The sequence below is a fragment of the Megalobrama amblycephala genome, linkage group LG10, assembly GCF_018812025.1.
Source record: "Megalobrama amblycephala isolate DHTTF-2021 linkage group LG10, ASM1881202v1, whole genome shotgun sequence".
In the NCBI taxonomy this organism is placed as follows: Eukaryota; Metazoa; Chordata; class Actinopteri; order Cypriniformes; family Xenocyprididae; genus Megalobrama; species Megalobrama amblycephala.
In genome coordinates this window covers 23,082,044-23,133,122 of record NC_063053.1, presented here as the reverse complement: position 1 = coordinate 23,133,122, position 51,079 = coordinate 23,082,044, and the positions used below count along the sequence as shown (strand labels likewise).

Here is a 51,079-nt window from a genome sequence, read left to right as displayed (position 1 = left end):
CCCTGAGCACTCTCCCTGGTTCCTTGTTTTCTGTTTTTGCTGGATTTTGCAAGTGATTTGACCAGTGTTGCCAATTTAGGGATTTTGTTGCTAGATTTAGTGACTTCCCTGCCCCGTTTGAGACTTTTTTTTTTTTTTTTTTATGTTTAGGGACAAATCTAGCAACTTCTTGGACAAACCTTATCTAGATTATTATTTTGCCTACTGATTTCTATTCATATTTATATAGATCAATGAATTTGCCATTATGATGTTATCTAGTGACATTTAGCTACCAGTTTTAGCTACTTTCAGTTAAAAGCAGATGGCAACACTGATTTTGACCCTTGCCTGGCATACAACAATAAACTGCAGTTGGATCTTACTAAAGTCTCAGAGCATTCCATGACTTTTATTCTTTGTATTAGGGGCTGAACAGTCCTGAAGGTGTAAGGATAATAGAGGGAGCAAAGTACAACAAAATAAATTAAAAAAACATAGCAAAAGCTGGAATTGTTTAACAAAAAATGCTAATATCCTGAACTGGCCCAGTCAAAGCCCTGATCTCAATCCTACTGATCATCTGTGGAATGACATGGAATCCGTGGAAAGTTTACAAAAAACTGTATGAAGCTTGAGTAAAAATCTTACATTGCATAAAGCATGAGGGTATAAAATTAGTCAAATCTGTGTTTCCATTGAAAAGGGAGTTTCAAAAAGATTTCCAAAAAGACTCACATCTACATTCTTTGACTGAAACATACTTAGACTCTTAAATCACATGCAGTCAGTCAGGGTGTGGGTGATACAGCCCATATGCAGCTGTTCTGCACATATACTTCTGTGCATCACAAATCTTTCAAAAGCTTCTCAAACTGTTATATGTGATGTATAGCTCTGTGCATTCAGCTTCTTTCATACTGTCCAATATTTAGGACTTTAGATTAGTGTGTTTATCACTATTAAACTATTGCAGAAAAGCCTTTTCCTGTAGAGCATGGCACTAGCAATTCCAAGGCCATGGGTTTGATTCCAAGGGAAAGCAAGGATTGATTAAAACAAAATGTGTACCCTGAATGCAATGTAAGTAATTTTGGACAAAAGTGTCTGCCAAATGCATAAATGTGTAGAGGCCATAATGTACAGTGGTCTGTAACTTTACCCACACACACATTCTGAAATGAGAATATGAACCTGATACTGTGGACATCTGTCGCCTCTAACTTGCATGCGTTCTTATAAGCACATGCATGTTCATTTATGCACATACAGTGTATGTTATTGATAAGGCAGGAAAATGCTTTGAAAATTACACCATTTCTACTGTGTTCCCCATAACAGCTGATTTCATTTCTGAAACTTTGTTTTTTTTTTGTCTGCAGAGTTGTGGTGATTTGCTACAGATATATTCAGTATTCTTGTTTCTATATTTATCATATTGTTTTAGAGAAGTGACATGATCAGCATTTAAACTATTAAACTTATCAAATATCAACAAACACTGTGGGGGAAATTGTAATTTAGACAGTTTGGGCTCTGTTACAAAGATGTATGAATTTAAGGATATGGCGTCATCTGCTGGACAGCAATGCAATTACAAACAATATTAAAGCTGCAAGCAGCATTTACCGGGGTTCAAGCATTTAAAGGGTTAGTTCACCCAAAAATGAAAATTCTGTCATTTATTACTTACCCTCATGCCGTTCCACACCCGTAAGACCTTCGTTAATCTTCGGAACACAAATTAAGATATTTTAGTTGAAATCCAATGGCTCAGTGAGGCCTGCATAGCCAGCAATGACACTTCCTCTAGACTAAAGACATGACATCTATGAAAATAAGTCGACCACATCCAAAATTATATACATTTTCATCTAAAACCATTAAAAACATAAGTTTTTTCACAATTATAGTGCCACCTATGGTCCGATCTACACAAAAATTGGTGTGCCTCTTTAGAGCCATATGCTGCATGTTTTTGAGTTTTTGTTTAGGTTTTATAGGCTTTTGGGTATATTTAGCCACGCCCATTTTCTAAATGACCCAGTTATAGTGAACCAAAGGGCAAAGTTCAACTTTTTTTGATAATTATTGATCTAGACAGTCCATAGACAGTCCATTTTTCACATATTTGCAAATAATTAATGAATGATTTGATTGACAGCATTGGTTCTTGAGGCAAAGTTGTTCTGCATGAGGAGATCTATCCAATGATATGCATATTGTGTGGATTTGTGAAACACCACATTATTACTGAGGTGTAAAACTTGTTAGCGCCAACTTTTGGCCTATTTCTTTCAAAATTCTTACAGACCTCTAGGACCATGAGGCGAACATGCCCACCGAGTTTCATTCCGATCGGCCTCCATTAACCTTGTCTAATAGGTGCTCAAACTTCATTGGCCGATGGCAGCCATGTTTTTTGAGATACGCCAATGTCCTCATAGACTATCATGCCCCCTTGGACCTTGCTTAGTTACAGCTGTTTTCATGTTTTTTTCAAGTTATAGCGCCACCTAATGTCCAATAGACACAATTTTTTTTATCCTGACCAAAGATTTAGCCTGTACACGTTTATGGAGTTTGGTGAAAATATCTCATTTTGTTCTTGAGTTATAGCCATTTTAATAAAAGTGTCTCCGCCCTTAATGGACGTTTTAGCGCCCCTTAGCGACCGTGAATCAAAATTTCAACTGTTTTTTTGATAACTTTTGATATTCAGACTCCAGAGAACATTTCTGCACTGGTTTGGTTCCGATCCGGTGAAAAACCTACGCAAAAGTAGGTTTTGTACAAAATTCAAAATGGCAGAAAAATTAGCATACCGGAAATGAAATCGGATTACAAGGATTACAATGATGTAAGACACTTGATTCTAGGACAAACGGTCTAGGAGTTATTAGTGATTTACTACTTTTGATTGCTGTAGTGCTACCTATTGACCGATTGGGGTCATACTCTGTCAACCTCTCCTCGATTTCTGTCCTATCATCTGACAAAGTTTCAATTCTCTATAGGCCTTACGGTTTGGGCTGCACGATCAGTTTTACGGCACAAGAAAAATAATAAAAATCCTAACAAATACAATAGGGTTTCAGCACTTCATGCTTGAAACCCTAAAAAAATAGAGCTGAAATTTTGTTCATATGGAAATATTATTTCACCTTACCTTACCTTCTAAGTTGATTTTGAATTCAGTATGAGTACTTTTTTTCCCCCTCAAAAGCTATTGAATGTGTCATGGCACATGAAATTTGCATGACAGTTACAATGACAGTTACATTTTAAACTGCTTCTCTGATCTCTGTAGTTCACTTGTCATGTGAATGGGCTTGTGTATGGCCCATCCAGGAAACAATAGCATTTGTGCTTAAAGATTTCATTTCAGGGTTGTTGTTGTTGCTGTTGTTGTTTTTTATCTTTTCATTTGAAAGGTTTGGCCTACTGCTAATATATATATATATATATATATATATATATATATATATATATATATATATATATATATATATATATATAATATAGTGAAATATTACAGTTTAAAAAAATAAAATTACCATTCAAAAGTTTTAGATCTCTACGATATTTTAGTGTTTTAAGAAGTCTCTTTGCTCACCAAGGCTGCATTTATTTGATCCAAAATACAGCAAAAACAGTAATATTGTGAAATATTATTACAATTTAAAATAACTGTTTGAATTTATTTTAAAATGCCATTTATTTTTGTTGGTAAAGCTGAATTTTCAGCATCATTACTCCAGTCTTCAGTGTCACATGATCAGAAATCATTTGCTGCACAAGAACATTTATTAATTTATTTTATATAATATATATATAAACTGATATATACAGTTACAAAACAGTTATTTTGAATTGTAATATTATTTCACAGTATTGTTCTTTTTATTGTATTTTTAATCAATGCAGACTTGGCCGTTTTTTATATATATATATATATATATATATAATTTATTTATGTAATGGTAAATTTTCAGCATCATTATTCCAATCTTTAGTGTCAAATGATCCTTCAGAAATCATTCTAATAATGCTGCTTTGATGCACAAGTATCATTTCTTATTATTCTTAATGTTGAAAACAAATCAAAGTTGTGCTGCTAAATATTTTGTGGTAACCATTTTTCAGGATTATTTGATGAACAGCATTTATTTGAATAGAAACCTTTATAGAAACCTTTATAAATGTCTTTACTGTTACTTTTAATCAGTTTAATAAATCCTTTCTGAATAAAATTATTCATTTCTTTTAATAATAATAAAAAATCTTATTGGCCCCAAACTTTTGAACAGTATAATGAAATAAACTTCATGAATGTGCAACATACACACACAGCTCAAACTCATTCAGAGTTCTCACATAAAATCTTTCTGGTCTCTGAGCGCTGGTCACTATATACGAGACTGTCTGAGGTCATTAGGGTCGAGGGGGTTAAAGGTGAGATGAGGGGAATGGGGATTGAGAGCAGAAACATGAGTTGTTCTGAAGATCAGACTATTCTCAAACACACCTCTTTGATTGGCTGAGGGATTATTTGGCAGATCTTTTGTCGTCATCCATAGCTTGTGTTTACTTTAACTCTGAGTCTGATCATACTTGTTCTTTCATTATCAGTTAATTTCCATGTGTAAAACAATTATTGTTCATGTACAGCATCTCATTTTCACCTAATGAAGTTGAATGCTCTTTTTTCAATTCCTCTTTAGAGAGTGTATGTGGATAGTATAACTGCCTATAGGTGTCAAGTCTCCAACCTTTCTCCACATGCGCATATGAGACTGAGGCTCTGCAGAACAATACCAGCTCCCAGCACATGGAGCGGCTGCTAGCCTGCAGCGCTAACCCTCCCTTAACCCTTTGTTAGGGGCTAATCTGTTGCCTTAACAAAGACAGTGGCCTCCAAGTTTTTGCCCCCATTTAAGAGGGGGATGGTGGGGTAGAGAAGCAAGGGAATGAGAGAAGAGGAGAGAAAGACAGAACTGAGAAGAAGCAGAGTGGGGGATTTGGATACTACTGTCATGCCTTTGGGTGGCTTCTTTTGTGTTAGTAGGTTGTGGTGATGCTCAGAGAGGGTTTAGAGTTTAAATAGCCACAGATTTAAAATAAATAAAGACAATATTACAATATATTTCAAATAAATAAGATTTAAAACAAAAATAAATCTAATACATATTTTCGATTTTGTTGTTGTAATTTTTATATTTGGAATATGTGCTATTTTATCTCATTGTACCGGTTTAATATTATGAAATTGTCTGTATACAAACCCTCCAGGCAGGAAATAAGATGGTAGGAGATTTCTCTCTAAACGAGCGACGGAAGAAACAGAAAAAAAAATCTTTTGTTTCTTTCATGGGAGCCAATGATGTGTTAGGAAGTGTCATGTATCCTTTATGCAGTAGGGGGCGCCCAAATTCAGTCTGAGTTGAGTACAGACATGTGCTTCTTGAAAGGTGTGTGGGGGTTCTTTGTTTAAGTAGTAAGTACTGTCTATTATAAGCTTTTCGACCACTTGACTGGGTGTTTTGACTGACCAGACTTATACAACAGATGTCCAGAGCAGTTAATAGAACATACAATGCTCAAATGTGTGTGTCCCAGACTTTATATTTAGTTAAAATAATCTGAACATACTTTTAAGAAAATGCTGAACTGACAACAATCACTGTTCCAGAACTCTTATTTCTCCACCTTTCCTGTGTTTGTGTAGGGGTTTGATGATAATGTAATACGCCCAGTTCCCAAATTGGCTGCACACAGATGTTGCAAAACTATTGCAATATTGTCTCCTATATTAGTACTGGACACTTTATTTGTCTTTCCTACACTATTATGATAACAGTAACACTTCACTAAGTCATGATAGTGACTACGTATACCAGACACATTTCATTTTTACCACTGACACTTTTTCCTGTAACACAAACCTTTTTTACTTCCAAGTCTACAAATGATCTGTACACGTTGGTTGCTAGTGAAAGCAGTTTCATAGAAATTTCAGTGACCTGCTAGACCTAAACTTTCTCCACTGTATCTGCTCTGGTCATTTGCGTAGATGTGTGATGCCCCGTACGGTCAAGCATTAGTTCACACTTCTACTCGACTAACGTTCACATGCCCTCAGTGGGGAGTGTGTTGGGTGGAGGGGTTCATGGACGCACTCTGACGTCAACACAACCATTAACTGCTCTATACTAAACCACAAACCTCTCATGTGAGTGCAGAATCCAAATGAAGTGGAAAAAAACATGGATAACTTGGATCCACATGAACAATATGTGCTTACCGTAGACTGTGGTGCTTACATTAGCATACGAAAGTAGCAGAGTTAGATATCTTGACTGAAATCATATAGGTTAAAGGTGCTACAGAGGATCTTTTCGTCGACTGAGAAACCAAAAACCGTTAGTGAGTTTTTGAAATGAGCGCATGCATAAGAACAACCCCCCCCCTCTCCTTCACAGCTCATTTTGAGGGAACGCCTCCCAAAACTCGTACACGAGTATTGGAACACGAGTGTTTGTTTACCACCGGCATTCGCTGTGTCGTGTTAGTGGATTCATTATGTCGGACTCACCGCAGGTAACTCATAATCTGCAGTTGTTACTCCTGACAAAAACATTGCATGCGGCGCCTGTGGAAAGTTACTGGAGCGCGCACGTCTCTCACAAGGAACGTCATGGCAGTGATTGACAAGCCAGAGGGCCAATCGTTTACGAGATGATCGCGTAAACGATTGGCTGATGTTTTTAAGGCCCTACCTCGTGCACAGATGATGTATATTAATATTATTCCTTTCAGTGCACCTAATAAATAGTCTTTTATCAGTTAGTAAAGACAGTTTCAAGTAATATTGCAAAAATGTATAAAACAAAACATCCTCTGTAGCACGTTTAATACAAAGAAATGCATTACCAGTTCATCAACAAACTTAAAATGATTCTTGAGGCATGGGACAAAACATGTTGCACAACTATGCAGTTGGTTTGTGGAGCCGATTTTTTATTAAACTAAAATGTCCACTTTGAAATGAACCATTTCAGTTGATTTTCTCTCTCTTGTAAAGAAACTTTTTTTTGTAATACCCCTCATTTTAAGTTTGGTTTATAGCAACACCCAGAATAAAATCTATTTATTTCAGGTGTGATCTACAAAATAATTTTTATCTGACTAATGAAAATTCAATTTGTAATAAAATAAAACATTTTTGGAGTATATGAGAGCAGAATGAGATGGAAGGATTGTATACGGATTGATACAAAATATTCCTTAATATTAATAATTAATAATTTTGTCCCACTTGGTTTTGTAGCCTATTTTGCCTCAAGACAAGAAGAATCAGTGACACCTCAATTCTGATAATGAAAAAAAGATACATCGTTTTTTGCTTTCAAATTACTGTTCTTATTAGTAGTTTTTCCGGTCTGAAACGGAAAACACTGATGATGTTAAATACATTTATAATGTTATTAAAATATTAATTTTAAAAAATCTGTTGCATTTTATCAACAGATGCTTTAACAAAACAGTCCAGAGGGCAGAAACGCCAGTGTTTGCATCTTGGCTTTCAGACGCGACATATTGATTAGCGCGTCATGCATCAGAAGACAATTAAAAGGACGCATCAGCTCAATCATGATTAGATCGGAGTAGTGACGTCGACGCTTCTATTTTTATTCAAATAGGCTACTTATTTTAGTGCTGCGAATTGCCCTCACATTCACAATAAGCGCGGTTCACACGCTCTCTCCGCCCCGCGATAACTGTGGGTGGGTCCAGGCTGCGCTCTCGCACACAAAGACGCAGATCTGGCGCGAAAGCACTTTTACCGGCAGTGGGCTGGGGGAGGGTGCGGCTGCACTGCACCACGCGGATCGATCGTTGCTGCCGTTGTAACAGGACACCCGCGTTATTTCTGCAAGGAAAAAAAAAACTTTTCTCGTTGTTCAGGTTAAACGGTCGTAAAACAAAGGCGTTTGGTGTTGTGCGCGCGCTATTGTTTAGTGAGCGCGTGTGTACCGGAGTTCTACCGGACGCTGCGCTTCTTTGTTCTGTTCTGTGCGTCCCATAGACTCTCCCTGGACTTTGCAGGTCTGCGACCCCATGGTAAGTGCATTTTACATCAGAATCGTGTAATTTGTTTTAACAGTACATTAAGTTCGTCTCGTGGTTAACTTTTGTGTTAACCCGTGAGCCGTTGAACATTTCCTGGATCCTTTAATCGGAACGGGTGCTCCCTTTACCCCGTGTTAGTGGGTCTAATCTTTATAGAAGTAATGTATAACCACATTTACACCACAACTGATTGTTTCTATGTGACTTTAATCAGTGGTATTATCCTGCTAGTGTTATTAAACTACTTTGATATGTTGCTTTGGTTGTTTTGTGGCTGCACGAGCGCTCACTATACGAACCCCTGCGGTTATACATGTGCTACAGAAATCAAATGTTTAGCATTTATAGTTGGTGCATCTTATCAATGCAATTGTGTTAGAGCGTGCATTTATTAAATAAACGCGTTTACATATATAGCAATGCATTTAGCGATAATGTGTTTGCATGCAAATATTGTGCTTTTCTTTTTTTAAAAGCATTACAAACTTGCATTAAAGTAGCTACATTATGTGAGTTTAAGCAATGTAATTGAGTAAGAGCATGCATTTGGTGAGAGCGTTTTGCTTGTAATGTGCATTGCGTCGCAATTGAACTCCACGTGGGCAGTCATCATTTGACCTAATGACCCGTTGTGTTCACAGATAATATTATAGAAGTTCTGCAGCAATGCCTGGGGTCAACACACACACACTGTACGGCTGGGACATGGAGCACTACTTTTATGATGTGATGGACACAGGGGAGGACTTCTTTAAGTCTACAGCACCAAGCGAGGACATATGGAAGAAATTCGAGCTGCTTCCCACCCCGCCCATGTCGCCCTCAAGGACGCTAGATGGGGACTGGTTACTGCCGCTACCGGGGGACCGGCTTGGGTGGTTGCCGCCGAAGGTATTAACATGTGATGAGGAGTATGAGGGGCTGCACAAGTTCGATCCTCTGGACATTTTTGGTAATTTGGGCTCTATCGTTATCAAAGACTGCATGTGGAGTGGGTTTTCCACGAGTCACCGGCTGGAAAAAGTGTCTCATAATGAGCGAGCACCGGTGACGGCTCAGATTCAGACCTCGACTGCACAGAAAGCTGCTCGTGCTGCATCGGGCACGCCCGTGACTGGGACCCAGGCGGCACAGTGCGTGAACCCCGCCGCAGTCCTGGAACTCCCTGTCCCGCATAACAAGAAAGTGGCTGCGGGCTCCTCTGGTTCTGAGTGTCGCTCGGATTCATCCGGTAAGATGTTGCATGTGATTACTTCACATGTGATTACTGGCATGAGCTGATATGTACTTCAGAATAATGCTGAGCCAATGAGGTGATGCATCTGCTGTTACTGTGCTATAAAGATAGATGTTATCCAAGTCATTTGTAACAACTTGCAATTCAGACCAGATTTGGCAGTTAATTAGTTTAATTCTTCCCCTCCCAAGAAAATTGTTCCAAAAGAAGCCAAAGCGTCAAGCTTTGCCTGTGACCAAGCCACTTACCAACTAAAAGCCATGACTAAAAAATGTTTCCGTGAGAGGAAATGCTTAACTTTTTTTAAACCCAATTGTCACTGCAGTCAAGGTCATGCAATGTCTTGTCTTAATATACTGTTACAGCATTTTATTATTTTTAAATTGTTTTTATTAGTAATTTTGTGAAATTTTGACGTTTTAATTTTCTATTTAGCTTTTTCCAATTTTAGTGCTTCAGCTACAACTTATTTTTAGTTAATTGCCAATTTAGTTTCAATTATCAAACCATTTGTTAAAGGAACACTCCACTTTTTTTGAAAATAGGCTCATTTTCCAACTCTCCTAGAGTTAAACGGTTGAGTTTTACCGTTTTCGAATCGATTCAGATGATCTCTGGGTCTGGCGGTACCACTTTTAGCATAGCTTAGCATAGTTCATTGAATCTGATTGGACCGTTAGCATCATGCTCAAAAATGACCAAAGAGTTTCAATATTTTTCCTATTTAAAACTTGACTCTTCTGTAGTTACATCATGTACTAAGACTGACGGAAAACAAAGTTTCTAGGCCGATATGGCTAGGAACTATACTCTTATTCCTGCGTAATAATCAAGGAACTTTGCTGCCGTACCATGAGTGCAGCAGGTGCAATGATATTACGCACCGCCTATTTTCAAAAAAAGTGGAGTGTTCCTTTAACCAATAGTTTAGGTTGGCAGTAACGGCACTACCCAATAATCAAAATCAGTTTTGGGTATTTTCCTTCATAAAAAGGTGGTTTAAACAATCTTGGTAGTTTTGTTTTTAAACTCTGTTTTGCCAATAAAATGGCTATAGAAGGTGTTAAAAACCGACACATGTGGCTGTAGAGTTCTTGTCGAGAACTGTGAAATATTCAACAGATTGAGTTTTATGAGTGAGTTGAAGTGTGTAAACAGCCATCACACATTGGTTAACTTAACTGTTATGCAGTGGATGCATTAATTGTATTGTATGATTCTTTTCAGTTTACCTTCTGAATATCAAGTCTGACAACAGACCAGTCCTTTTTTTTTGTTTTTGTTTTTTTTAAATTAAAATATGTTGTGCTGGAAAAGATTTGAAATGCCAAGTGCTTAAGCTAAACGTGCCGAATGTTTTGTCTCAGATGACGATGAGGAGGATGATGTGATTGACGTGGTGACGGTGGACAACCGACCGAAGCGTGGTCGTCCTCCAAGCCGCCGAACGCCGGTAACTATTACAGTGAGTGCCGATCCGTTTGGACCATGTCCCAAGCACTTCCACGTGTCTCTACATCGGCAGCAGCACAATTACGCTGCTCCCTCCCCTGACACGGATCCTGAGGATGACTTAGATGAGATTGAGCCTGTGAGCAAACGGCCATGTCTGGAGCCTTCATCCTCTCCCTCGTCTCCGCTTTCTTCTCCTGCCACATCGGACTCTGAGGACTTCAGCGAGCAGCGTCGTAACTTCCTCGAGCGAAAGAGGAGAGATGACCTTCGCTCAAGGTTCCAGGCGCTCCGGGAGGAGATTCCAGGTCTGTCCGGATCCTCAAAAACCTCGAAGGTGGCAATTCTGACCCAGGCGACGGACTACTTGCTGAAGCTGCATGCGTGCCAACGACGTCAAGCTCAGGAGAAGAGAAAACTGAAAGCCAAACAACAACAGCTTCTCCGCAGGATCAGTGTTTTGCAGAACTCCTGAAAAAAAAAAAAAAAAAAAAAAATACTGCTTTAATACTGCACAATATTTCCAAAGCTCATTATGGACATGGGAACTCATTGTTTGTCAATCACTGAAATGACACTTAAAACACTGCAGGGAGATCTTTAAAATTGCATGGAATTCTGCCCTTCTTGAAGGGATCTGTACATATGTGACTTTAGCTGAGACATGGAGAACTTTGTGTGAGGAGACAATGACAGAAATGTGCACATGCAATGCCTTTATAAACCTCAGCAGATGGCGATGAAGAGGAAGTTGATGAATTTACCTCCATGGCTAGAAGGGTGGGTGGTGTTTGTATGCATGTGGGGGGTGTGTAGGATATTGTGTGTGGGGAGCATGGTGTTTGAACATGTTGAGTAGAAAATGTCTTGTTCATAACGTGATCTGTACAAAACTTGTTGTAAATACTGTATTCAGAGGGTGTTGTCCTTCTGTATCTACTCATCAACTGCACAGAGATTCTATTTTGTTAAAGAATAAAGCATCTAAAATGACAAGTGGTTTTTCCTTTTAAATGCACACTATTATAATAAAGTGCACTGTTGTGTAAACTCCAGTCATCTTGTAGGAATAAACCTAGAGTAATGCAGTTTAAACTAAACTGTAAAATTCTTGATTCCCCATTGGCAGGTGTGGTAAAAAAATATATATATTTTGCATCCTGGCCAGAATAAGATGTTTGTCTTGCATTTTGCTTATTCTGAATCTTAAGAGACAGCAAATTAAGGCCGCATCGACACGAAGCCAGAGCTTTCCTTAGCCAATCTTTTTTTTTTTCTTTCTTTTTTTTTTTTTTAAAACCTCCCTCGTTCAACCATAAACATGGTGTCATCTCAAGAAAAATGCATGAAACCAGCTCAAAATGATTTAATATATATGCCAGACCAGTATGTGGTGCTGTAATTCTGTCACAGAGATGCACTAAAAACTAAGAAGAAGACTTGGATGTGATGACATTTCACAAAATATACGAAACACCGATACGATACAAAATTTTTACTAAACGTGTCTCCGTGTGGACGGGCTCTAAAAGGACAGCTAACCCAAGAATGAAAATTCTGTCATTTACTCACCCTCAAGTTGTTCCAAACCTGTGTAAATTTCTTTGTTCTGCTGAACCCAAAGTAAGATATTTGGAGGAATGTTTGTAACCAAGCAGATCTCGCCCCCCCATTGACTACCATAGTAAGAAAAAAAAAATACTATGCAGTCAATGGGAGGTGAGATCTGCTTGGTTACAAACATTCTTTCAAATATCTTTTGTGTACACCAGAACAAAGAACATTTGGAACAGCTTGAGGGGGAGTAACTTATGAAATTTTCATTTTTGGGTGAACTGTCCCTTTAAGGCACAAGTTAAGATTAGTTTTTCAGATCCTTCCCTCTGTGCTTGCTGTTAAAGCTGAAAGAGGAAGTGTTCTGGATATTTACTGAAAAACAGGTAGTTCAAAAATCACCTTTACCCCCGTTATCCTGAACAACAGGTTAAACAGTGACATGGTAGTGGTGTGAAAACTGATTTGAGTTTATGGGAGGCTTATTCACACTCATATGTTAAATGTAGTAGCATATGTCTCCTTTTTTCAAAGGAATTGTTAAACTGCAGAAGTGGGATGCAGGAAGCTGAAAGAGGAAGTGATGCAAGAAACCCCATGCCTTTTCATGTTATATGAATTTCTTCACCAAACTGGGATTGGTTTAGTCTGTCAGATTTTTTTTTTTTTTTTTTTTTTGATGGAAAGAAATAGAGAAAAAGAGACTGGAGTAATGGCTGCTGAAAATTAATTGTTAATTATTGTGCATTTTTTAATTGTACTTAATGTTTTACTGTACATTTAATAATAGATTAAATGCAGCCTTGGTGAGCATAAGAGAAATAAATGTTTTGGTGAACTCGCCTGCTACTGGCTTGTGTACATTCCCACTGTTAAACAGTTGTAACTTTATCTGCTTTATCTTCATTTTTGTTATAGTGCAGCTATTATTGGTGTGTTTATTTTCCATCAGTTCTAAAGAGGTCATTTCACTCTCTTTTTTCCTTATTTCCTTATATTACATAAGAATCCACACATAAACAGCTGCTCTCTCTCAGACATAAAGCCTATACCAGCACCATCACTGCCAAGCGCTGACCCAGATTCCATTCCATAAAATCACAGGAAGTCAGACTGCTCCAAACAACCGGTGACCCACTGATCATAATGAAGCTAATCTTGGCCACACACATACTCACTTATTTAGTTCCCACTTCCCAATCCCTGTGTTTGTGTGTGTGTGTGTTTCTTTCTCTCTCCATTCTCTTTCATTTCTCCTTTTCTCTCTGTCACAGAGTTATGTAACTGCAGTTACACAGAAAAAAGGCAGTGTTTATGTCTCTCCCTCTCTCGGTCTGTCTGTCACCTCACAGTCTGTGGATGTTATGGTCTGGGTGTGGCACAGACTCAAGTTTATTGCATTTTACTTGGTCTGAAACTGAATCTGTCTCTCCAAACTTTTAACTAAATCAGCAACAGCTTTTATTGGGTGTGCCTTTGGCTCAAATCTCAGATCTTAAGTAATCTTAATCTCACAGGTTAAACACAACAGCCATCTGTGCGCAAACAGATAGACCCACACACTTTGCCACCCAAACATATAAACAGTATTGGGGGTAATGCATTACAAGTAAGGGGATTATGTAATCAGATTACTTTTTCAAGTAACTAGTAACACAAGTAACAGTACAAGTAACACATTACTTTTAAATTAAAAGAAATTACTTTTTCAAATGCAGTGCAGGTACTACAAAGTTTCTGACATTGTTTAGAATAGTACAAGCTAGAACAGGGCGAGATTAAGGAAAAGTGAAAGCATAGGGGAAGTTTTTTTTTTTTCAGTTAAGTGCTGACAGAAGAGATGTTTTTTGAACATTGTCATGGTTTCAGCATGTAGGATATAGCCTGGTAATACCAGACTCTGCTACTTCACTTTGCTTCGTAGACAGAGTCTGGAATGGCATAATAGAGAAGTGTTTCGCTTGTCTGAAGTTTAAAATCATTGGTTACCCGTAAGCCAATCAGATACGTTTAGTTATGACGTATGTTATCCGCCTGTACAGCCACATCGAAGCATAGACATCATGCATCGAACTCAAATCTATGATTGAACTTCCACTGTAAACCTGTTGTAAACACATGATGATGTGAGCGAAATACCGGAGTGAACATGGCTGTAAACGACTTTTGCAGATTATGCGAAGTAAATGCATCCCGACGTTTGCATCCCGTGTCTCGTTTCCCATTTCCGCGGTCGTTTCGGTTTTCGATTTCTCTAACCTACAATGTAAAACTCGGCGCTTAGCATCTACGTCACGGCTCTCAGCCCGCCCTCTGTTCATTGATTGGCCCGGCTGTTTCCAGACCGGTGGCAAACACAAAGCTCTGACGCTGTATCAGACTGAGTACAGAAGCGAAATGAAATTGAGCGGAAGTAGGAAGTCTGACGTAGTCAGGCTATGTAGGATAGGGTTGGGAAGATAATTCCACCAGCAAGGAACAGTGAACGGAAATGTTCTGGAAAGTGATTTTGTGTCTCTCAGTGACGGTATCAAGAGGGGTCGCTCATTTACCAACTTCAGGCTTCAGGAGGGGATGTAGACTCGTACGAGTGGGTGGAGGTAGGAGGATGCAGAACCCATGGCTGTTCTATACGCAAGCATCAATGTCTTGAACTTGATGCGAGCTGTAATTGACAGCCAGTGCAGAGAGATAAACAGAGGAGTGACGTTGTCTCTCTTGGGCTCACTGAAGTCAAGATGTGCTGCTACATTCTGGATCATTTGTAGAGGTTTGATTGCACATGATGGAAGTCCAGCCTAGATATGACATGCCTGGATGAGAAGTTGTGCAGCATGCTCATTTAGGAAGGGTTTGATCTTCCTGATGTTGTGCAGTGCAAACCTGCATGATTGTGCAATGTGGTCTTTGAAGGTCAGCTGGTTATCAAAGACTATTCCAAGATTTTCTGACCCAACTTGATGGGATATATGATGAATTAATTTAATAATCCTTCCTATAGCAGCAAATAATAATCTAAACAACAGAAACAGAAAACTGGGTATTAAGCAAAAACTTGTACACTCCTGCCTTGTCGAGTGACTAATCGCTTTACCTGTGATTAGTCACTTGACTACTTTAAAAAAATGCTGGGTTGTTTAAACCCATATTTGGATCAAATATGGACAAACCCAACCATTTGTTTACATTTTTTACGGTTGGGTTTGTCCATATCTGACCCAAACATGGGTTGAAACAACCCAGCATTTTTTAAAGTGTAAGTGACTATAAGTGACATTTATTGACTGACTCGTCTCTTGTTCCCACGTTGAGAGAAATCAGAAGTGCAGAGGTGTTGTGTGCGCTGTCTAAACATGATGGTTATTCTAGACTAAGTGTGAGCATGCATTTACTCATCTCACTTGCACAAAAACAGATTCAGTATTCCTCCAAATTAATAAAAATAGTGAAATGCGAATATTATGCAAACCTGCAATAATTAACTGTTACATTACACAAATATACTTTCCCCCAGTTTCACAGACAAGGTTTAAGCCTAGTCCCAGACTAAAATGCATGTTTGAGCCATTTTAAATGAAAGAAAATGGAAGATGTTTTGTCTCAAGATGCGTACTAGTAATGTTTTTTTTTCTAAGGCACATTTATAAAAGCTATTTAAATGTCCTAATTGAACTAAGGCCTAGTCCTGGCTTAATCTAAGCCCTGTTTGTGAAACCAGGCCTTTATGTATTTAATCTCACTTTATTAAACAACATCTTTGCTGCTGACATTCGATGACCCAATTCAACCATACTAATAAGCAAAAAATGACTTTTGATAAACATCACACTTGTGTTTCATTTTTTGTTTTTATTGCTTAAGTGTTGAACTTTCTTCTTCTGCGTTCTTCTGCAATCCAGAATGGAGGCACAGCTGAAAGGTTTGTTTGAGCTGCGCCCTCTACTGTACTGTTAATTTACATTTCCTTCAACCTGAGGCTCATTCATTTCACTTTTGGTGTGAAAGGGCCTTTACATTTGCATCTGCATATAAACACACTATTAGACACTAAAGTCAGCACAAAATCTAAATTGACCCTATATTTTTTCTTTATTCATGTTACTGAATGATTCATCAATGCATACATTTTTAAACATTTTTTTTTTTGACAAATTAAACCAATTACATTCAGATCTGCCTTCATTCCAGTATGCAACACTTTTGTTAAGTGATGGAAAATTTTCAACAAGTGCTAAATAACACCCAAGATTATTTTGTATTATATATTTAACAATGACTAAATTAAATTGTTGTCTTAAATACAGGAAATACATGTCTGTACTTTATTTTTTTTATTTTTTTTTTACTGTACATAAAATTACAAGTATTAGATTCCTAAGTGATTTTTAGATTGGATTTCAGGAGTTTGTGTCTCTATGTGTGCTCGTTGGTAAGGAACAGCTGTTGCATTGTGTGGATGCACTCTCAGATGAATGGAGAGAGCCTTCAACTGAACCAGTTGTATCATTTGAAACCGCCCCTCTGTGATGTGATTGGCTGAAGGGGGGAGGGGGGGATATTAGATTGGTGGGGGGTCTTTGTCTATTTGGGCTTTTGTCTTTAATGAGATTTTAGACTCCCAAAACAAAGTCATCAAAACAAAGCTTCAATTATCGGCAGCACGACGATTACACTATAACTTCAGTGCATGTTCACTGATGCCGTTTACAATTTTCCTGGATGCACTATTAAATTACAGTAATTCTATGTGCAAGTTGGATGAATTTTCTGTATATGATCTATGCAGCATGCACAAAACTAAGAACTGTGCTTTTGCAGTGTACATTTACATTTTATTCTATTTTTGTTCTATGCAAGCACTAAAAACAGTACTTAAATGACTCAATGCATATTTATATTGTAACTTTAAAAATAATGTAAAAAAAAAAAAAAAAAAAAAAAACACTTGTGAAAGAAAAGATCTGTAGCCTGAGAATTTGTCTTCTGTAATTAAAGGATTAGTTCACTTTCTAATTAAAATTTCCTGATAATTTACTCAACCCCATGTCATCCAAGATGTTCATGTCTTTCTTTCTTCAGTCGAAAAGAAATTAAGGTTTTTGATGAAATCATTCCAGGATTTTTCTCCTTATAGTGGACTTCACTGGTGCCCAAACGGTTGAAGGTCAAAATTACAGTTTCAGTGCAGATTCAAAGCGTTCTACACAATCCCAGATGAGAAATAAGGGTCTTATCTAGAGAAACCATTTTTTTTCCAAAAAAAAAATTAAGATTTTGTAAGTTTTAACCATAAATGCTCATCTTGAACTAGCTCTCTTCTTCTTCTCTATTAGAATTCCAGCAGTGTAGATGCTGCTAAGTGTATTACTGCCCTCCACAGGTCAAGGTTTGAACTAAATTGTCATATACAATATGCTAGTGCAAGTATATAACAGTTATTTCAAACTTTGACCTGTGGAGGGCAGTAATACACTTAGCAGCGTTTACACTGCTGGAATTCTAATAGAGAAGAAGAGAGCTAGTTCAAGATGAGCATTTATTGTTAAAACTTTCTAGATAAGACCCTTATTTCTTGTCAGGGATCGTGTAGAACGCTTTGAATCTGCACTGAAACTGTAATTTTGACCTTCAACCGTTTGGAGGCCATTGAAGTCCACTATAAGGAGAAAAATCCTGGAATGTTTTCATCAAAAACCTTAATTTCTTTTCGACTGAAGAAAGAAAGACATGAACATCTTGGTTGACACGGGGGTGAGTAAATTATCAGAAAATTTTAATTAGAAAGTGAACTAATCCTTTAAGTATGTATGGTTAGTGTGTGTATATGTGTGATGTAAGCTGAATATAGGTCAGTAGTGTAGGGAGAGGGAGCACAGGCTGACTTCAGCACAAACATGCCATTGTTATGTAACTCTCTCTTCTCTTTCTTGCCCCTCCCTTTTTCTCTTGCTATTGCATTTTTCTCAGATTCAGTCTCTGATTTTTTCATGCTTTTGGCCTGATAAAATGAGCTTATATACGCAACGCATTAATAAACATTTTTTATATACAGTCCATAGTCCAAATATGCACATAAACATGAACGCAATCTCTCCCAGCCATAACTCCCAACGAGACCTGCTTCATAAAGTGTGGTATTATTTGTGATCCGATGCTGCCCTCTGATGGTAGAAAGGACGCATAACTATAGTCTTGAATGTAAACAAAACGCGTGGGACTATTATATGCACAAGCAATTAACCTGTAAAAATAAATAAATAGATAAAAAACTTTTCAAAGCACTGAATTTTGCATAGCTCTTTATCAAAGAACGTTTTAGCAAAGTTTCTTGCCTGTGTAGATTCAAAGATCTCCTCATAATTGTTGTTGTTTGTGCTATTATGAGATATTTTATAGTTTTAATTGCTACAGATAACGTGTATTTATTTTTTATTTTTTATTTAAATACACAACAATAAACTATAAAAATCTGTTTTCAGTTCTTTTTATAGGTAAACCCCACCTCATCCCCGTTGCAAACTTGTTTCACTGTAGTAGTAAAAAAAAAAAAAAAAAAAAAAAAAATTAAATAGAAAGTAAATTGTGACATTGTAACTTCTAGAATAAAAGTAATTAAAATAAAGTTTAACTCTCTCGTAAATGTGTCCTTTTAATTACATCGAAACACTAGGACGAAAACAACACAAAGTGTTATATTTAATATTTTAAATGCAGCAACAATAGTAGTTTACGCTGACAATTTGACATTTCTTTGAGGGTAAACGAGGTCATATTTATTTGACTTCATAATCTGTCTGCGCCAATGTTTTTCCCCATTGGGTGATTTGGATGTCTATCAAAAGAACATCCAGTAGGATGTCAGTTTGACGCGCAATGTTATTGGTCAATTCATATGATCGCCCCGCCTGACAAACGCAGAATCATGCATTTAATTGGCTGAGACTGCGTCGTTTAAATTTGAACCGTTTCAAACAGCGGAAAGTTGTAGACGCACAACAGCTCTGTGTGTTTCGCTGTCTTTCGCTGAGAAGAAAGGGGTTTTGTGTTAAGTTTGAGCAGTTTGAATAAGGTACGTATTTTAGGAAACCGTGTACAAACTTATAGGAGACCAATAATGAAATATCGCGCGATACTGAATATTAAAAGTCGTTGCTATTGACTGTTTTGCTAGTGCTAGTCCTAGTCCTAGACGTTAATAATTATCCGCATGTGATATTGTCCTTTTTTTAAGTTACTGTAATCGACCTAATTGTTTTTTATGCAGAGATCTTCACTCTTATTGTATTCACGAAGTTAATGTAATTATTTGGATGATAATAGCAAGAAAATGTAGGATTTTTTTTTGGAAATAAATATAAATTTATTTGATCATTGTTTAAGATTTAGAGACACTGCATTTCCAATAAAAAAGTATGTATTTTGCCTTTCCTGAAATGTATGTTTGTTTCATGTTCATTTTAATCAGCCCTCTCATCCATGTGGGTTCATGGCTGTGAACTGTTAGTCTTAGGTCAGTTCTTCCTGGCTGTTCTTGTTCTTCTTCTTTTTCTTTATTTCATTTCGACGACTTGATCTTGGATCTAACTGTGTCCAGGTTAAAACCTGATAATGTTATTTATGATGGTGAGCTGTTTATAACCTGTGCAGGTAGGCTGTAGGAGAGAGAAGCTGTCAGAAGTGCCTGTGATTACAAAAGATGACAATTTTATTGTCAGTCCTACATAGTTGAGCAGAATCCAGGGAAGGACAGATGAGGCCAAAATTGGTAACTTTTCCTTGAAGAATTTATTAATTTCTTCCTTGTTCCTCCTTATTGTCATAAAAAGCATGCCATCAAGGGATTGCCACAGTGTTTGGTAGATGGGCCATATGTCACTATAAGCCAAATCACAAGACCATGTTGCTACCATTTTATAAAAAAAAAAAATTAATAAAAAAAAAAAAAGAGAGTTTTTAGTTAACTGCTGGTTTTCTTCCGTTATAGCCTTTGACCATCTCTCTAAGGCATGATTCCCTCACAGATAAAGAACCACTTTGTTCCCTCAGCACATGGCTGAATTGCACCGGTTGATATTACATGCTTGGGTTGTTAGTCACAGTGGGTTAGTCTGATCTCTGTCTGATGTTTGAAAGAAATGCAACAGATTTGAGGTGTCTCATGAGGTTTAGTGTGTCTGGGTGTTGGGTGAGAAGGTCAGATGCCCGCCTCCGTGTCTTATCAGTAAAACCAGCTGTGTATGGTGCCCACTGGGCGTGGCTTTCCAAAACCCATGTTGTCATATTCTGTGTCTCTTTTCTTGCAGTATGAGTTCTGAGGTGCTGAAGGAGAATCAGGGAGCTGTACGGATGAACAGTTCTGAAGCTGCTTGTGACATTTTCGCATTGGAACAGACCACTGGCAGGCCCTCGATCCTGCGGCAGTCGCAGGCTGAAAACATCAGCAGGACTGTGCCTAAAGGAGCGAAGGTGGGCTTTCTAGAGTTTTCCAAACAATTTTCTGCTTTTTTGGGTGCAATAAACTCTAAATTGTTAATGTTTTCTATTTGAATTGTGCAAATATAAAATGTAACAGAATTTTATATATATATATATATATATATTTCTCCCAAAAATGTAACTTATTCAATTTTCAGCATCATTACTCCAGTCTTCAATGTCAAATGATCCTTCAGAAATCATTCTAATGTGCTGCTTAATATTTTTTTTCTTTCTTTAAGGATTCTTTGAATACAAAGTTGAAAAGAACAGCATTTGTTTGGAATAGAAATCTTCTTTTTTAATAGTGCTAAATTCTTTACTACTTACTATATTAAAGGGTTTGTTCACCCCAAAATGAATTGTCATTAAGTACTTTACTTTTACTTTACCAATACCTTTTGTGCGCAAAAACAAAACGCAAATAATGATTTAATTTAACATTTTGAACTATTGTCACACGCAGTGAAGGCTTCCGTGTTCATGTCCAAATGCCAGCGCAGTATTGGCAGACACTGTACACATGAGCAGCATGACGCAGGCCAATAATGAGTTGGCATTTGGAAGTAGAACACTGAAGCCAGCACTGCGTTCACTGTCAACTGCGTATGACAACAGTTCAAATTGTTAGTCGTTATTTGTTTTTTTTTCTCGTTTTTTCATAACATTTAAAGCTGCTGTAGGTAACTTTTGTAAAAAAAAATTTTTTACATATTTGTTAAACCTGACATTATGTCCTGACAGTAGAATATGAGACAGATAATCTGTGAAAAAATCAAGCTCCTCTGGCTCCTCCCAGTGGTCCTATTGCCATTTGCAGAAATGCACCGCTCCCGGTAAGAAACAACCAATCAGAGCCAGGAGGAGTGTCTTAGCAGTGTCAATCAATCAAGCTCGCGTGCGCGCTGATCTCACCCCTCCCATGCACAGCGCCAGCGCATACAGGCTTCAAGATTACCGGTGTGCCGCAGCTTTGCTTATGGCCGAAAAACAATCCAAACTGCCAATTCCTCGAGTGGCACCTGCTCATAAAATAAAGACGGGTAAACGGAAAAAGACATATGACGATGATAAAAATGCCAAAAAGAAAGAATTAGATAGAGCCCGAAATAAAACGAGGGTAAATATCGGAGCGGCTTTTCCGAGGTGGAGGGAGCTACGTGTCCTGAACGGATTAAAAACCGATGCAGAGTCAGCCACATTTCTGCTTGACAAGTATCCCTGCTTGATTTGTTTAATTTTTTAAGAACTACACAACTAAGATAATTTCAAAACAGGACTGACAAATTATGTATGGCGTGGTTTCTTGTAGATTTCAGGGTGGTCCTTTGCATATAACATCGTTTTATTTCGCCATAAGCAAAGCTGCGGCACACCGGTAATCTTGAATTTGACGCCTGTACACTGTGCATGACAGGAGTGTGATCAGCGCGCACGCGAGCTTGATTGATTGACACTGCTAAGACACTCCTCCTGGCTCTGATTGGTTGTTTCTTACCGGGAGCGGTGTATTTCTGCAAATGGCAATAGGACCACTGGGAGGAGCCAGAGGAGCTTGATTTTTTTCACAGATTATCTGTCTCATATTCTACTGTCAGGACATAATGTCAGGTTTAACAAATATGTAAAAAATATTTTTTTACAAAAGTTACCTACAGCAGCTTTAAGGTTGAACCACTGTAGTCACGTTGATTATTTTAACAATGTCTTTGGCTTGCATTTCTTTTAAAAGTGATCTGTATCAGATATCTGCATTTTTACACTGCACTTGGTGAAACGAAAATGGCATATGACATCACAAATCAATTTAAAGGATTAGTTCACCCAAAAATGAAAATGTATGTCCTTAATGACTCACCCTCATGTCGTTCCAAACCCGTAAGACCTCCGTTCATCTTCGGAACACAGTTTAAGATATTTTAGATTTAGTCCGAGAGCTTTCTGTCCCTCCATTGAAAATGTATGTACGGTATACTGTCCATGTCCAGAAAGGTAATAAAAACATCATCAAGGTAATCCATGTGACATCAGTGGGTTAGTTAGAATTTTTTGAAGCATTGTAGGGTTGTTCCGATTCCGATACTAGTATCGGAAATACCACCGATACCGATGCTAGAATTTATTTCTGGTATCGGCGAGTAATAAAACTCATGTACCGATCCGATACCATTTTCTTAAACAATATCTAGTTGTGCCCGCTATCTTTGCTTAACGCAGCAAATCGGAAATCAGTTCTTCTCAGAATGCAAACACAGGAAGTTGTGCTGTGTTGCCATAAGCAACCACTGTTTAGAGCAGCGAAGAAGTGAAAAATGGGGTTATTTATTAGCAATAAAACTAAATAAGATGCTAAACGAATTAATTTAAAGTGAATCTGAAGCATACCTTTCTCATTCGGCACTGTTTCCTTTTCGAGACGAATACTAAACTATTAGACTATTTATTATGTAAGCATTGTACTTCACTCGCATTATCGACATCATTCTTCACATAACAGCACAGTCAGGCGGTGGTCACAGGACGGCAGATTGTATTACAGAATTTAATTGAGCAGTGCGTTTTATATGTTTGGTTGATTGTATTGTATTTTAATATTTAACAGCTGAGCTGCGATATCAAGTAAGCAATGCAAGAATTTGTGCGCGCGCACGCATGAGGCGCCGTCGCGGCCACTGGAACGTTTTTTTTTTTTCCTAAACTGTACTTTGTAATTTATGGTTTATGGTCGTAATTTAAAAGCCAGACATAATTCATACATTTACAAAAGACATTTAAATAACGAAAACAAGCAGAATGTCTGTTTCCTTTCCTAGATCGCTGGAGTGCGCCACAATGAACCACTTTCGTTTTGTTAATATGTGGACCTAATTATATGGTGAAATATTTCACGTAGCCTATAGGCCTAAATATTACCTTTTGTTGTATATGTTATGTTAGCCTATAGTTTTCTGAACCGCTGCATGTGCGTGATGTGGCGTTGTGTGAACTCATGTTCTACATATCCTGTAATTTTCGCTGGTTTCAAAACGCACAACAAGCTGCATATTAGCCTACTTGACATTCATTTTCACTTAAACGTAGGCCTAATGGTGACACACATCACCGGAAAAACTAATGCCAGGGCATTGCCATTGTAACTTACCTAACCTATGATGACATGACAGCTGAGCCTGAGCGCGTCAGCGCGGGCATATCTCACTTTAGAGCGTCAGCGTGGGCATTTCACTCACATTGGATGCGTCAGCGTCACATTTGCATAGGCTGTACTATTTGAATTTGTGATTGGTTGACTGCCAAAGCAAAATATTAAATAGAACGAAAAAATAACGTTATTAACCGGTTAATGGCCATTTCAAATGAGCGTTTCTGTTCAAAACGATTAAATCTGATTCAGTTTCCGTTTCTGGTTACATTCCGGTCAAAATTTTGTTCATTTCCGGTTTTCGTTCCTTGAACCGGTTCAGAGCCCTGCACCCTGGTATCGGATCAGTACTCTGTATCGTCCGATACCCTGAGCTCAGGTATTGGAATCGGTATCGGGAATGGAAAAGGGGTATCGGAACATCTCTAAAGCATTGAATACATTTTGGACCAAAAATAACAATAACTACGACTTTATTCAGCATTGTCTTCTCTTCCGGGTCTGTTGTCAATCTGCAGTGACGCTGCTTGTGACAGCGGTTGCTGCTGTGTAGGAGGTTCTTCCATCGCTCTTAGTTCTTCGTCCATGTATTCGGGTTCAAATAAATGTGGCTGAGCAAAAAAATGCAAGTCTTCCTCTGTGTCAAAATCCTTAGACATGTTTGCGAAGGTTGTTTTGTTTACAGCGTGCATCTCCCTCAGACTGTAAACGAAGCTCGGGTGCACCAGATAACACGTCAGCAGCATCACTGCGGAGCCGTGAATGCGGATTGACAACAGACCCGGAAGAGAAGACAATGCTGAAAAAAGTCATAGTTTTTGTTATTTTTGGACCAAAATGTATTTTCGATGCTTCAACAAATTCTAACTAACCCACTGATGTCACATGGACTACTTTGATGTTTTTATTACCTTTCTGGGCATGGACAGCCTACCGTACGTATTTTCAATGGAGGGACAAAAAGCTCTCGGACTAAATCTAAAATATCTTAAACTGTGTTCTGAAGATGAACGGAGGTCTTACGGGTTTGGAACGAAATGAGGGTGAGTCAATAATGACATAATTTTCACTTTTGGGTGAACTAAACCTTTAAATAGTACATTGAGTTTAATTTATTGACATGGAATTCATATAGAAACCCTTTTAATGCAGTTACATCTGTACATCAAAATAAGTCTCATCAAGACAAGTTTCTGTGCATTTTATTGTGTTCTGAATGGAACGAATGGGTGGAGTCTCCAAAACTGGGCTGAAGCGTCTGTCTGTGCACTAACATTGTCACTAACAATGGCGGCAACGTGCACTCAGTATGATTTCAAAAGTAACATGTTTCAACGTCAGATCACCTTTTATTTAATGCAGTCGTACAAAATTAATACTGTTAGTCAATTAGAGATGTTTCATTTGTTATATGTATGTCTGCACCGTGAAATGTAAGAATTTAATGACGCACACGGGGAATATCCGATCTGTCCGCTTACAAGGCAAATGCATGTATCTGATTCATAACCAATTTATTTCCACGTATGAATGAAGCCTGAAATTGGTCGGTGAATATTGGAATCCATGCGCTTTTTTTCCTGCTTACACTGTCATGGCTCATATCTGATCTGTGTCACATGGGAGGAAAAAAGCAGAATTGGGTCACTTGAACCATGCAGTGTAAATGGGGCCTTTAATGCCTTTCTGGACCTCAAAAGGTACAGTGACATTGCTGCCTATATGTAGTTCAGAAACCCTCAGATTTCATCAAGTGTCTTAATTAGTGTTCTGAAGATTAACAAATGTCTTATGGGTTTGGGATGACATGAGAGCGTGTACTTAATGGCAAACTTAATTTTTGGGTGAACTAACCCTTTAAGAAGTTAAGCATTTGTTGTCCATGCATTGTTGGATAGGTAGGCTGCTGTAGTTTAGATTTACATGTGTAGTTCTTTGTTGCTTTTGTGTAGGTTTGTTTTCAAACTCCACGGCGAGACCCAGTCACAAAGAAAATCATGTCCCCGAGCCGCACCAGTAGGCCGGCCATTCAGGAGGACAACACTAAAGCACTGGAGACTCACGCAGCCTCTTCTGAGCAGTGAGCAAATTACTTGCAGCTCAACTTGTTTAGGAATTTAATTTTAAAAATTTAAGGATAAGTTCATCTTTATGCAATCATTAGCTGTAAAAGTTAGTTTATAAATGAATGACTTTCATAGTAATCCATTTTTCACAAGTGACAAAATCCACTAACATGTAAAAAATGAATGTTTTATAGGAGTTCAGTGTTGAATAACACTTCCACCACACCGATTGAAATGCAAAGTATCTCCGTTGCCTACCCTGGTGATGACATTCCTGTTCAGAGCAAAGGGGCCTATACCCTCGATCTTGATAATCTAGATGCCATCGACCCTTTCCAGGGGTCCAATAAAATGGCAAATTCCCCTCCTAAATCTTCTGCTTTACCTGAGGCTTGGACATCAGAGCTTGTAGAGTCAGATACAACTGCAGCCCCTGTTTCTGCACCTCAGGCTGAGGTTCCAGAGGTGATCAACACTGCACTTGATGAGACTCTTCCTTTTACCCCGTCAGTGGAGAATTCCCTTGCAGAAAGTTCTGTCAACATATCTTCAGCAGAGGGTACTGTCATCATCAAGACTAATGTTGAAAACGGCACCACAGACACAGAGGAGACCGATACGACTGACCCAGCCCCAGCATCACAGCAGATTCCTACTATGGAAGATCAACTTGAGGCCCAAGATTTGCCACTACCCCCGGCAGGATCTTACAACTTGGATTTTGATAATCTTGATTTGCTCAACCCATTCCAAAGTGGTGGTTCAAAGATCCCAAACTCTCCTGTGATTGGCAAAGCATCAGCTGATTCTGATCCATCCCTGCCTAGCCAAGAAGCCAAGCAGGAATCAGAGCTCTCAGTCCAGACCCCAGATGTCCCAACATCCTCAGATGCCTCAATGCCACCTCAGGAAAACTCCACTGTCACAGAGAGCTCTTCAGCGCCCCCTAAGGACAACCAGATGCTACTAGAGTTTAATTTTGATGATGGAGCTGAAGTCAAGCGCAAACCTCCTCCAAAACGCCTCGGGGTCAAAAGACCTGCCGGTGCAAAACCTGGGACCAAAAAAACGGATGCACCAGTCACGGAGAAGAAGGAACCAGAACCCAAGAAGTTGTCCCCTAAGAACACAGAGGAGACAGACTGTGTGGATGTTCCTCCTGCTCAAGGTTCCTACACCTTTGATTTTGACAAGTTTGACGACCCAAACTTTAACCCCTTTGGTACAAAGGCTAACATGGGTAGCTCTCCACCTCGTGGGGTCCAGACCAGCCCGGTTTTGAGGAAAGCACCATCTCCACTTCAGCAGCCTGAGGCTCCAACACAGGTTGACCAGCCTGAGCAACGGTACAGAAACCAGAGCTAACACAGCCTGTATAAACAACGCATGTAATTTTAAAAATCATTTTCAGAATCGGAAGCATTCTTGTAGTTCAAAAGTAGAATATGGTGCTATCAACATTATGGCTTTGATTCTCAGATGAAGTAATAAAATATATAACCTGGATGCAATGGAAGTCGCTTTAGATAAAAGTATTTACCAAATGCATAAATGTAAATAATTGTTGAGCTTAGATTTGTCTCTTTTCCCCTCCAGATCTCACCAAGCAGTTTCTGAAAGCAATGAAAACATTGCAGAAACTGATCTTCCTGTCAACAAGCAGGTAACGGTGCCTTTCAATTTAAGAATTTAACAAAAATCAGTTTGTTTCCACAAGTTATGGTCATGTTGACACATTTTACACTCATTCTTTTACTAGCAGGTAGAAGATGTAGAGTCATCTGCTGTGTCCCACACTAACATATCACAGAATCCAGCGAAACAGGAGCCAGAGATCATAGCAACACCTGAGTCTATAATGTGTCTTCAGAACCAGACTTGTGATCTTGGTGTGGTGGCACCAAGTGAAGATGAGTTTGTGCCTGGGGCATTGTGTGAGTAAACATGGTTGCACTTTTTATTTGAAGTAAACTAATCAGGTGCAAGCTTTCAACATGTGAGCAATATTCTCTTTCTCTCAGTCATGCCAGGAGGAGATTTTGATGGGCAGATGGATTATCTGGAGCAGTTTGGATCAAGCACTGTGAGTGTTTCCATTTATGAAGAGGAAATAAGGAAATGGCTACACTATTTGGTGCAACAGTTAATCAACATTTCAGATTTTCAGTGCTTTACAAAAACGCTTTTTATAGTTTAAGGAGTCGGCTTTGCGGAAACAGTCACTGTATTTGAAGTTTGACCCGCTGTTGAAGGAGAGTCCAAAGAAAACTGGAGTGGACAGCTGCAACTCTGGATTCAGCCTGCCACGGCCCTCTCTTGCCATCAGGTCAGTCGGTATTCTCCACAAACTCATTCAAATGAACTCCTTCCTAATTGTCAACTCTCTTGAAATCTTCCTGAAAATTTTACAGATATGCTTTAAAATGATTTAAATTGCCTCAATGCAACAGATCTGATCTACATTGTGATCAAAATCTAGAGTGCACACAGGATCATAACTTATTTTGTGTGTTAGGATGATGGAGGCTGCAAAGTCTGAAGGAAAGCAGAAGTCTCACTGTGACAGTATGAAACTGCTGGATCTGCCTGCACCAGTAAGGCAACAAACTCCCATAATCCTTTGTTTTGCAACTTTAACATTGTCACTATACACTGTAAACCTAAATAAATTGGCAAAGCTGAAAAAAAAAAAAAAAAGAATCAGTTGCCTCAATTTAAGTTAAATTCAGGGTTTAAGCAGAACTGGCAGATTTTGACACATGTAGATCTAAACTTTTTGTTTGAGTACACATTCATACATTTAACTTAAAATTGTCATCTAACCTCAATGTGTTTATTAGTGTAAACATGGCTAACTATAACAAGCTAATTCAGAAACTGCTAACATGTTAACAATATCATGGTATAACACTTGCTAAATGAGTGCAGAAAAATATAAAGTATTTAACATACTTGCTCTCAAACCAAGCCGCATGCACCATTTGTCACCATGATGGTAATTCCAAAAAACCACAATAACAGAATTTTCTGAAATGTAAAAGAATAATCACTCCTAAATCTCCCACTTAACATTAATCTTGCACAAAAACATTATATAACACTTAAATTTGGCGTTTACTCTCCCTTTGAGTACCATGGGCAAAGCATGCTGGGAGATAGAAATCCCAGCCCAGTCTGTTAAACTTAAAGCAGAACTAGGTAACTTTTTTTTTTTTTACCTTCATAAATAGTTTTCTAAGTCCTTACGATGGTTAATTAACTTGTAGTGGTGTGTTTGAGGCATGCACTAACCCCATCTGGTACATCTACGCCATAAAACAGCACTTGCAAGTTGAGCTGCGCCGACCCAACACAATCTTAAGTTCATCTTACTTAAAATATATCAGTTTTGTGAACTTAAAAGAAAGTGCTAAATATAAATTAAGTTTGTCTTACTCAAACCAATTTAATTTTGAGTGTTTGGATTTACAGTGTATTAGTAGGTGTTGAATAAAACAATAAGCCCCAGGAAGCTAAGCTATTCTAAATTCACTGTAAACCACAGCTTCACAGACTTATTGCTTTATAAAACAGTTAGTCCATAAAAATATTTATTTTAATACTGAGTTCACAGGTGTGTTTGTAGAGTAATTTTCAATTGGTTTCAAACACTGCTCAACCAATCAGAATGAAGAAGGTCCATTTTATAAACAAGCAATTTTCTTTGCACACTGGAGCCAGTTTACCATGTCTCTTTCTCTTCAGGCAGTGGAAACTGTGGTACCAGATCCAACTGTTCTGGACTTACTAGTTCCCACCTTAAAACAGCCAGTGAAGACTGAGGACTCCATCATAGAGGTTCTGAAGTACAGTCAGAGAGACATGGATGCTGCATTACAGAAAGCAGACAGACAGGTCAGCTTCCACACAAGATTATGAGCACATGTGTCTCATTGGAGCCTCTAATGGTTTGTTTGTCTTTTCTTAGGCGGAAGAACGGCTACAAGAGATGCAGACTCAGATTGAGACATTGCGTCTGGAGAATCAACACATGTTGTAAGTCTTTATTCATACAGACACTTTCACATGATGATAAATGGGGGTTACCATGATCATGGAAAAGCTGAAATTGACTTTCAGGTTTGGAAAAGTGATGGAAATATCTAGAATGAATATTGTGATGTTTGAATTGTGGTGTTTTGAGTTTGTTCTTTTTAAGTTGACTCATTTGAGGATCAAATTAAAAAGAACAGACACCAAGGAAGACCCTTTCGCAAATCAAACTTTGAGTGTGATAATGATTCATAGTGTTTTTAAAAATGCTTTTCCAGTCAGTTGGGATTACTGGATCAATCAAAAAGTGTGGGATAAATGATTAACATTTGAACAGTGCACCAGTCACACACTCTTCCTTCTCTTCTCAGGTTTATAGTGTCAGAATATGAGGCCACCATCACTCAAATCACAGGTGTGACGACTTGTTGTTGTGGTTGTGGTGGTTGTTTGTAGTATTATTTTTAAGGCATGTTTGAAACTAATACATGTGTTTACAGATGAGCATAAACAGAAGGAAGATTTGGCTAAAATTGAGTTGGAGCGAGTCCTTCAGGAAAAAGATCAGATGTCTAAAGATTTGAATGAATTGGAGCGATCCTTCTCCTCTGTTGTCAAACGCCTTGACAGATGCAAGGAAGTTATTGAGGGATTCAAAAAGGTGCACTTGAGACTTCTTAAACAAGTCTTACAAACTTAATGCCAAATCAAGATGTTATTTTGGTGTATAAGGATCCTTTTTTTCTTTTTCTTTTTTTTCTTCTAATAGAATGAGGAGACGCTGAAGCAGTATGCTCAGAACTGCATGGACAGACTGCAGAAAGAGGAAAAGCGTTATCAAGCTCTGAAGGCCCATGCTGAGGAGAAACTAGATCAGTATGTGTTCTTCAAACTGTCTTTAATGTCTGAAACTCATCCTCTATTAATGTAGTAATACAGTAAGCATGGATTGATTTTAATATGGCTGAAAGTCTCACCAATACCACTGCTGATGTTTCAGAGCTAATAAGGCCATAGCAGAGGTTCGCAATAAACAGGGCGCAGAGATGGCAACACTGCAGGTGCAGCTCAGGAGAGAACAGCTTAAAGTTCAGTCCCTAGAGAAGGATCTGGAACAAAAGGTACATATGCGCACAAGGGATATCACTCTTACAAGGGTGGTCCAGCAAATTCTTATGGGTGTAGTACAGTTCTGAATTACTTGGTTTTTAACATCTATATTGTGTTGCATTGCTTTTTTTTTTTTTTTTTTTTTTTTTTTTAACTATCTATTTTCTCTTCTCAGGCTAAAGAAGTCAAAGATGTCACAGAGCTGTGTGATGAGCTGCTGCTTAAAGTGCAAAAGACTGGTTTTTAATGCACTTTGCCCTTTGTGTTCATTATTTGTGTTTGTTCGTTATTTGTATTTGTTCTAAAGAATTTTAATAAATAATCATTAAAAAAAAAGGAATGAAAACACAAACATTTTGTCTTGACTGTTAGGACCCAGTTTCAAGTTCACATCTTACTTCCTCACACCACTGCTTTGTCTAAAATATACTGCCATATAACGTAAATGCTTAAAGGATTAGTTCACTTTCAAATGTAAATTACCCCAAGCTTTACTCACCCTCAAGCCATCCTAGGCATATATATGACTTTCTTCAATCTGATGAATGAAGAAATAATTTTTTTAAACTTGCTTACACACTAAAAGTGGTACTTAAGTCCCACTCAGTGAAACCATTCACTCGTGTACTGAATCTTCAGACCAAGTCAGCAAAGCACATTACGTGCTTTACACTGTTTCCTTTTGCAAAACTTTTCCCCTTTGGTGCGGTACATTTGGGCAGGTGTGAAAGCAGCAATCGCACTCGGGTGCACACCAAAAACTGACCAAACAAGCGTCCTTGAAGAGGTGGTCTCGGTACGCTTTCAAGCTAATTCTGGAGCGGTTCGCTTGAGATGTGAAAGCAATCCGACCCAATTAACGGACCAACGAAGTCAAACCAAATTATATCATAATTCATATCTGGAAATGTGATATAAAAAGTGGTAGTGTCTGATTCTGTGAGTGAGCACATTATTTACCATAGTTGAAAACCAACGAGCGCCTCTTCATCTTAAATGTTGTGTAATTGCACTTCTCCGTGTGAGAATGCTGTCCTGACGATACCTTTTTCCTGCTCTGCTTCATTATAACATTCATATATGATCTCGACACACTGACACAGCCTACTAGACAACACTGGGATCCAGAGAGCGCATGTGCGTTGTATTTGCCGCAGCATTAATATGAATGTAGAATATAATTTAACAGTGGGAATGACTGCTACATTCATATAGTGTTTGCATGGGTCTCGACATTTACAAATACAGAAATCGTAGACAGTTGTACTCGCATTTGACTTCCATAAACGCATTTTGGTACACTTTGAAATGTTCCTGTGTGAAAGCAAACCGAACCAAGAAGAAAATGCAACATTGTAACAAATTTAGTCCCTGTTTCGGAACAAAATGATCCATAGGTGTAAAAACACCCTTATATTCCATTTGAACTGAACTGGACCAACAGGATGATGAATTGCAATGTTGGAGGGATTTATGTAGTGTTTTTTTTTTTTTTTTTTTTTTTTTTTTGGTAGTTCATATTTCTTATTCAATAGTTCAAAACATTTGCATATAGTACTACAATATGTTTTCAGATAACGGTGATGAACAACCTGTAATAACCTATAAAAACACTAATAACTAATACCAATACTAATAAGCATGTAGGCCTATTCTTATCCAGCTAGGCTTAGTGTGTGAATTTTTCATAATTAATCAGCCCTGTGGCAGTAGATGAAAGTTCTGTTTATATAACACTAGTGTTAATGTGTATTGTCATTGACAAATAAATACATTATATATATATATATATATATATATATATATATATATATATATATATATATATATATATATAAAGAAACGGGGGCACGCCCCCGCGAAACACGTCATCGGCAGGAGACGCAGATCGCAACAGAACAGATCAAGCATAGAGACAGAGCGCATTTATTATAATCTGAAAACCATGCCCACCGGGGGAAAAACAATCCAACCGTCTCCATTGACTTTGTAATGCATGAGGCTGCCTCCTTGTCTTTTCTGACTCATTACAAAAAACAGAACAATGCCTAAAAGCTGCTGTGTGACAAGGTGTACAGCTAACAAGCTAAAAAACCCAGAAATAAGTTTTTATAAGCTGTCGACCCCAAAAAACGAATGTTTAAGGACACAAAAGTGGATACAGGCAGTGAGACAGAGCACAACAGGTCATATTACTATAAGAAATGCATTGGAGGGGGTCGTAATTGGCGACAACATATGCTAAACAAACCAACAAAAACAAACCATTCATTATTTTTAACCATGTCAAAGAATTATTTCACCTGTCGCTGATTACGTTCCCCTCCAATGCATTTCGCGGGGGCGTGCCCCCGTTTCTTGACACCACCCCCACGTCAAACCAGTGCCATAAAGAGATCCGCACAGAAAAGTGCAGCGCAAAAGAAAACCAGTATCGTGAGCGCACGCTTGACTGAAACGCAGAATAAAATGAGCGTTGCAAATGATTTAGTAGGTTTGAGCATGAAAAATATGTGGCAAAGATAAAATAGGATTACAGCTGTCATTGATTTTTGTAATTGATTATATTTTTATTTTTGCACTACTTTATTTTATTTTGCAATTTATTATTTTTGTTTGCAAAACTTATTTTTTTCTGCTCAATACTTTATTTTTCCTTTGCAATTCTTTATTTTTGTTTGCAAAACATTTTTTTATTGCTCAATTCTTTTTTGTGTTTTGCAAAACTTTATTTTTGTGCAAAACTTTAAGGCATTAATTTGACTCCATAGGGATATTTGTTCACTGAAATAACAATACTGTGTGGTTCACTTGCTTTCTCTGGCTGAGACAGACACAGGTAAAACACTGATGTGGACGTGTCCACATTAAAGCATTTCAGTGGGCTTAAACAGATCGCCCTTTACAGCAAACTACTACAGTTGTGACCTAAATATGATTTTCAGTTGCAATAATTAATCATAAAATTCAACATTAGTAACTTACTTTTCGCCATCAGCCGCGCGTGCACTCAGAGGATCCCCCAGTTCCCGGCTAATTTTCAGTCAGACTCGCCCTGAACGGATCATTGAATCAGTGAGTTGTTGACTCGAGAACAGCTTCAATGCGATCAGTCCAATTCGCGAATGAATTGTTTGATGTGATCTGTGAACCGATTTAACAGAATGATTGAAAAGAATCAGTTCGTGCACGAATCGGACACCGCTTTCAAGCGTCTCTGAGCATGTGGCGATTTCTTCATTTAATGTTCTTCATTTAAAGTTAATGTTTTATGAAATGTAGCGGAGTAAAAAGTACGATCTTATGCTTTGGAATGTAGTAAAGTAAAAGTTGCTCAAAATAAAGTAGGTACAGAGGCTGCTTGAGAAATGTGCTTAAGTAGCCTACAGTAACAATGTAAAAATACTTAGTTACTGTGCACCACTGCCTATAATTTATATTATGGTTATTGTAGTTCTAGACTAAATGTGAACATTTACTCATCTCACTTGCACAAAAACAGTCAGTATTCCTCAAAATTAATAAAAACAGTGAAATGCAAACTCAGAATATTGCTCAAACCAGCAATTAAATGTATTAAATTAAACAAATATACTTTATGTATTTAATCTTACTTTATTTACTAATGTCTTTGCTGCTGACCTTCAATTATCCAATTCAACCATACTAATAAGCAAAAATGACTTTAGATAAACATCACTGTGATCAGCCCGAAGCTTATTTATTCACTTTTGGTGAGGAAAAAAAAAAAAAAAAAAAAAAAAAAAAAAAATATATATATATATATATATATATATATATATATATATATATACAGGTGCTGATCATATAATTAGAATTAGTTGATTAGAAATTTGATTTATTTCATTAATTCCATTCAAAAAGTGAAACTTGTATATTATATTCATTCATTACACACAGACTGATATATTTCAAATGTTTATTTCTTTTAATTTTGATGATTATAACTGACAACTAAAGAAAATCCCAAATTCAGTATCTCAGAAAATTAGAATATTGTGAAAAGGTTCAATATTGAAGACACCTGGTGCCACACTCTAATCAGCTAATTAACTCAAAACACCTGCAAAGGCCTTTACATGGTCTCTCAGTCTAGTTCTGTAGGCTACACAATCATGGGGAAGACTGCTGACTTGACAGTTGTCCAAAAGACGACCATTGACGACCTTGCACAAGGAGGGCAAGACACAAAAGGTCATTGCAAAAGAGGCTGGTTGTTTACAGAGCTGTGTCCAAGCACATTAATAGAGAGGCGAAGGGAAGGAAAAAATGTGGTAGAAAAAAGTGTACAAGCAACGGGGATAACCGCACCCTGAAGAGGATTGTGAAACAAAACCCATTCAAAAATGTGGGGGAGATTCACAAAGAGTGGACTGCAGCTGGAGTCAGTGCTTCAAGAACCACTACGCACAGACGTATGCAAGACATGGGTTTCAGCTGTCGCATTCCTTGTGTCAAGCCACTCTTGAACAACAGACAGCGTCAGAGGCATCTCGCCTGGGCTAAAGACAAAAAGGACTGGACTGCTGCTGAGTGGTCCAAAGTTATGTTCTCTGATGAAAGTAAATTTTGCATTTCCTTTGGAAATCAGGGTCCCAGAGTCTGGAGGAAGAGAGGAGAGGCACACAATCCACGTTGCTTGAGGTCCAGTGTAAAGTTTCCACAGTCAGTGATGGTTTGGGGTGCCATGTCAAATGCTGGTGTTGGTCCACTGTGTTTTCTGAGGTCCAAGGTCAACGCAGCCGTATACCAGGAAGTTTTAGAGCACTTCATGCTTCCTGCTGCTGACCAACTTTATGGAGATGCAGATTTCATTTTCCAACAGGACTTGGCACCTGCACACAGTGCCAAAGCTACCAGTACCTGGTTTAAGGACCATGGTATCCCTGTTCTTAATTGGCCAGCAAACTCGCCTGACCTTAACCCATAGAAAATCTATGGGGTATTGTGAAGAGGAAGATGCGATATGCCAGATCCAACAATGCAGAAGAGCTGAAGGCCACTATCAGAGCAACCTGGGCTCTCATAACACCTGAGCAGTGCCACAGACTGATCGACTTCATGCCATGCCGCATTGCTGCAGTAATTTAGGCAAAAGGAGCCCCAACTAAGTATTGAGTGCTGTACATGCTCATACTTTTCATGTTCATACTTTTCAGTTGGCCAAGATTTCTAAAAATCCTTTCTTTGTATTGGTCTTAAGTAATATTCTAATTTTCTGAGATACTGAATTTGGGATTTTCCTTAGTTGTCAGTTATAATCATCAAAATTAAAAGAAATAAACATTTGAAATATATCAGTCTGTGTGTATTGAATGAATATAATATACAAGTTTCACTTTTTGAATGGAAGTAGTGAAATAAATCAACTTTTTGATGATATTCTAATTATATGACCAGCACTTGTATATATTCTCCTTGCACTGATTTTCTGGGCATTTAGAACATTTAAAAGAATTGGTAATGTTGATCACTCATCCCTTATTTTCAACAAAATGTTTGCAAGGCTATTAATCCAGTCAGGATTTTTATCTATGGAAATGACAACATTTATTCACCAGTCTTTCACACACATCTTAAACAGATCAAGACAATATGCCCCTGTGTACTGATACACGCACACACAAAAAATATCAATAACTAATACATACATGATTTTGTGCTGCACTGATACAATGTTAAGACACTGTAGCTGATCATTACTGAGACTCGTGCTGCAAAAAACTAAGGGCAAATAAGCACAAAGAATCCAGCAGTGACATCACAAAGCATTTCATTTTTCACACAATAAATATGTCACATCAGCACATTCAAGTTCCCATGGCCTGAGCTCGGATTCAGCATGTTTATTAATATAAAAACCGAACTATCTGTAAATAATCCCTACAGTCAGACAAAACAGCTGTTAAAATGAGTCCTTAAAACATTCAGCTTTTATTCTATTATGATAAAAATGTCATGACATTCTACTGCGGTGATAGTGAAAATACATCAGCTGTACAGTGTGATCTTCCAACGGGACCATAAACAGTAGTCATCGATCTGTGCCTACAACAGTCATTCTCATAATACAAACACAAGCATTCTATTGTAAACCTCACTTCAAGCATGTTTCAAAAATATAATTCATTCTTTTATGTTTATTAAATAGCCACAAAATTGTTTTGAATGCACACAGTTAAAGATCTGGATGATCTAAGTGTTATACAGTCAATTAGTCAATAATACTAAACCAAAATTCAGAAATCCTAGATTTTCATCAGCTATTTTTTTGGTATGTAACGACATTGTGCTGGATCTCAGTAGCTCCGGACAAAGACACATGGAACCAGCCATTATTTCGACCTTGGATTCAAAAAATCCATGTAAACTGACATTGACTTGCTCTGTCAAGCGTCTTAATATTGAGACCAAGGTAAAATATCACTTTCTACACTGTAACAAGAAAATGATACAGTATGGCATGTTTTTTTCCCTTTAAAACACCTTTAAATTCTCCTTTAAGATAAATGTTACATTTTCAACTGTCTTCTAAACGTGTAATGACTCCCCCTTAAGCAGACTAACACTTTTTTGCACTTCTACACTGACTTATGCTACAGTATATGCTGCATTATATTGCATCTTAGTCTTAACATTTTAATGTATTAGAGCAATACAGCTTCATGAAATTGCTAGAATATTTTTGTTAGTCACTCGGAGAAAATATCATTTAAATCTTACTTGAAATCTTAAAATTTAAATCTTACTGTTAGCAAACTCACAAGGTAGATCACATGAGTCTGAAATAAAACTTAACAGATGATTTGCAACTACTATGCTTGATGACAGGTCTCCAACACTACATATATGCGAGCGCTCACAACATATTTATGGAGATCTGAGAAGACAGTGGTCTTTATTCGAGGTCTAGAGTGCTTTATGATTTAGAGTCTATTTTTGGAAAATTTGGACTTTAAAAGAATATTCTGGGTGCAATACGTTAAGCTCAGTCTGCAAAAAAAATTGTTCCATGTTTTCAAAAGAAGAAAAAGAAAGATTATAGTAAGTGTCTTAAAATTACAAACTAAATGGGTCCAATTTTTTAAGGATTTAAAGGGATGGTCCAGACAAAAATGAAAATTCTGCCATCGTGTACTCATCATTTTGAAGAATGTTGATAACCAAAGTCCCATTGACTTCAATTGTATTTTTTTGTCCATACAATGATAGTATATTGTATATACTATAAAACAATGACTATTTAAACTATTATACAATAGTTTTATACTATTGAAATTAGTATTTTAGTGTTTACAAATTGGCCCCTTTCACGTCCATTGTAAGTACCTCACTAAAACCCACATTTTTGCTTTGCATTCTTTAAAAAGAGATATAAGTGGAAATTAATTTTTGTGGTAATCAACATTATACCACAAATGCTGTCGCGGTTCTACCATTTCGACAATCTCAATCGGCAAGTACATACTAGATTTTAGTGTGCAATTGTGTATGCTTTTTAATCTAGTTCCCAGGTTTTTTTATAGAGTAGGCCTAAGTGTGCTTATGATCATTTTCAGATATTCAGCCAGTAAGCACACTGAACGATTTCATCATGTCAAGAAATGGGAAGCCAGATTTGCATTGTTTTGTAGACGGCTGTTAAATACGCAGAATCTCAAGTGATATATTCAAGTAATTTTCACAATTCTGTGGCCAACCAGTCACTTGCGGGACCCCTCGGCTAAAGATGTCTTCCTCAATTGAAGGTTATGTTGATGGAAGCTAAAACATCTATTTGATCATAGGGTCATCACCTCCCGGAGAGGTTAGGACAGGGAAGTCAACAAAGGGCTCTGTTTTGTCCTCCTGGGGCGAGGTGACTGTACCGTCTGACATGGAGGTAAAAGCCAGGTGGTCATGTTCCATGATGGCCAGGCGGTCCTGGGGCTTCTCCTTCTTCAGATAGAACATCTTTCTCAGCTGCTTCAACTGCTGCAGCTCACAGAAGGTCTCCAACACCACCAGCATGGCGATCAGACCGAGGAGGAGATACACTGTGAGACACAAAGGGAAGAGAGAGATGGAGAGATGATGGAATGTAAACTTTTCACTGTGTTTATGCTAACTTTTGAGTTAAAGGGTGCTTTTACAAATCAAACATTTCTCTGTCGGCTCTACATGTCTGTGTGTGTTTCTTGCTTCATTGTAGCCTTGAAAGGAGTTTTATCCAGTCTGGCAAAATGTTACAAATGGACACTGCAACATCTGATATTAATAATTCTTTATCAAAGGGCAATAAATTGCTAAAATAATCTTTAAAAAAAAAAGTTACTACACCCCTTCCAACCACTTGGCTTAAGTATGGCATATAATGCCCAATTTTACAATCTGATTTTTGATGGATACAGTTAAATCATGTTCTACAACACAAAAAAATAAAATAGGTTGCAAATTGTGTTGTGTTAAAATGAAAGGAAAGGTGTGTATATGCTACTTCAAGAGTCATTAATGAAATGCTTTTTAGTCTACATCTTTTCTTTCATCTTACTAACATCAAGACAAAAGTAACAAATCCAACAGAAATCAAATGCCAACTCAACATGTGTGGGACTCACAAATGCCATATCCTCCACAATTACGCTACGACAGCAAATGTGGACCTTTCTCACCGTCCCCCGCATACAGAATAGAAAGACGGGACCATCTGCATCAAGTAAACCCACACACGTACGCAAGCCATGTGGCATTTTCATGCAACATTTTTAAAAATGAGACCTGTACCGCTTCATAAGTAATACAAACACTAGATGGAGCAGTAGAGCAGCAGTGAAAGAACGATTTGTAACCTCGAATCACATGCACTTCCTTTTTATCTTCTTTCTGTTCCTATGACAGCAGGCCAGCCTTACATATGAAGATGTTTAGATATGCAAAAGGAAGTCAGTGGAGTATTTTTTATTACATATTGTGCAGAGTTTCCCTAACGAGAAGAAGAAGTGATTCAACTAGTGTTTACTCAATAAAATACGTCACTATGAGGGAAAAAAAGGCTTGAGTAAATATAAGGGCCTGTAAACTGGACCACAATGTTAACAATATTTTAGAAACCAAAAACTACAACTAAAATATTTAAGCATATTTAGCATATCTGAGACCTTTTAGAGTTTTTTAATACACGCATAGAAATATATATTCACGGCTTTCAGTCAAGGTCAAGTCCTCTATCTTCTACGTTCTGACAAAAATTCAGACACACTTCAAGTTTAAATACCAAATGACTATTAGGAGACGCATTCAAATACACATAAAACTAATGGAATCTTATCACATAGTTTTTCATTACAAAGAGGTACCAGACAAAGATGTCCTCTATCTCCTTTGTTATTTGCTGCTTTCATTGAGCCTTTGGCAGCAGCAGTTTGCCAAAATGCAAATATACAAGATATATCTAAAGGAAACATAAAATCAATTTGTATGCAGATGAAATACTGTTGATATACAGATGATATACTGATATGGTAAAAAGGTTTTAATTTATTAACACTCAAAAGCTATCCTTTGAATTAATGTAATTAAATCATGGAAAGGATTTCCACGTGATTAAATGGCTTTCTTTCAGCATTAAGCACTTTTGTTAGGCTAACTTAAATTGCATAGATTGGATCAACTTAAGTAAATGAGTTGGTCCAAAACATTGCAAATTAGTTAGGCTGACACTATTAAATTAAGCTGTGCCCAACCATAGTAAATAAGCTGAATCAACCTTAATAAATTAAGTTGACCCAACGTAAGTACATTAAATTGGAATAACAGAATTGCATAATGCTGAAATAAAGCAACTTAATCATGTGGAAATCCTTTCCATGATTTTTTTATGTTCGTTCAAAGAGTTATTTTTTTGAGTGTGTATCTCCAAGATCCATCTAATTCTTTAACAGAACTTTTTAAGATTATATCATCGTATTCTCAGATTTCTGATTATACTATAAATTGGACAAAAACAACAATACTTCCAGTAACAGTGAATTCATGAATTCCAGCCCTTATTCTCGTTAAATGTTAGAGGTAATATTAAACACTTGGGCATAATTATTTCTCTAAAACATTCAGAAATTGTTCATCTCCGATATTAACAAAAATTAGTAATGATTTAAAACGTTGGAATACTTTGCCTCTTTCCTGAATAGGGCGAATAGCAACTGCCAAAATGAAAATCCTCTTTCAGATTAATTACTTACTTTCAATGATTTCATTTGAGCCGCCTTCTAAATTGTTTCAATCACTAATTCAATTATATCTATATTTTTATTGGAAAACAAGAAAGTTAGAATTTGTCTATCTACTGTGCAAAAAAAAATAAGTTACAGGGGGACTTCGATGCTCCAATTTTTGTATGTATTATTTGGAAAATCAGTTACAATTCCTTACTAAGTGGACTGATTTGGAACAATACGATTGTAATAATATTAAATTAAGTGATTTACCTTTTATTGGAACATCGATTAAAAAACTATTGTTTTAAAAGTAAAGAAATTTCTTCAACTCTAACAACTTGGTGGAAAATTTAAAAAATAAATAAATCATCTATTTTCTGATAATAAGTTTATTTCCTTTAAAGATTTAACATCCAAATATGGTATTCCTAAAGGGGAATTTATTCATTATTTACATATAAAGGATATAATTAGGAAAAAAGTAAATATGAATTATAATATGCTTCAAACTTCTGCATTTGTTACTCAGATCAAAACACTCTCACCCTCAAAAAAAAAAAAAAAAGTGATCTATATTATATAAATTAATACTTGGCAAAGAAAATTTGTTGTATCTATGAACTGAAAAATGAGATTTATAGCCTCTATATCCTCTGCCCATGATCCTAATGTGTGGACACAAATTTGTAAAAATATTTTCTCTTTCATTAATTCTAACTTAAAACTTATTCAATATAAGATTTTGCAGTACATATTACACAATATAGAAAACATAAAATGTTTTTTTCTAATTCACCCATCTGTGCCCAATGTAGTCTAGGTAGTACTCCTGTTCAGAATTTTTGGTACAAAAATTGTAACAATAAAAAAAAAAAAAAAAATAGACAAATTGTATACTACACTTGGGATTGAAATACCATTATTTCCTTCAGTCTGTTTGTTAGGATTATTTTCGGAGACTGATGTTGCACCACATTATGTAAAATTAGTTTACATTGCTCTAATTTTAGCTAAAAAAGCTATTCTCCAACATTGGAAAACTAAACAGTCATTAAATATTAACCACTGGTTACATTTTTTATTAGAACATAAGGCAATAGAAAGGATGGCTGCTGTAGCAAGGAAGAGCATTAGATCTAATTTGGAAATGTGGTCCCCTTTTATTAGTTTTTTTGGAGTGGAGCGGTGATTATCTGATATGGAGTGATTCATTTATGTATATTTGGTATTATTAAGAACTGTACTGAGTAACTGGCATCATGTTATTTTCTTTTTGTGTGTTATTGTCTTTTGTGCATTGACGTAAAATGTATTACAATGAAAAATAGTAAAGTAGAGTGAACAAAAAAAATATTAAGCAGCTGTATTGTTATGATTTTCTGAATTTTCAAAAAATTAATTGCTTGGTAAAATCCCATTCTTTCTTAAAGAATTCTATATAAGCCGAAATAAAACAAAACAATGCACATAGAAACCACACCTACCAGTGATGCCCAGTTTGTAGAGCTCACGAAACTTCTGGTTAAAGGCCTCTCCTGGCACATAGTCACCTAGACCGATAGTGGAGAGTGAGATAAAGCAGAAGTAGAAGGACTCCAGAAAGTTCCAGTTCTCTTCTAGGGCAGAGAAGATGGCGGCAGGGATGAGGAAGAAACAGGACACAGCCACGATGGCCAGCAGGGTTGCATGAACAAGGGCCACCAGGGGTTTAGACAGACCCCAACGCGTATGCACGTACATAATGGGCCGCCATGTGCTATAGACCATGATCCTTTGCACCACAGCCGTGAGGAAGAGGAGGGTGAAAGGGATGCCAATTACAGAGTAAATGATGCAGAAAGCCTTCCCACCATCAGAGAGAGGAGCAGTGTGACCATATCCTGTGAATTGTAAATAGAAATTACACATTTACTTCATGAAAACGTTTCCTTCAGGAGACAAGATTAAACATGGATGAGCACATAGTGTTCTTATCACTAAAAAAAAAAAACCATACTTTCTCACAGCCATTGCCAGACACAGATTAACACATAGATTATGTCCCATCCTGGATTATCAATGAATTAATCATTCAGTCCAGCACTTTAATTTCATTTCTGTTAGCATATCCCTGAAATAAACAGATGATATTGCTCTCATTTCTGCCCTCAGCAGTTTGATGCCTCCTTAGAGCTCAAAACTAATGGACAAATTTCACATTATGGGCATCAACAATCAGGTTAGTTTTCAGGGTCTCTCTAAATGCCCCAGGCCTCTGATACAACCTTGCTGGAAGGATTTGCGTTACAGAGCAAAGTCAATTAATAAGGAAGCAAGGACACAAATGCCACTTTGAAAAGGAAATGACCAAAGAAAAATGTATCATGTATTTTGATATACTGAATTTGATTATGACAATTAAAACAACTGATTGGCTACTGTTTCCAAGTTTTTACATTTTACAAGGCAAGGCCATTTTAAAAGGCAAAAGGCAAAGAAACAAACAAACAAAAAAACGTTAGTTTAGTCCTATTCAGTCAGTGTCTACCTGGTGCTTCTAGGCTTGTCTGATGTATTCATTAAATGGAGCATCTCTTGTCACTGTTCTGTAATAGTCTGCAATCATTGATGGGCTCCATTTAGATAACTGCACTGCACACGCAAGTACGAGGCATCTCTGCTCACTTTGGCTAAACAGAAATGTGTCATCTTTTGACTTGGACCAGCAAGTAACCATCTAGTTATCACCCAAAACACCCTACTAGCAACCACCCAGAACACCTTAGCAACTACTTTGCAAGCTGCTAACAACCACTCATAACACCTTAGCATGCCCAGATTGTGATAACCAGCTTTCCCAAAATAAATAAATAAAATAAAATTATTTTTGTAGTTTGTGCCATTTTAGCAATGATAAGTATAGTTAAGTATAACATTTTTAAGTATAAAAGTAGACCCAAAGTACTGTAGTTCTTTTGTTCACTAAAATGAGGAACATGATGTCTGTTATGTGATGCCTGTGCCAAATCAGGTTAAACAACTGTGGCTATTCATTTCTATGGCCTTATTCCGTCTTGTTCAAAGTTCCTTTTTTAGATAAAAAGAAAGAAGATTTGAAAATATTGTTTGTGCGGTATGAAATGCAAAGGGGAACTACGTATTGCAAGTCAGTGTTAATGATAGGACTGTTGCAAACTTTTTTTCTCTGGTAAATCATGACAGCGCTTTTACTCATACAATCCCATTTCCAGAAATGTTGGGACATCTTCTGGAAATGGGGTTGGATTGTTGAGCAGCTGTCTTGTATCAGGCGAGACTGGGCAGAAATTCCACTTGCAAAACTGCAACAATACTCAATTCCCAAACGATTAAAATGTGTAGCTAAAAGGAGAAGTGATATAAACATGCCTCTGTCCCAACTTTTTTTAGGAGTGTGTTGCAGCCATCAATATCAAAATTGGTTTATATTTACAAAATACAATTAAGTTGGTCAGTGAAAACAATGGAAATCTTTTCTTTGTACTTTTGGCAGTTAAATAAAGAATTAACAAAATCATAGATTCTTGATTTTATTGCATTTGACAAAATTCCAACTTTTCTGGAAATGAAAAGGGTTTTTCCCAACAATTCCCCCACAATTTTAACCCTGGTGAATCTTGACATTGTCATCCTGGAATATGGCCATGATGTGTCTTCCTACATGGTTGTTTAAGAAATGAAAAGCTACACACTCCATCTTTAAGGGTTAAAAGTACCGTTGCCAAATATATAACATGCTAGAAACATAATAATCACTGTAATAATGATCCATTCATAGATTCTTAAGTATTTAGAATCCAAACAGTGACTTTTTTTTGGTCGGGCAGTGTATTTCATATAGTAAGTAAATTGTAAATTTCAGTATAATTCTAAAAATGTCCACCTTCAAGTCGTGGTAGACGTGTCTTTTTGCTATGAAATCTTGAATGATATTGTAAACATAAGAATAACTTTATATTGTTATTACTTTTAATATTAAGATGAACATTTGCTGGACTGAAGCAACTTAGGTTTATTTGGTAACACTTTATTTTAGGGCCTTTTAACTAGTTGCTTATTAGCATGCATATTACTAGAATATTGGCTATTTATTAGTACTTATAAAGCACATATTAATGCCTTATTCTGCTTGACCTTATTCTACATTCTTAATCCTACCCAATACCTAAACTTAACAACTGCCTTACTAACTGTTAATGAGGGAAAAGTAGTTAATAGTTTATATGTGTTCCCTATACTAAAGTGTTACCGATTATCCATATATATATATATATATATATATATATATATATATATATATTTTTTTTTTTTTTTTTTTTAAGAAAAATCATTAATAATAGTTTATATGTGTTCCCTATACTAAAGTGTTACCGATTATCCACTTATATATATATATATATATATATATATATATATATATATATATATATATATATATATTATTTATTTATTTTTATTTTTTTAAGAAAAATCTTGTTTAAATGTGAGTGTCAAAAATGAAACCTCAGGTTTGAGAAATGTTTATTCGTACATCTCTCAATCATTGTATTTCACTGCATTATATGGTTTGCCCACCACAATTAAAACTACAGTGTTGATCATAAAAGCTGCATTTAAATATCATCTTACTAAGACATTATTTGGATTGGAGATATAGAACTGATATTTATATGCATTTTATGTAGTCTGCTATACATAAAATCTCACTGATTTTCATTAGAAGCTATGGTATCAAAAAATCATCTTACTTTTTAGCCATATAAATAAAAACATCTGCACTAAATTGCATATTTTGCTCAATAAAGTATTATTTCAGTAACACTTTACAATAAGGTTCATTAGTTAACATGAACTAATGATGAACTGCACTTCTACAGCATTTATTTATCTTTGTTAATGTTAACTTCAACATTTCCTAATATATTAGGCCTATTAAAATCTTGTTAACATTAGTTAATGCACTGTGAAGTAACATGAACAAACAACAACTGTATTTCCATTAACTAACATTAACGAAGATTAGTAAATACAGTAACAAATGTATTGCTCATGGTTAGCTCATTTTAGTTAATACATTAACTAATGAACCTTATTGTAAACCATTATTTCATATGTAAGGCTTTACAGGGTTAAAGAAGATATGGTTGTCTTGCCTTTCATGTTTTTCTGGATTGGATGTAGCAGTACACGCTGGGACTTGTTATGAATGGCAGGTTTCATATTGAGAGAAGAGGTTGTGTTTTCATTTAATGCTTTGTCTGGGAAATACTAAGGGGTACACTTCAATAGAACAGAAACTAAAAGTTGTGATCTGCATGTCTGAGCTTCCTCTTCTCTGTATGTGAGCATGCAGGCCCATTTATAGTCCACAATCTGTAGAGGTCTTCTATAAAGTTGTCTGTTTCATGTCCGTTTGAGAATTGGACACCTGTCTAAGGTAACATTTCTGCGTTAAGGCTGGTGTTAAATGACATGCGAGACAGCTTCTGGCGGGGAACAAAGAAAAACAAGAAAAACAAGAACAAAAGAAGAACTTATCTATTATTAGCAGTAGTGTGTTAAACTTGAAAAGGAGTCTAAAAAGACAAATGAGATGTCTGTGTTGTGTGTTGTTATTATTGATGCCTTGCTGAAGCCTTTAAATAAATAGGTCATTGCAAATATCCATCCAACGGTGCACCATTAAAAAGCTAAATTATTTCGGATCTTCAGAGTACCAGGTGGGCTATGCCACGTTAGTTATTTAATGTCACACTGTCATATAAGTTTATGACATTATCCGCATTGCTCAATGACTCACCTGTGGTTGATAAGACAGTGCTTGCAAAAAACAAAGACGAGGTGAAGTCCCAGTTCCAGCTAGCCGATGCGTTGTTGAGAATAGACACCCCATAGTTACTGGCCTCGAGCGCTTTGTACAGAAACCTCTCCAGCCGCTCCTCAGACAGACATTCGTGCTCCTGGAGGAACTGTCGTTTGATCTTTCTGAGCTCCTGGCGCAGGACGTCTTCATACGGCAGCTCCACCGAGGAGAACACCACCGCACCGAATATGAGATACAGAATATAGCCAAGCACCAGAAACAGAAAATACCACGCGGATTTGTTGCTCTGTATCAAGCGCACACACGAATTACCGGCGAGGGATTGGAGCATCTTCAGTTTTCTATTTGATCCGATGTTGATGATGTCGGGCTCGCGTGGTTTAGATGGGTTTAACGCTCTTGATTAAACGAGCTGCTCCGAATGCAGCGCGGAGGAGATCGAGCTCAGCGCGTAACGGGGACGTGACGTCAGTGGCTCTCGCCCACCAGGTAACAAGGAAAGAGCATCAAATGACTGTCTGTGCCTCCTTCTTGCATCACTGTTGCAATCTCAGGCAGAGGATTAAAACTAATACGTAGCCTACTTATTGTGCATGTTTTCTGAGAAAAGATGGAAATAGATTTTGCTTCCGATTCTGGTTTTTCTCAATGATTTTGGTTCCAATAACGATCCTTTTGCTTGTTTTGAGAAAGAAAAATTTCAAACAAATGAGTCTGCTGCCAGTGATTGAATCGGTTTATATTTCAACTGAACAGAACACATCAGAAATCAATGTATTAGCCTGTAGGCCTACATTTATCGCAAAGATTATTTAATTTCTTTCCAGGGACTTTTTAGAGGCAGCATAAATGCTATCCAATAATTGGTCCTAACGTTCAACATATTAAATCAAAATATAGTCGAACGAATAAAGTGGTAGGCTAACATTTATTTAAATAGACTAAATGATATAGACTATTTTGTTGATTCACTGAAATTAACCGGCTCATGGGTATGGAAGCTAGCTTGTTTCGCCATGGAAAAAGATCATTGCGACTTTTTATCTCACAATTTTGACTTTCTTTCTCACAATTACAAGTTCATATCACACAATTATCAGAAAAAAATCGAAATCTCGCAATTGTGAAAGAATTGTGTGAGATAAAAAGTCGCAATTACCGTTTTTTTTTTTTTATTCAGTGACGGAAACAAGCTTCCATACATGAGAGTCGTTAGGTGTGTTTGACTTGAAGCGGCGCTGATTAGACCGATCGGCGTATGACGTCAAAGTACCGCGAGAGTGAATCAAAAGCATAAGGAGTTGTATGCTCTCCAAACGTTCTCGCGGTACTTTGATGTCATACACCGATCGGTCTGCGCAGCGCCGATGCATCTCGAACAAGCCTATCGATAAGAGAGCAGGCCGCGGTATGCTTTCAAATCGCTCTTGCGGTAATTTGATGTCATATGCCGATCGGTCTGCGCAGCGCCACACATAGGCTGCATCGAAGTCACATACTTAGGCTACCTACTATATAGTAAATGAAAAACAGCCTATAATGTAATTAAAGAAGTAGGCCTATCTCAGATTCACAGTACTCATAAAAGTGTAATATAGCCTATATAGTAGTGCGTCCGGATTACATTCATACACACATTCATACTAGAACGTAATTTTTTAGCAGTCGTGAAGTAGTAACTTATTCAGAATAAGTACTTATTCAGGAAAGTACGCTATGCGATTTAGGACGTAGCCCTATTCTTTCCAGAATCAGACTACATTGGTGGCACTGTATTTTTTGATTCATTAAAATGAACAATTCGTAAGAGTCATCCTTTCGAGAATCAAACTACATCTGTGTGTTTTTGATTCACTAAAATGAACCGGCTCATAAGGGTAATTCTTTCAAGAATTGGGCTACACTGGTGATGGTGTAGCCTTTGCACATACCTAATGTGAATAAATACGTTTTTTTTTTTAAACTCAGTGCCATAAGACCTCTCGTTTCATCATTCAGTCTAGACTTTAACCCTGTGTGGTAATAAAGATATATAAGCTTACTGATAAACAATCTAACCTGTCACACACTACAGAATATGGCCCATATTTTCACAGTTTCATTCTTTTATGGTCTTGTTTCTTGAAGATGATGCAGACACATGCGGGCGACTGTTTCCAAGGTAACAGTCTGTGTGAAGTTGGTGAGGTAGTGAAATCTGGGTTCAGGCCAGTTCAGGAAAAGGCTTCCCTCATCATTCACCACGACAATTCCTCAAAAGAAAAGACAAAATAATAATTTGTCAAGGGAGAAATGTCTTGAAATTAATGACAAAAAGTGTCAAAAGTGCATCAGTATGGTGATTTTAACCCTTTCACGCATAGAGGTCACTACAATGGACAGCTAGTCTAAAAGCATTTTCTTGTATATGCATGGGTTTTGATGGCATAGCTGCAAATCAACCTCTACAGTGGATGCTATGCATCATCTATACACTGCCACTAAGGGGTAATTTGTATGTCAAATTTTTTCCCCCTCCAAACCAAGATAGCCAATGGCTAGTCAGAAATGCCAAGTTGCTCTGGAATATCCATCCATTTCTTCTATCCTAGGAGACTCTTGCAGGTAAAAAATGTTGTAGCATCAAGCAATATCGAATGAGTCATATCACAGTTAAAATTTCCAAGTATTAATTTTAGATTGGGAGGAAATTCTGATTAATCATCTGTCCACTAAATTGGACATCATGCGTTTTCAGCTACAATTCATACTATTGCTGTGACTGTTGTTTTTGAAAATACTTCATCTGCAGTAACTTTTTTGACTCTAAATAAATGTATTTGTTATTAGAATATAATTTTAACAATAAAAAAAGAATAATTAGCATTAACATAAAAAAGTAATGCGATTGTTACTTGTAATGCATTACTCATTACATCAAAAAAGTAATCTGATTACGTAATGTATGTTACTTGTAATGTGTTACCCCTAACACTGCTCATTTCAGATGAGATTGAAAACACCTCATCGCTAAATTTTCTCAGAGGAGAGCTATGGTAGAAATGTGTCCATCTTTAACATAATCAGAATTATCAGCTAAAGGGTAAATCAACATACTCTGGTACTGGTAGCATCTGAGTTGGGTTTCCACAGTTGTACCTTGACAGGTTGTAATCACATTCTCATGTTCTGATATGAAAGGTACACAAAGTTCAACTTGTATGAATTTCAGTTGTGTTTGCACAATTTTTGTGTATATATTTTATAGTTTTAACATGATTTTATATAATTTTATGGTCCCACTTTATATTAAGTGGCCTTAACTACTATGTACTTACATCAAAAAATAAGTACAATGTACTTATTGGGTTCATATTGAATTGAAAAACACTTTTGCTGCTATTGAGGTGGGATAAGGGTAAGGTTAGGGAAAGCTTTGGTGGTATGGGTAGGTTTAAGGGTGTGGGTAAGGTGTAAGGGATGGGTCAACAGTGTAATTATAAATGTAATTACAGAAATTAATTACAGATGTAATTACAGGCAGGTGTTTTTCAAATATAAGTACAATGTAAAAACATGTATGTACACAATAAGTGCATTGTATCAAATCATTAATTTAAATGTAAGTACATAGTAGTTAAGGCCACTTAATATAAAGTGGGACCAATTTTATTAATTGGTTTGTTAAATACACATAATATTGTTGTTATTACTGTATTATGTTTAATACAGTATCTCTTCAGTTAAAACCATAAACATATACTGTCCACTAAAGTGGACATCTGAAATCTCTTTGAAAAATATGTAAAAAAAAAAAAAAAAAAAAAAAATTCTAATCTTGTTTTTAATGCCCTAAGAGCA

At 37.0% G+C, this 51,079-nt stretch overlaps 3 protein-coding genes across 7 annotated transcripts; 2 read left to right on the top strand and 1 right to left on the bottom strand.

Annotated features, from left to right (window-relative positions):
* Positions 1–7,666: 7,666 nt before the first annotated feature.
* mycla (MYCL proto-oncogene, bHLH transcription factor a) lies at positions 7,667–11,794 on the top strand. The gene is made up of 3 exons (XM_048205486.1): positions 7,667–8,103; positions 8,754–9,343; positions 10,717–11,794. Exons 2-3 carry the CDS (start codon positions 8,779–8,781, stop codon positions 11,274–11,276), a joined length of 1,125 nt encoding a protein of 374 aa, XP_048061443.1. The 5' UTR covers positions 7,667–8,103; positions 8,754–8,778; the 3' UTR covers positions 11,277–11,794.
* A 7,478-nt stretch (positions 11,795–19,272) lies between these two features.
* tacc3 (transforming, acidic coiled-coil containing protein 3) lies at positions 19,273–31,532 on the top strand. 5 transcript variants are annotated; one of them, XM_048205485.1, is made up of 17 exons: positions 19,275–19,424; positions 20,003–20,120; positions 20,659–20,821; positions 25,925–26,052; positions 26,233–27,384; positions 27,635–27,701; positions 27,801–27,972; positions 28,060–28,121; positions 28,231–28,364; positions 28,554–28,632; positions 29,783–29,932; positions 30,006–30,073; positions 30,442–30,485; positions 30,571–30,731; positions 30,840–30,946; positions 31,071–31,191; positions 31,356–31,532. In XM_048205485.1, the coding sequence occupies exons 3-17, from the start codon at positions 20,660–20,662 to the stop codon at positions 31,425–31,427; spliced, it is 2,679 nt and encodes an 892-aa protein (XP_048061442.1). In that variant the 5' UTR covers positions 19,275–19,424; positions 20,003–20,120; position 20,659; the 3' UTR covers positions 31,428–31,532. The 5 variants fall into 5 exon arrangements, with proteins under 5 accessions (XP_048061439.1, XP_048061442.1, XP_048061437.1 ...); XM_048205480.1 differs by having other exon boundaries at positions 27,798–27,972; XM_048205483.1 differs by having other exon boundaries at positions 19,295–19,424; positions 20,007–20,120; positions 27,798–27,972.
* Positions 31,533–36,726: 5,194 nt separating this feature from the next.
* Positions 36,727–48,504, bottom strand: kcnk1b (potassium channel, subfamily K, member 1b). Its single transcript, XM_048205479.1, has 3 exons — positions 47,216–48,504; positions 42,882–43,277; positions 36,727–39,237 (listed from the first exon to the last, which is right to left on the bottom strand). The coding sequence occupies exons 1-3, from the start codon at positions 47,568–47,570 to the stop codon at positions 38,975–38,977; spliced, it is 1,014 nt and encodes a 337-aa protein (XP_048061436.1). The 5' UTR covers positions 47,571–48,504; the 3' UTR covers positions 36,727–38,974.
* Between the last annotated feature and the right edge of the window lie 2,575 nt (positions 48,505–51,079).

Coding starts and splice junctions, on each gene's coding strand:
- mycla (XM_048205486.1), top strand. CDS start 8,779: ATGCCTGGGGTCAACACACACACACTGTACGGCTGGGACATGGAGCAC. Junction 9,344..10,716: donor GTGTCGCTCGGATTCATCCG/GTAAGATGTTGC, acceptor GTTTTGTCTCAG/ATGACGATGAGGAGGATGAT.
- tacc3 (XM_048205482.1), top strand. CDS start 20,660: ATGAGTTCTGAGGTGCTGAAGGAGAATCAGGGAGCTGTACGGATGAAC. Junction 30,074..30,441: donor CTGGAGAATCAACACATGTT/GTAAGTCTTTAT, acceptor TTCTCTTCTCAG/GTTTATAGTGTCAGAATATG. Junction 30,732..30,839: donor TTATTGAGGGATTCAAAAAG/GTGCACTTGAGA, acceptor TTCTTCTAATAG/AATGAGGAGACGCTGAAGCA.
- kcnk1b (XM_048205479.1), bottom strand. CDS start 47,570: ATGCTCCAATCCCTCGCCGGTAATTCGTGTGTGCGCTTGATACAGAGC. Junction 43,278..47,215: donor CACTGTCTTATCAACCACAG/GTGAGTCATTGA, acceptor TACAATTCACAG/GATATGGTCACACTGCTCCT. Junction 39,238..42,881: donor CTACAAACTGGGCATCACTG/GTAGGTGTGGTT, acceptor TGTGTCTCACAG/TGTATCTCCTCCTCGGTCTG.